The sequence below is a fragment of the Phodopus roborovskii genome, unplaced genomic scaffold, assembly GCF_943737965.1.
Source record: "Phodopus roborovskii unplaced genomic scaffold, PHOROB, whole genome shotgun sequence".
Classification (NCBI taxonomy): domain Eukaryota; kingdom Metazoa; phylum Chordata; class Mammalia; order Rodentia; family Cricetidae; genus Phodopus; species Phodopus roborovskii.
Genome location: NW_026125444.1, coordinates 11,547,117 through 11,619,205, shown reverse-complemented (window position 1 = coordinate 11,619,205; position 72,089 = coordinate 11,547,117). Strand labels below are relative to the sequence as shown.

At 38.3% G+C, this 72,089-nt stretch overlaps 3 protein-coding genes across 3 annotated transcripts in view; all 3 read right to left on the bottom strand.

Annotated features, from left to right (window-relative positions):
- LOC127215465 (hyaluronidase PH-20) overlaps positions 1-1,947 on the bottom strand; it is a 5,605-nt gene extending 3,658 nt beyond the window's left edge. Inside the window, exons 1-2 of the mRNA XM_051175912.1 lie at positions 978-1,947; positions 450-539 (exon numbers count right to left, since the gene is read on the bottom strand). Coding sequence (XP_051031869.1) covers positions 450-539; positions 978-1,934 — 1,047 coding nt within the window. The 5' untranslated portion in view covers positions 1,935-1,947. The remainder of the gene's footprint in view (positions 1-449; positions 540-977) is intronic.
- Positions 1,948-27,867: 25,920 nt separating this feature from the next.
- On the bottom strand, positions 27,868-32,863 carry LOC127215464 (hyaluronidase-4). Its single transcript, XM_051175911.1, has 3 exons — positions 31,910-32,863; positions 30,237-30,326; positions 27,868-28,274 (listed from the first exon to the last, which is right to left on the bottom strand). Exons 1-3 carry the CDS (start codon positions 32,861-32,863, stop codon positions 27,873-27,875), a joined length of 1,446 nt encoding a protein of 481 aa, XP_051031868.1. The 3' UTR covers positions 27,868-27,872.
- A 16,071-nt stretch (positions 32,864-48,934) lies between these two features.
- On the bottom strand, positions 48,935-56,297 carry LOC127215463 (hyaluronidase). Its single transcript, XM_051175910.1, has 3 exons — positions 55,405-56,297; positions 51,934-52,023; positions 48,935-49,413 (listed from the first exon to the last, which is right to left on the bottom strand). The coding sequence occupies exons 1-3, from the start codon at positions 56,287-56,289 to the stop codon at positions 48,988-48,990; spliced, it is 1,401 nt and encodes a 466-aa protein (XP_051031867.1). The 5' UTR covers positions 56,290-56,297; the 3' UTR covers positions 48,935-48,987.
- Between the last annotated feature and the right edge of the window lie 15,792 nt (positions 56,298-72,089).

The window sequence follows — 72,089 nt, the reverse complement described above, 5'->3', positions numbered from 1 at the left end:
CTCCTCTCTCTCTCTCTCTCTCTCTCTCTCTCTCTCTCTCTCTCTCTCTCTCTCTCTCTCTCACATACACACACACACACACACACACACACACACACACACTCAAGTGTACTGTGGAAATGGGGACAAATACATTATATGGAGAAATAGATAAATCATAGATACCTGTTGTCTGACACTAAACATCATGTCAGAAAACTGAAATGGTAGTCCTACTTACAGTCCATGGAGCCTAAAGAACTTTGGTTAATTCACTGACTGATTCCTCACTGGAAGATAGGTACTACATTTTCTACTTCAAAATAAAAGATGCAACACAGCTTGATTCAGCAAATACTGAGCCCTACTGTTTGCCATGCATCCTACTAACTTCCTTAACACCAAGTCTTCAAAAAAAAAAAAAACATTAATGATAGAACTACTTTCTATTTCCTACCAAGTCAACTTACCGCACGTTGTGCTAAAGTAATTGAATCCCATATTATAATCCCTGCCGGACCCAGAGCAACAATTTCACCAATTGTATTGACAAGGTCCACCTGCCAAAGATGATACAAAGAGTTAGCAAGGAGGGATAAATGGAAGCATTTACACAGGTCAACACCAATAAACTAAACAAGCTGACCCAACAATAATACTTAAAATTTTTCTACATTCTCCAAATCTTTTACTATGGCATTTCTTTATTATTGAAAAAGACATGTTGCCATTACTTATTCTGGAAATATCCACAAAATAAAAGTAAAAGTTAAAATATTGTCTATATGTTAAGATTCTCTGTGGTAGCTAACAGGTCATATGATTACAATAAGAACTAAAATTGTAGCAACTTTATCTCTTTTGGAAAACATAGAACTTGCCCTGTGTATATACTTAAGTTATATATGAAGTTGAATTACATGTCCTTTAAAAATAACATTAATTTCCAGTAACCACTATGGACACTAGGTCAGAGATGCTATATACCATTTATTTACCTCCTGAAGGTATTCAGAAGTGTTATCAGTAAAAACAACACGAATATAGACAAAAATCGGGACAGGATTTTTTTCACTCGGAACTTTGGACACTCTGATGGATTCCACTACTCGGTATCGGACATAGAGTGCAGCTTGTCGATTCGATCTCAAGTCTTTCTTCAAATAGACAGACGGGTAAAGCCCCGTGCTTTCTTTCCACATCCAGTTAAGAGCATCATTTCTTTGCTTTTCCACAGCAGGGCATTTGCCATCATACTTTGGGTCTTGAAATTTATTGTTATAACAATCAGGAAACAGATAATAGCCCCATAAGTGTTTTGGTCGAACTGATTTCCCCAGTTTTAAAGTCTCTTCCATGAACTTTCTTCCTGCAGCCTCAAATTCCTCTTTGGCTTTCTTGGTGGCGTCTGCCATACTAATTCCTGCATTATTTGCCTGGACCAAGTCAATAGACTTATTCCTGTAGTTATCCTTGGGTCTCCAGTTTCTCAACCAGGTGGGCCTCCATTCTTCCCAGTCAATGACAGCTAAGCCTAGTTTGTCTACTGGAATGTAATGCTCAATGTCAGTCCTAGCTTTGGCCAGATGATCTTGCAAATTCCCTAACTGAGGAATTCCTCCATGATGATCTACTTGTTTTGCATCTATGTGAGGATAGAGGCCTAGTCGATCAACATAAAATAGCGTAACAGGCTGCCCTGTGGAAGTTTTTCGGGGACTTCCAATTAAAGGGAAGAAACTCAGATCTATTGAGTGACTAAAGTTTCCAATACAAGGTTCAGTTGGAACATTCCAGACCCAAATTAAAGTCTCATTTGGTATAAGTGGCCCTGCCCTATAATCCACAGTCAAAGAACATGGAATCAGAAGGAGGATTATTAACCCTTTCTGGAATGCCCCCCTACACTCAACAAAGCTCCCATAAAAGAGGTGCTTAAATGGTAACCCTCCCATTGCTGAGAGTAATTACTGGGTAAATACTTATTTCTTCTTAAACACTTAGGTTTGTCCACTATTTGATGCAAAAGATGAGAAAGATAGTGACATGAAGTCACCCTGACAGTTGACAGTATGGTGACTGCTTTACGTTGAAGATTATTCTTCTTGTGTCACATTTCAGGACTATTTTGCAGCAAGTTCAATCATCCAGAACTGAAAAAAAAGCAAATATGGAATTTACTGTAGCCATGAGAGCTCTACCAAGTCCTCAATGTTTTGTGCAGAGAACTTAATGAATTCAAAAGATAGAATACCTACTATTGTGGTTAAAGCAATAAGATTTTTTTTCTTTTATGTTTGATAACAAATTCTGTATCAGCATTTAGTTAACCTTCAAAAATCATTCCAGATCCCAAAGAAAACTGGATGTAATTATTTGTCTTAGTTAATTCCAAAGTATATAGGATGCTATATCTGTTCTAATTTAAGAAAAGCATCATGGGAGAGAGAGATGCCATGCATGAGACAGGGTTCAAGAAGAGGGATTTTTTTACTAAGGAAAAGGATCATAAAAAGGGGAAAGGGAAGGGGTAAGACCAGCCTCTGGGGACAGAAGCAGCAGGAGAGAGGAAAGAGGGGAGAGAGAGAAGGGGGGAACAGACAGAGAGAGGGAGAGAAAGAAAAAGAGAAGGATGGGAGGTGGTCAGGGCCCTTTTAGAAGTGAACATAGTGAATGTGCACAGGTGGTGCTCTTAGTGGTTGCAGCTGAGGACATATCCCATCAGAACCCCAAGTACATATGCCTGAATACTAACAGTATCTATGAACACTTTAGAAAAATACAAGTTGTTAGTTGTCTTATAAATAAAAAAAGAAAAGAAAAATACAAGTTGGATGTATATAAATCTATATGTATTGGTTGTGAAAAAACCACTTTGTCATGATTTGCCAAATTTTGCAAGCTTGTCAAAGAACTTGAAAATATTTTTCAATTTTGTAATTCGTGTGTGTGTGTGTGTGTGTGTGTGTGTGTGTGTGTGTGTGTGTAAATGTGAGGGTGGTATTGGGAACTGACCCTAAGACCTTGTATATGCTAAGCAAACACTGAAATGAGTTATATATATCCAGTAATTCATTTGTTTGTTTGTTGGCTTATTTATTAGGTCGTGGTACTGTTAAGTATCCTTCTTCCTGAATACCCCAAATACCTGGGATTATTTGTGTATAACTATCCTTGCTTGAAATTTTGTCTTTCTTCCTACTTAATTGGTAGTTTTCCTGTACTAAATGTATTTTTCATATAGGGACTGTGTGAAAAATACAGGGACAGTATGAAAGAAAGAAAAAATCACTTTCTTCTACAGGTAACAATTCAATTAAGTGTAAGAACACCTTAGAACACTGCTGAATCAAATTTTACAGTAATGTCCTCTCACTATTAAAGTTAACAAACTACTGTATATAGATTGTCTCTAGTCTTGTTAAATAAATAATAAGATAGGAATTCTGATCTTTAAATACTATTTCAAAAGCAAGACTATGTTGTCATTCTTACTGATGACAAACTGAAGTGTAACAGCAATGCAACGGTCTGAGGTAGGAACAAAGGGAACTCTGCAGTAATTAAATTGTACCTTAATCCTGCCCACAAGAGCCTGATAATTTGCTGTTGTTTTACCCTCAATAATTGTCATATGTCTAATGTTGATACGCAATAGGACAGAGAAGTAACTTCTTCTATAGGAGTGTTCAATCAGCCCCTGAAGCTGAGAACAATTCTGGATAAATCTAATTAGAAGGTCATTAGATATTATGAAGGCACAATGAAGATTAATTATACACATGGTGATCTGAGAAAGTGATGGTTAGCCCTACACCTGGCACTTTTTTCAAACTTCAAAGTTACAACTATCAGTTATCTACCTGCCACAAATTCAGTTTTATAGCTATAATGGATATGTGTGAAAAACAGCAACTGAAGTTGACTGAAGTAAAGTAAGGATAAGCTAGGAGAATAGGATAAAGTGTGAAAAACCAGAATGGCAGGGCAAAAGATAAAGAGTGTAATTACATGGACACTCTTTTAGTTATCCCGTGTCAGGGGAGAAATCTGTTATTCTCTGCTCTCACACCACATCTAACAGATTTCTGTGATCTCAAAAAAAGTGTGAAAGGTTCTCTTCCTCTATAAACAATGAATTCTACAAAAGACCCCAAATCCAGTCTAACTCTGACCCTGTCTTCACAGAGACAGTGCTCACGAGCTCACAGATCAGAATAGAATTCCTCTTCCCCGCATCAGGAGGCAGTCATTAAGTACAGGTGATTTTGATCAGCTGTATATGCACTAACTCTCCCGTGGCCCCCTTTGTATCTCATTGATTTCCTTAAACGCAGAATTCTGGGAAACAGGTTTAGTGGATTGTCGTCGTAGATGCTGCAAAGGAGAAGAGTGGAGAGACACAGTGTGAGAGAAGGAGGACAGAGCTGCATGCCTTGCCCAGGAGAAACCCCATCCAGGAATCTTCCCATGATCTTTGACCTGAGAACTCCCAAATTCTGTGCTTATGGATGTTGACAGTGATGCTCTTGCACGGGAACAATATATACATATATACATGTATATATATACATACATATATGTGTATGTATATATATATGTATATATTGATCATTATGTGAAACGAGGTTATACAAAAAAGAAACAAGCTAATACTGGTGTCAAGGCCTTCCATTTCCTTTCATCTTTTGTGGGACACCTCCCATCACACTTGCTAGAACACCTTTGGAAAAGGACTCTTTATGTTTCTCTATCAAAGAAGTAGAATTCAGAGAGTATATGACCCACTAAAAAGCAAAGTCCAGAAAAATTGGTTTCTATTACCAACCTGGAGGAATAAAAATGTTCTTGTACTAGATGAAAAAAATAAAAAATAGGAAGCAGGAACTAGGGATGTAAATTGCAACTATGTGCAACATTATAATCACATATTGATTTTTTATATACTGAGTACAGTGATATAATCCACTTTGATAGACACACACCAAATTGTATGAACCAGTTTGATATGCAAGACTTTTGGAACCTGGACCATTTGAATTTCAATCCTTAAAAAAAGGCCACTCTCAGGCTGGAGAGATGGCTCAGAGCTTAAGAGCACTGGCTGTTTTTCTAGAGGCCCTGAGTTCAATCCCAGCAAACACATGGTGGCTCACAACCATCTGTAATAAGACCTTGTGCCCTCCTCTAGCCTGCAGGGATACATGGAATTAGAACACTGTATAACATAATAAATAAATCTTTTCTTTAAGGACACCCTCTAATTTTCCATAGAAAAATGATTTATTGCCTTCAACTTTATCTCTTCAACAATCAGTAAATAATTCTTACCTGTCTGAGTATTCCTTAACTAATGTATGTAATATCTGCACTGCACTAAGCAACTGAATTTTCTGGCTCAGTCTCAAAGTCCCCTTACCTAGATGTATAACTTTGCCTCATTTCAGACATTTTTGCCCTTTCATCTTTAATTTCAAAATATGGATTATAAATAACTATATGCATAAGTTCCTTATGATTTTATGAGAATGTATATAAATTCCTGGGGATAATGACTGTGTGAAGATATTCATAATATACCACCCTAAAACACAGTGGTGGTGTTTTAAGCTAATGAGGATTAATCAAATACATAGAAGAGAAGGGTTTTCTGATCCATTCCAGAGCAAACTTGCCACTGTATAGAGGGTGGCCTCTTTATACTAAGAATACATCTCATAACTAGGCACTGGGTGGCTGTTAAAATGACTCAGTGCTAGTAAACTTACTACATAACCCATATTGTCAACTGGTTTCTACATATGTCTCCTGGTCACGTCCCTACATATTACTTCCTCTAGAAGTTTTCACTGGTCTCACTTATTCTACATAAATAGTCTTTGCTTTAAAAGCTTATTAGCATCTTGGTTGTAGATATTTCTTTAAAGCTGCAATTACGAATCCCTTCAGCAAGCCTCGATCTCCAAAAACATTTACATTATGACTCATAACACTAGCAAACTTACAGTTATGAAATAGCAACAAAAACAATTTTATGGATGGAGGTCACCACAGCAAGAGGAACTGTATTAAAGGGTCACAGCATTAGGAAGGTTGAAAACTACTGCTCTATGTTTTGTGGTAGTTTGAAAGAAAATGGCCACCAAAAGGAGTGGCACTATTAGGAGGTGTGAACTTGTTGGAGGAAGTGTGTCACTATGGGGGCAGCTTCGAGGTCTCTTAAGCTTTCCTCAGTGTGACAGTAAGTCAACTTCCTGTTGCCTCTGATTCAAGATGTAAGGCTCTCTTCTCCAGCACCACATCTGCCTGTGTGATGCCATGTTCCCCATCCTCATGATAATGAACTGAACCTCTGAAACTGTAAGCGAGCCACCTCAATTAAACATTTTCTTTGTAAGAGTTGTTGTGGTCATGGTGTCTCTTCACAGCGATTGCAAACCCTAACTAAGGCAGGTTTCATGATTTCTCCTATGATGTTTTCTATGCATGTGAAGAAAACTATTGAATAATGTCATTGCTTTGCTCTTTTATTTGCCTATCAGTTCAATTCATCATGATCACCAAATGCAGAACTTCAGGGACAAGATAAGGTTTGTTTCTTTTGATTTGGTTCTAGCAGAATGGGTTACCATTGCCTGAGATACAAGACTTGCTCCTCAGACTATAGCTGACATTTTGGAGAAGTGAAAACCAGAAAAAGGTAAGATGCTTTTACAACAGCAGCCTCTGAGGGCTCTGTAGAGTGTGGACAATTAAAACAAAGCTGTTCCTGGAGCACGTGTACTTGCTGAAGAGAAAACTGTCTTTGTGGCTCTAAATCATCTGTGCTTTTAGAATCTGTCATGCTTATAACTGTTTCTGGAAGCCTATGGATTTTTCATCTCTTCTGATGTTCCAATCAGAAATGGACAGGTAATTGCTATGGTGTTTCAAACTATAGTAGGTTAAAGTCTGAAGAGCAATTAATTCTGCCCTAGCATTCTCATTCTGACCAAATTATTTCAACATCCACTATTTCAACATAACTAGATGTAACCACCACACCTAAGGAAATGGCCCAAGTCTCACACTGCCCTGAATGTACTCCACTTGGTTTTGTAAACCTACCTCCTGCCCTTGGCAATTTCTGTTCTTTGTTTATGGTTTGCATGTATGATGGACAGACTAAATAAAAATTCAAATAATCATGCTGACATTATGACAATGAAATGGTTTTAGTAACTGTGTTCATCCCTCACTGTGACATTCTTTCTGGTTTGAATCTGTCTAAAGGATTTGTTTTCAGCATGGATTAACCACTTGCTTCAAAAGTATCTGTGGTACTCATATGAGTTATTTCTCTTATAACAATAACAATTGGAAAAAGTAGAATATGACATCTAAACATAAAATAAGTTTAAATTAAAAACTCAGTCAGCTAGTTGGACTCAAATGTCCAAAAGTATTAAATTGGTCCTTATAAAACTGTACTTCAGTTCCGGGTTAGCTTTAAGAGACCTTATAATTAGCAGTGTCTCTAAATCTTGAATCCCTATGTTAAATGGACTTTAAAGGTGCTTGAATGGATAATTAGGCGCTAGAACTTGCAATTTGCACTTATAATAACTAATACACTAGGGGTATATCGTAGGTGAGAGAAATATACCTTCCATTGAATGACAATTCTTTTCATCATAGTCACCCATAAATCAAGTGAATATATTTAAAAATATATTTAAATATATTTGATATATTTAAAAAAATAACTGTTACCTTGCTGGAAGAAGCTTAGAAGCACCTGGCCACCATCTGCTTCTCCGTCATAATTTTAAAAACTCTTAATTCATGTAAACCGTGGGCATCCAAAACTACACCAGAACATTTAAGACAGAGCAAAGGAAATACTGCCCCTAGAGGTGACCTCATAGTCAGGACTTCAGAGCGAATTCCAAGGTCCTAGAAGCAGATGACATCACAAAGTAGACAGATTCTCCCAAGATCACAGATCAAGATACTATTTCTGCCCCTTCCCTCCTATTTCCAATCTCCCCACTGTTTAGAACAAACATCTCCTATTTTTCTCCTTTCCTTGGAAGCCTGATTTGTAACTATTTTTTCTCAATCTATTCATCTTTCACACATGTGCACAGAATTGCACAGTCCCAGACCATGTCATATTACTAACCGTTCTGATGGTGACTTTAGCATGGAGGTAGAATGAACAATTATGCAAATAGCTCTTATCCCTGTCAATGTAAGTATCTAGTAGAACTACAGCTGAGTGGGTTGATTGAAACTGAGTAGCATTTGTAACCAAAGAGTAACTTCCCCTCCCCTTCCTCCTGGTTAAATCTTCAAGCCTAGAAAATCTCTAGTAAAGGTCCAAGTCCATGAACATGACATGGAAGATCATGTTTCCTTTTTATTGAATATGAGCTTGACTTTTCTTAGCTCATAAAGCAAGACAATATTTCAATTAAAACCCCATGGTTTGCTTCACAGGCTGTACCATACATTCTTGATAAAATTCTTCTAACATACATTTATTGCATTTTTTTGCCTAATATGCAGGCTCATCAGGTGACTCATATAACATGAGATAACTTACCTATTCCCCTGACAAGGCTACCCAATTCTAAAATATTTACATTAGAAGATCAAAACACTGGAGTTGGTCAGAGAAATAGATCATCTTGACTGTTTTTTTTTTTTTTTTTTTTTTTTTTTCTGTTAATCTGTCTTCTGTCAATTCAGTTCCTAGACATGGAACCTACAAAGAGTAGAGAGAAATATTTGTCTTTCTCCTCATATACCTGACACATAGAAAGTGCTCAATAAATCTGTTGTTTCCATTGTTAGTAAGTGTTCCCTGTTACCACCCTCTTCTATGTATAAGACAGTACCATGAATGGAAAATAAACACCCTCTTCTGTATGACAAAGGACACCATCATTCTAGCAAAGTGGCAGGATATAGAATGGAAAAGATCTTTACCAATTACACAGCTGATAGAGGATTAGAGCATCTCTCAGCCATCATCAGAGAGGCTTCTTGAAGTAGGTGAGAAGACCCACAACTGGACTCATATGCAAAGAGTAAGAGATTTTGTAATACTCAGTCCTAAATGGGATGTGTCTATCAAAAATCTTTCCCCTCAATGGTCAAGGACCTGTGAGCAAAAGGAAATAGAACCAGAGGGGATGGATTGTCTCAAGAAAATAGTGTCTGCCAGATACAACACTCATGCACATATGAATTCACAAACACTGGAAGCATGCATAGGGCACACACATGCTAAAGACAGACAGGGGCAAACTACTAAGAAAGGGAAATTGCCTTCCACCCCTGAGAAGCTATCTCCAATCAATACTCAAAAAGGAAAACGTATCTGTTTTCTCCAGTGGTATATCAAATACACTTCAGGGTAGGCCCCATGCCTAGCAGTAGATGGCCAACACAAAATAAATTCAATAGTATTTTCATAGACTTTTTTTTTTTCTCAAGTTGATTTGTTTGGGAATTTTTTTATCTTATTGGTCTTTTCTTTGTATATTTTAGATTCTGTTTCAGTGGGATATTTGAGGTTTTTTTATTCTTTTCCTTTGTGTGGAAATGTGTGGTTCTTCATTGTTGTTAGTTTGAGGCTTTTTTTTAATTTTGAGGTTCTTTTTCTCTTCTGTGTTTTAGAGACAGAAAAAGAGATAGAAAGGGTATGGAGTTGTGTGTGAGAGAAAGATCTGAGAGGAACTGGGAAAGAGAGAAAAGTATGATCAGAATATATTATGCACCTTTTTCTATAAAAATAAGAAAATAAAACCAGGCATGGTGGCCCACACCTTTAATTCCAGCACTCAGGAGACAGAGGCAGGCAGATCTCTGTGAGTTCAAGGCCAGCCTGGTCTATGGAGCTAGTTCCAGGACAGGTTCCAATGCAACACAGAGAAGCCCAGTATCAAAAAAAAAAAAAAACTAAAAATAAAAATAAAATTAATTAATTAATTAATTAAAGTAAATAATAAAATATATAAGTAACGTTTCCTCCAAAGTGTTTTAAAAGTTAACTTTCTTCATACTTACACCATTAAGAATTTGTTTTGATGGAAGTGAACAAACCCGGGAAGTTCATGCCACATGAGAACAGATTTGATGAAGTTGAGGCCTAGTCATGGTTCTCAGAACCAAATTTGTGATCCTGAACAGCCCCCTGAGTGAGGAAGTCTTTCGGGATCAGAACTCTCAGCACATCAGGCTGGCTGAGCCTTGGTATGCATTGTATTCCTTTAGCTGCTCAGAGGCTTTGACAGGGAGCATGCTAAGAAAGCACTCCCTTCAAGGTTGGGCTTTAAGTTGCCTTCCCTCAACCCAATTGAAATGGCCTTCTGTTCTGTAAAATATAACTTAGAGAAAATTTTTCTATTCTTTTTTTAATGGATTCCTAGAATAAGTTGATCCAAGTAAATGGCATTTAAGACAAACAGCTGCAAAATAGTTTTGATGTAGACTCCAGATATTTTTATAATGTTCAGTGTTTTTATATTGGCATAGCCAAACAAGTGGCATGGCAATTAATAATACTGATTGTCCATGTTGCAGTATCTAGAGTCACCTGGGAGAGACAACTCTGGGGACATTTGTGATGGAGTTTCTAGAGTGGGATAATTGAAATGGAAAGTCCCACCCCAGATGTGAGCGGCATTGTTGTGGGAGCAGAGTGGGAGACTGGTAGAGAATTGCCTGAACTGCAGCTTCCTTCGGTCACTCGGTTTCCTTACATAGAAGCAAGGTCTCAGAACCCTCTCCTTGTTGCCATCATTCCCTGCCACACTGGATTATCCTCAAACTGTAAGCCAAAATGAACCCTACACTGTACATGTCAGGGTTTTGTTGTAGAAATAATATGTATATATGGTATTGTGGTGGTGGGTTGGGAGGGGAGGGTGTTTAGAGTGCATGTGAGAGGGCAGAGAGGGCAAAAGGGAGGGAAGGAGGGAGGGAGGGCTTGGGGGGAGGGAGGGAGGGAGGGAGAGGGAACTGGGATCGACATGTAAAATAATAAATTAAAAAAAAAAAAAAAAAAAAAAACGCTTTGACTCCAAAATTTAAGTTGAAGAACAAGTTACTGGGGAAAAGGATTTCTATTTTTGTTTCCACAGAAAATGAAAAGATGTGGATTCCTTCCAGACTAATGTGGTTTGATCACGCCAGACCGCCTGAAACAGAGTACAAGCTGATCCTACATTCCAAACAGCTGGACAAAACAGCCCTACAGACTACAGCTAGTATATCTGAATCTTCTTCGAATTCCCCAAGACAGCGCCCTTTACCAGCAGGAAGTAGTTTGGAAAGAACGACACCCAAATTCCCAAATATTGTGTATAAATGTTTGTTTTCATTTAATTGGACTTTGTTATATAAAATTAAATAAAAAAAAATAAAAAAAGATATTAGGAAAGAAAAAAACAAAAAAAGAAATAATATGTATAGCTAATACATAAAATTGGTGTCAAGAATCAGATATTGTTGCTTTGATTCATAGAACTTGTTTGTGACAGGAATGTGGAAAACTTTGAGAAAAAAATAAAGCTCTAGTATGTAAACAGAGATTAGTGGCCTTTTCCAGTCAGAGCCTGAGAGACAAGCATAGTGAGAAAAACATGCAGGACATGGGTTTTAGAAGACAAGTAGAATTAAATCAGGGACTTGGCCAGAAGCCATTCTTAGTATATCTGGTAAAGACTGACAGCATTCTACACATGTCCTAAGAACTTGAGTGACGCTGAATTTAAAAATATAGGATTTCTTTACCTTCCAAATCTCAAAACAGGGTAATATCCAGGATCTCAGGATCTATCATAATTATTGTTTATGTGCTTCTTTGGGTCTATAGTGAGTATAGAAAAAGGCAGACTGGGAACATATGAAAAATCTTAGTTGAATAGAACAAGAAAAGAGTTTAAATTTGCAAGCAAAATGAGTATTGAGAAAGGAGCTATAATTTTTTGAAGAGATTAATGCTATTAAAAGAATCACTATAGTGGGCAGTAGAGGGGCACACCTTCAATCCTAGCCCTCAGGATGCAGAGCAGGCAGATCTCTGTGAGTTAGAGCACACCATAGTCTACAGAGCCAGTTACAGGACAGCCTCCAAAGCTACAGGGAAACCCTGTCTCAAATACTCAAAGAAAGAAAGAAAGAAAGAAAGAAAGAAAGAAAGAAAGAAAGAAAGAAAGAAAGAGGAAAAGAAAGAAAGGAAGGAAGAGGAAAAGAAAAAGAGAAAAAGGAAGGAAGGAAGGAAGAAAAAGGAAAAAATGAATCATCTTGCTCTGTGTTTAAAAAAAAAAAAAATGGAAAAGATGACAGATGACCTGAAGACCCTTTAAAGGTTCTATCTTGAAACAATGCAAAGCATTTGAAGAGAAACCACCTAACTTGAAAATGATGCCTAAGGGATTCACTACTCTAAAATAACCAACTAGGGAAGTATGGTCCCAGGGTCAGTACCAAAGGCCTGTGCAATTGCTATCATGGATGCCAGGCCACTTAACAACTGGTCAGTAGAACTTGGTTTTACAAACATGAAATGGGCAGGAGGCTTTCATCTAAGGTTGCCAAAGGCCTATAAGACCAGGTAATGTATACCAGGAATAGAATCATTATAGTGTTGACCTGAAATGCCACTGTGTGTAGCTATGTAGAAGAAATCAATGTTAGAAAGAGCATGCTGGGATATCAGAGACACTAAGACCATGGGATGTTCACAGAGGAAATATGCAAGCATTGGATTAAGCCATGCAGAGAAAGGCTATATGTAAAGCAATAAGCAGAACAAGAGAAATGGGCTGACCCAAGCCCTTTAGAGTCTAGATGATTCTGCCATAAGCCTCAAGAAAGAGTTAAAAGAGTTGGTGTTTTCTTACTATATTTTGTTGTTTTAGTCTTGCTTTGGTCCAATATTCCTTTGCCATGACCACATTTCTCCATTGTAGAATGGCAATACTTATTCTGTGTTGTATGTTGTAAGTATTTAACTTTCTTTCTGAAAAAAAAAAAAAAACAGGAACAAGACACCTTATACTCTCAGATCACTAATACCCAGAGGCAAGGAGCAAAAACCTGGGGAACATTGTCTGCTTCCATCTAATGCTGAAAATAACAAAGCAGTATCCTGGCCAGGGGAAATTGATTGATACATCTTTAGTAAGAGTAGATAGTGTTTGATAGCCTCAGTGGAATGTTCTACTCAGGCCCCTGTGTCTGAACACTTGGTCCACATCAGGTGGCAATTTGGGGAAGTTGTGAAATGCTTATGACTGTGATTTCTGTCACAGTAGCTCACCTGGTGCAGGATTGAGTCTGAGTTGATACTCACTTTTGGTTATGGCTTAAACTCCCTGTTACCTGAAATATCAAGATGTGAAAACTTCCAACTCAAATTTTCATTGCTATGAATAAAGCTACCAAAAAGTCTTTCAATCCTTCAACACAATAATGGGTACTCTGCCCAAAAACTTTTTGCCGAAACAAACCTCCTCACCTTTAAATATATTTTGGAAATGATCTTGTCTCATCAATGAAAAAAATATATATGTACCCAGTTCATAACCTGAAAGTAAGAAGAAACAAGTTTAGTTGGAAGGTATGCACAGGGACCAAAAATGCAAAGACAAAGAGTTCCAGTCCTGAGAAGAGAACCAGTGATGGACATAACCAGTGCAAAACCATACGGGGAAACTGACCCAAGAACAGTTTTTGATCCTCTTACTTTGTGGAACATCCAGTGAAGTGATACCAGCTTTATTCTTTCTCATATTTTCTCCCAGCACCTAGATGTATTCATGAAGAAGCAGCAATTCTCCCTCAGCACTAGACAGGGACCCACTGTGTCAAGGAGTCAATACTTACCACTGATCTGTTGAGGCTACAGTAAACCTCCAGGTGTCTGCCATCAGTGAAGAGATTGTTTTTAGACATTCTTACTCTGTAGTCTAAGCTGCTCTGAAATCCACTGCTCAAGCTTGAGGTGCTCCTCCTGCTTCACCCCTCTGAGTGTTAGCATTATAGGTAAGCCTTCACACCTAGCACAAGGAAAGGTGTGTGATGTTGTGTTTGAGATCCCTGCAAACCATCCCCCAATTTCACGCACATACACACAAAAAGAAAAGGAAAAAAGCTCCAAAAACCTGTATTGAAGCTAAAGTCAAGATTACAAAATTCTCTTTTTTTGATTTGTAAGTGCCCAACTAAGGAAAGAATTCAGATCAGGAGAATAGCTCCCACTGTGCATTCCTCTTCCTGAGCAGTAAAGTTTAGACAGACCTTCCATCCTCCTGATGAATATCATCCAGTCCATTCTCCAGTGTAAGGTGTATGGTGACCCCTTCTCCTTACACTCCAGTGCAGATCTTCCCATTGCAGATCACTGTACCATCATAGAAGTGTGACTAGTGGGAAGACCATTAAACTTTATGAATAGTGAAGGGCCCATGCACACCAAAATTTAAAAGAGGGACCTAAAAAAATAATCATCAGTTCATAGAGGAATAAAATTTCTCAGAGATGAAGTCTGGATATGGGGAAATTTGCATCTGAGACATCAGAATTTGAACTGTGTTTGGGGAAATGGTTAAGAGAGAAGAAATAAAATGGTCAGTTAAGTTACATGGTACCCCATTCTGCAGGCCTATTTCAAGAAAGAGGTTATTTAGGGTGTAGGTTTTGCCACAGCAAAGCCTGGTTGTCCAGTTTTTATTACTGCCCTTCCATAAGCTTTGGTTCATTCTATTGGTGTCAAATGAGTCACAGTCATCATAAGGTTCCCATATTTGATTAGCTGAATTGGATAACAGAGTATTCCCATATAAACAAGATGGCAGTGGCCCCTTTTGTAGTGGAAAAAGAGAGAGACTGACCTTGGCAATAACCTACCTAGATGAAACAATATATTCAGTACTAGGTAGGGATTGTGAAGTTGGCCAGCCATGTGGCCTAAATCTTTCACAAACCCTTGGTCATTAAGTTTAAGTATTCAAAGTGCATGAGAAGCCTGAATATCATGCATTTATTTCTGCCATGATTTTAAGGAAGACCTGGAAGCCAAAAGACAAATATATTCTAGATTGTTTCATGGAGTGCATATTGAACACTTAAACTGGTCTGTTAAAATTTCAGTTTCATTTATTATTTTGGGTAAATCCAGTGATTAGTTTCCAGGGGGCCTGACACATCACAGGCAGAACAGTGGGCATTATGAGCAGTTAGTCTCATGCTGTCCACTTATGAAGCAGATAGGTCAGAAATGGGTTGAGAAGCACCAGAGTCACAGCAGACAGAGGCCATGAATGGAGGCCACTTAGGTTGTCATAGAAGGTGCCTGGGAATAGAGTCTCGTCTCTATGGCCTAAAGAGTAAAGAGGTCTTTTAAGTCCTCTGTAGGTTCATACTTCCTAGAAGATGGGATCCCCTGGAAGGTGAATCTCCTTTTTCTGGTTCCAAAGGCGAGGAGTAGGCTTGAGTGGCAAATGATGAATCCAGCTGGAGAGCTTGGACACATTAATGGCTGTGAGGGTAGAAAGCAACACAATGAAGGAACTTTCCTTATAGAGACTAAACACCTATCTCACTGGAATATAATTCTATCGAAGAATAGAACCAGAAAGTCCCTGTGATGTAGTCAATTATAACTTATATTAACTTTCCCAGGAAAAAGAAGTGGCAATTTGAAAAAAAATAATAATAATGACTTTTTAGTGGCAATCTCCTGTAAGGAGTAGGGTTTTTCCTCCCACCGGCGGTCTTGTCTCGTGGCCGCGCCAGCCCCAATTAACACACTGAGACTCTGTATTTGATATAATTCTGTTGGCCAGGTACTAGTTTCTTATCGGCTAGCTCTGTCTTAATTATTAACCCATTTCTATGTATTTCCACGTGGTCTTATCGAGAGCAGAGGAACAATGGTTCTGTTCTCTCCAGACTCTCCACCTTCACTCCTCCTTCCTTCTTCCTCTTTCCTCCTTGTCTCCTAGTCCCTCCTATCTCCTTTCCTATTGGCCAACAGTGCTTTCTTCATTAACCAGTATGAGAAACATATATACATAATGGCATCTCCCATCATCTCCTCTTTTCTGTCTAAATAAAAAGAAGCGTTTTAACCTTATCATAACAAAATATATTACACAACAGTTATCAAATAAGAATCACAGTTAACAATATTTAGTCAATTAACATTTAGTAAGACTTAAGAAAATATTCCATCATCTATCCTATCTTTGTGAGTCTAAAGTCCTATATGTAACGTATCTTTAAGTCTAACTAAGGAAAACTATAACCATAACTATTTATCTTCAACTCCATCAATGACCATAGAAGCATAATATCTAAACTCTAGAAATGACAGAGACATTTCTAGAGTTACCTGAAGTTTTTTGTAAGGTTCCATCTTTAGCCCAATGGCCATAGTGTGTCTGGCAGACACTTCAGCAAAGCAGAAAACTTTAAACTGTCTTCTTGTATTGGCAGTTTATCAGTCACTTTCCTTTGTGTCCTGCAGACTGTCTGGTAGACTCTTCCATGAAGCAGGAACTTTGTAGCAATATCCATCTTGAATCAGTAGTCACTTTTCTGTGGGTCCTGCATGTCCAGTTTATATAGCATAAAGTCAAACAGTCCAGACAAGAGCAGTATCTTATTTAATTAAATGGCTAGTCTTGCCATATTGGAAGTAAACTCCATAACATGTTTCTTTAATGTCCATCTTTCTTTCTGACGCAGATGGTGTTGCCAAGAGCAATTGTGTCTCATTGTCAAGAAAAACCTTAAACCATTTTAAATGACATATTCTGTAGGTTTTGAAATGTTTGAAGAATGGCTATCCATCTCAAATACATCTCTATATATCTAGAAAACCTAATTTACCTAACTCTAAGTTTTGACTATCATAGGTAATTATCTATAATCTGTACTACATTATACCTTTTATTTGTAAATGAGATATATAAACAATGTCTAAACAAGAAGACAGAGCTAGCAGATAAGAAACTAGTACCTGGCCAACAGAATTATATCAAATACAGAGTCTCAGTGTGTTAATTGGGGCTGGCACAGCGGCGAGACAAGACCGGCGGCGGGAGGAAAAACCCTACTCCTTATAATCTCCAGCAGAGTTATCACTGTGATGGCCAATTTAGGGTCATCCTCACTCAACTATCACGCATGCCTATGTGAACACACATATACAAACTTTCACATAACCAGAACACAGAACTGAACTATTTCTGTGTGGGGGAATGACCTTGTGCATAACATTGGGTTCTAAACTATCCAGACATAACCAGCCCACCATACAGATAAAACTGACATGAGAGCTTCCTTTTTTCTCTTTCATACTTTTCACTTCCAATGGAAGGAGAAATTTAGAACCTTTTCTACTGTCGTATGATTTAAAACAGTCCTGAGACATGTAGGCCACAAATCAGAAACAGTTTTAGCTTCCATTTTCTCTCCCAGAGAAAGCAAGTGCACAGGGACCAGAAAGCCTTTGCAAAAACTCCAATGTCTCCATTTAGTCTGTTTAGGCACTATTTTTCAGCAAGTTTATGAAGCCTAAAAAACTCGATCTGGGAAGAATTACTCTTGGTTGAAATTCCCCACTTTGACTAAATAATGTAAAATGTTTTGGTGAACTTTCTTTTTGGACATTAGCGGCCACTGTTCATGAGTGCTCCCACCCACTAAACCACAAACATGAAAAGAGTGGCTATAAAATTGGTGACTTCAAAAGAGATTTTTGTTTTAATGCTGTGGAATAGTCTTTTTGTTCACTGTGAATATGTACCTTTGCCAAGGCACCGTCTTATTGGCTTAATAAAGAGCTAAAGGGTCGTTAGCTATGCAGAAAGGCAGAAGGTACAGGTGGGAGAGCTAGACAGAGAGGACTCTGGAAAGAAGAAGGGTGGAGTCACCAGCAGACTGGAGGGAAACAACGTGTAAGAAAAGAGGTAAAAGCCACAAGTCATGTGGCAGCGGGTAGATGAATAGAAATGGACTGATTTGAGTTATAAGAGCTAGTTAAAAACAAGCCCAAGTTATTGGCCAAGCTTTCATCATTAATAAAAAGTCTCCATGTATTATATTGGAAGGAGGTTGGCAAAACAGAAATATCTGCCTACACATGGCACCCAATATCCAGCCACATATATCCACAGAAGAAATGAGGAAACTTTTTAAAAAAAGGTTCTCAACACACAAATGGAGCCAAATGTGACTTCCTAATCTTATGGCTCTCATGTTGGCTTTTGTACAGCTGGCTGCAGCCTGCATGTTTGAATGGCCAGTGCATCATGAGCTAAGCCATGTGGCATATTTAAGGTTTTCCTCATGCAAACAGAAAAGATTATAGATATGAAGTAAAACACGTTCAGATGAGAAAAAAACAAACAAACCTTTAAACCAGCTACAGTATGAAGGCTTAAGAAAAAAAAAAGAACAGAAAAGGGATATAGACAATCACAAACTTTAAAGTTTAAAAACAATAAAGTCTTTAAAGAAAGAGTAAAGTAATAAAAACAATAATAAGCCATGTAAACATGGGGAATATACAAGGAGTTTGGATCCTATATGTTTTTGTGTTGCCTTAGAAAGTCTTGATTACTGATAACTGCATTGTGCTGTGCTGATGTTGAAGTTTTTGAATGTTGATGAGTGAATGGTGTTGTATTGACTGAATATTTTGAATGCTGATGAGTGAACAACAGCTTCTTAGAGATATTGTATTATAGAAACAGCTAAACTAAACCAACCTATATATTTTAAAAATACTTTCAAAATGAAAATCAAAAGTATGTTCTGGGGAGAAGATATGCTTTTGTTTCTACTTGAAATGAAAAGATGTGGATTCGTTTCAGATTAAGAGACATCATATTTTGATAATGAACTGAACCTCTGAAACTGCAAGCAGGGCTCCTCAAGTAAATTTTTTCTTCATAAGAGTTGCTGTGAGAAGGATACAAGATAAACTCAAAAAAAAATCAGTAACCCTACTTTTTTCAGACGACAAAGAGACAGAGAAAGAAATCAGAGAAACATCACCCTTTACAATAGCCACAAGCAACATAAAGTATCTTGGTGTAACACTTACCAAACAAGTAAAAGACTTATGTAATAAGAACTTCGTGGCTCTAAAGAAAGAAATTAAAGAAGATACCAGAAACTGGAAAGATCTCCCATGCTCTTGGATAGGTAGGATAAACATAGTGAAAATGGCAATCTTGCCAAAAGCAATCTACAGATTCAATGCAATCCCCATTAAAATCCCACCACAATTCTTCACCGACCTTGAAAGGATAATAATCAACTTTATATGGAAAAACAAAAGACTCAGGATAGCCAAAACAACCATATACAATAAAAGAACTTCAGGAGGCATCACCATTCCTGACTTTAAGCTCTACTACAAAGCTATAGTTCTGAAACAGCCTGGTATTGTCACAAAAATAGACAGGTAGACCAATGAACTCAAATTGAAAATCCTGATATTAACCCACACACCTATGAACACCTGATTTTCAACAAAACAGCTAAAATTATACAATGGGGTGAGGACAGCATCTTCAACAAATGGTGCTATCAAAATTGGATGAGGGTGTGTAGAAGACTGCAGATAGACCCATGTCTGCTGCCATGCACAAAACTCAAGTCCAAATGGATCAAAGACCTCAACATCAATCCAGCCACATTGAACCTCTTAGAAGAGAAAGTAGGAGGTATGCTTGAACAAATTGGTATAGGAGACCGCTTCCTGAACATAACTCCAGAGGCACAGATACTGAGAGAAACAATTAATAAATGGGACCTCTTCAAACTTAGAAGCTTCTGTAAGGCAAAGGACACAGTGGACAAGACCAAACGGCAGACCTCAGACTGGGAAAAGGTTTTCACCAATCCGACAAAGGGCTGATCCCCAAAATATACAAAGAACTCAAGAAACTAGTCAACAAAACACCAAATAACCCTATTAAAAATGGGGTATAGAGCTAACAGGCCACCAGACTGATAGCTGGGAAGCCAGCATGGGACTGAGCAGTCTAAGGGACCTCAGACAGTGGAGCCAGGATGTATCCCTGGTGCACAAAAGGACCTTGTGAACACATCCCCCATGGAAGAATAACTGCCTTAATCTAGAGACAGGAGAGAAGCCCTAGTCCCTACTTCACATGACCTGTCAGATCTATATGACCCCAACTGGATGGCATTCCCCTACATATGGAATTGGGGTAGGGGGATGGGAGGGGAGGGTAGTTAGAGTGCATGTGAGAGGGCAGAGAGGGTAAAAGGGAGTGAAGGAGGGAAGGAGGGAGGAAGGGAGGGAGAGAGAATTGGGATCGACGTGTAAAATAATAAATTAAATTAAAAAAAAATGCTTTGACTCCAAAATTTAAGTTCAAGGACAAGTTACTGGGGAAAAGGATTTCTATTTTTGTTTCCACAGAAAATGAAAAGCTGTGGATTCCTTCCAGACTAATGTGGTTTGATCAAGCCAGACCACCTGAAACAGTACCAGGTGATCCTACATTCAAAACAGCTGGACAAAGCAGCCTTACGGACTACAGCCAGGATTTCTGCATCTTCTTAGAATCCCCCATGACAGCACCCCTTACCAGCAGGAAGTAGTTTGGGAAGAACAATGCCCAAATTCCCAAATATTGTCTATAAATGTTTGTTTTCATTTAAATGGACTTGGTTTTATATATATATATATATATATATATATATATATATATATATATATGAAATGGGGATGGAATAGTGAGAAAGTCATGAAAGGCTATTCTGGTGAGATGGAGGTTAAAATCCAGTGGTTTGACAATAAATGTACAAAACTAAAAAAAAAAAAAAACAAAAAACAAAAAAAAACGGGGTACAGAACTGAAGAAAGAATTCTCAATAGAGGAAATCAAAAAGGCTGAAAGACACTTAAGAAAGTGCTCCACATCTTTAGCTATCAGGGAAATGCAAATCAAAACCAATGATGACTAATGTTGGAGAGGATGTGGAGAAAGGGAACACTCCTCCATTGCTGGTGGGAGTGCAAACTCATACAGCCATTTTGGAGATCAGTGTGGCGGTTCCTCAGGAAAATGGGAATTAGTTTTCCACAGGACCCGGCAATCCCCCTCTTAGGCATATATCCAAATGATCCACATCTAGGCAACAAAGATATCTGTTCAACTATGTTCATAACAGCACTATTTGTAATAGCAAGAACCTGGAAGCAACCTAGATGCCCCTCAATTGAAGAATGGATAATGAAAATGTGGCACATCTACACAATGGAATACTACTCTGAAGAAAAAAAATAATGGAATCTTGAAATTCACAGGCAAGTGGATGGCACTTGAAGAAACCATCCTGAATGAGATAACCCAGTCACAAATAGAGGAACACAGTATATACTCACTCATATATGGATTTTAGACCTAGAGCAAAGGATCACCAGCCTATAATTCACACCACCAGAGGAACTAGGATACAAGGTGTATTCTAAGAGATTCATATAAAGTCCCTCATAGAATGGGGAAAGGAGAAGTCCCCCCAGAGTACAGGGGAAGTGGGGGGGACAGTAAATGGAGAGAGAAGTAAGAGAAAGCGAGGGGGAGGAGCGGAAAACACGTGCGACTAGGAAACTGAGTCCGGGTAGGAATAGGAGAGAGAGAGAGAGAGAGAGAGAGAGAGAGAGAGAGAGAGAGAGAGAGAGAGAGAGAGAGAGGACATAAAAGAGGGAGCCAATATTGGTTTGAAGAGAAAATTGAACCCAAAGAAAGGTCTAGAGAACTACAAGACTGCAGCCAATTAACAATTTGAGATTCCGTGGAAAGGTTACCATAAATGCTCATCCCAGATAGCGAAATCAACAACTAACTTATCCATGGAGCCCTCAACTAATACCTGTTGGAAACAGAAGCAAACACCCATACATAAATACTGAGTCGAACTAGAACCCAGATGCAGACGGAGAAGACAAGACCAAGCTGCAGAAACACATAGAGACAGCTGACCTGAACAAGGAGGAGCTAATGGGCCCCCAGACTAATAGCTGGGAAGCCAGCATGGGACTGACTCAGATCCCCCTGAATATGGGTCTCAGCCAGAAGGACTGAGCAGTCTAAGAGACCTCAGACAGTGGAGCCAGGATGTATCCCTGGTGCACAAAAGGACCTTGTGAACACATCCCCCATGGAGGGATAACTGCCTTAACCTAGAGACAGGATGGAAGCCCTAGTCCCTACTTCAAATGACCTGTCAGACCTACATGACCCCAACTGGATGGCATTCCTCTATATATGGAATTGGAGTGGGGAGCTGGGAGGGGAGGGTGGTTAGGGTACATGTAAGAGGGCAGAGAGGGTAAAAGGGAGGGAGGGAGGGAGAGGAAATTGGGATTAACATGTGATATAATAAATTAAATAAAAAAAGGAGTTGCTGTGAGAGATCATTTCCTATGGTGGGATACCTTGCTCAGCCTTGATACAGAGGGGAGGTGCTTGGTCCTGCCTCAACTTGGTATACCCACTTTGTTGATTCCCCCAAGGAGGCCTTACTCCCTCTAAGGAGTAGATGGGGATGCAGTGGGAGGAGGTAGTGGGCTGGAAAAGAGGGAAGGGATGGAGAGGGAACTGGGGCTAGTATGTAAAATAAAATAAAATAAATTTTAAGTTAAAAAAGGAGAGAAAAAAGAGAGAGATCATATTGACTGGGGGAGACTCCCTGAGTACCTTGGCTGCAGACATGGGGGACAAACCAACAAAGACTACAGGAAAGGTGACATGTAAGCTTGGCATGGGAACACCTTTGAGAGCTATACCAGCTTGCTTCTTAGGTCCATTTGATTGGAAAGTCTTTTCCTATCCCTATACTCTCAAATGGTCAAAAGGCATTTAAGGAAGTGTTCAACAACCTTAATTATCAGGGAACCACAAATCAAAACAACTCCCAGATAACATCTTACACCTGTCGGAATGGTTAAGATCAAAAATACTGAGGAAAGCTTATATTGGAGAGAATATGGAGTCAAGGGAACACTCCTCCACTTCTGGTGGGAATTCAAACTTGTATAGCCATTTTGGAAATCAGTATGGTGGTTTTCTAAGAAAACTGGGAGTCATTCTACCTCAAGACCCAGCAATGTCACTATTGGCCGTTTACCCAAAGGATGTTCAATCATACCACAAGGACATTTGAACAACGATGTTCATAGCAGCATTATTCATAATAGCTAGAAGTTGGAAACAACCTAGATGTCCCTCAACTGAAGAATGAATAAGGAAAATGTGTTACATTTATACAATAGAGTATTTATTACTCCACAATAAAAATAAAATGGTACCCTCATGAAATTTTCAGGCAAATGGACAGAACTAGAAAAAAAAAAAAAAAAAAAAACATCCTGAGTGAGGTAACCCAGACTCAGAAAGACAAACATGGTATGTATTCCCTCATAAGTGGATGTTAGATGTAAAGCAAAGGATAACCAAACTAAAACCCACAGCTCCAGAGAAGCTAGGTAACAAGTAATCCCCTAAGAGGGACACATGGATCTCCCTGGGAAGAGAAATGAAATAGTATCTATGGGGCAAACTGGAGGCAGAGGGAGTGATAAGGGGGAGGAGAGAGGGATGAGGACAGAAGGGAACGAGATGGCCTAGGTGGGGAAGGATACAGTGGAAGACCAGTGAAAGAGATATCTTAACACAGAGAGCCTCTATGAGCTTAGGGAGAAACCTGGTGCTGGGGTAACTTCCAAGAATACATAAGAAGGACCCCAGCTAAGAGTCCTAGCAATAGTAGAGATATACTTAAACTGGCCTACCCTATAATCAGATTGATGAATACCCCAACTATCATTATAGAGCCCTTGTCCTAATGGAACCAGACTCAGAGATCCACCATCAAGAACCAGGCTGAGCTGGAATCCCGGTGAAGAGAAGGAGGAGGGAATATATGAGTAAGGGAGGTCAAGATCATAATGGAGAAATCTACAGAGACAGCTGAACAAAGCTCATGGAAACACATGAACTCTAGACCTATGACTGTGGAGACTCCAGTGGACCAAACTAGGCCCTCTATATGTGGAGACAGTTGTGAAGCATGGGCTATCTGAGAGACCCCTGGCAGTAGGACCAATATACAAACCTAGTACATGAGCTAGCTCGTTGGAGCCCACTCCCCATTGTAGGATGCCAAGCTCAGTCTTAATGAATAGGAGAGGAGCCTGGCCCTGTACCAACCTATTGTGCCAGACTATGTTGGTTCCTCATGGGAGCCCTTAGCCATGAGAAGGGGTAGACTGGGGGGGGGGGGGAGTTTGAGCTAGGAGGGAGGTGAGAGGGGTGGGGGGAGAACTGTGGTTGGAATGTAAGATGAAATAAAAAAAAATTAAAAGGGGAAAAAATCCTGTTTCTCAAAAAGGTCTGTCAGATAATGTAGGCCAAAGTTAGGTGCCCCAACATCACAGAAGAACCTTGGGAGAGTGTCTAGGCAGCCGTTTCTATCATTTCTTTTAGTTTTTGAAAGTTACTTACTCTGCACTTCCTGTTTATTAAGGTAATATTATATTCTTCAGGGTTTTTGATGGAGTTAAAGACTAGATAGCCATAGTTATATTTTTCCTTGGTTATGAATAGATGATAAATTAGATACAGAACTTTGAACTCACCAAGATAGAATAAATGACGGAGTATTTCCTCCAAAATTGCCAAATACAAATGGATTGAACATTGTAAATGTAATTATTACCTGGTAATTGTTCTTATTGTTATAGTTTTCTGTGCTAAAGTTAAATTCTTTCCTTTTTATTTAGACAAAAAGGGAGAAATGTTGTGAAATAATCCTTTTGTACAGAGCCAAGGCACCTTCTGACTGGTTTAATAAAAAGCTAAAGAGCCATTAACTAATTCATACAGACTGAACTCTGTGAAGAAGGGTGGGGTTACCAGCAGAAGAGAGGGAATAGACATGCAAGAAAAGAGGTGACAGCCATGAGTCACGTGACAACGTGTAGATGATTAGGAACGGGTTTTTTAAGTTACAAGAGCTAGTTAGAAACAAGGCTAAGCTATGGGCTGAGCTTTCATGACTAATAAGAAGCCTCTGCGCATTTATTTGGGATCAGGCTGTTGGGATAGAAATCTCTGCCTACATAATGGCATTATTTTTACTACATGGATGTAAACATATTCCATTTATTTCAATACCTGTTTCTTTACTAACATTTTTCCATCTTTGACAGCAAGAGACTCCTGTTTCATTCTTTGTGTGTGTTGTTACTTATTTTGATTAGTAATGAATTTTAATGGAAGGATTTTTAAGTTGGTTCCTGACTATTTCTAGTACTGTTCTAGTGATCATGGATTATATCCTTGCTTTGTATCATCAGAAGTTGCAGATTCACATTGTACAGGACCTGTCTTAGAGTTGGGAATTGTTGTTTCTCTAAGATGCCCCAGATGTAAACATTACTAGTAGATCAATCAGTTGACCTAAGAGTTCTTTTTCAAAAAAGTTAAAAAAATAACAATTTCAGGTGCATGATGAAAGAATAGTATTGTAAGTTACATTACCATAAAAGTTGGTAAAATGATAAAAAAATAAATGAATAAATACCAATATGTCTTAGTATTTTCTGTTGAGATAGGATGAAAAAGTAGGTCATTTGGGCTTTAAAAGAAAGGCTTCAAGGCCTCAGCACTTATCTGTCTTAAGTAGGGCTTGTCACCATACTGAATCATACATACATTACAAAAATTACTTAGAGTCACAAGGACTTAAGTAGTCAATGAATGGCTACTAAGGGTGCTAAAACTCACCCAAACTATTTCAGTTCTCAGCCTTCCACATTCCAGCTCCCCACAATCTCATAAGTTCTAATTAGTCAGTGGGCCTTGTATAAGTCTTTGACATAGGTGTTGCTTCTGGACACTTAAGTTCACAGCTACATAACAAGTTCCAGACCAGCCTACCTAACTTAGACTCTAACTCAAAATAAAGTGTTAAGTCATTTGCTTACCTCCAATTCCTCTCCTGGAAGAGAAAAAGATTTTTAAATAATGCACCTGAAAATTATAAAATAATTACAAAAACCACTCACATCATTAATTGAAACACACAGTTTATAAAATAGTATCATATATATTATGATTACAAAATAAAAGTCATTTTACAGGAAATATTAGGGAAGACTACACCAAAAGTTACTAGTGTGCAGTATAGGGTTTATTGGTAATTTCTTTGGTTAGTCTTTTAATTTTGTAAATGTTCTAAAATGCTAATCACATCATCTTAAAAAGATTAATTTTTAAATAGTTAATTATGTAATCATACCTCTCATTCACAGCTGATGTGAATTTTGTTTATTTGTTTGTAACAGACATTTCAGAATTAAACTTTCACAATGCAATAACTCTGACAAGCAGGGATCCTGAGTTGAACTGTTCATTTTAGTTTTTTGTGCCTGGGTTTCCCTGTGTACCACTGGCTATTCTGGAACTAGCTCTGTAAGATCACGCTGGCCTCAAACTCATAGAGATCCACCTGCCTCTGCCTCCCCGGTAATGGAATTAGAGACATGTACCACCACTACTCAGCTATGAACTGAAATGAGTTAAGAAAGAGAGAAGTCATCAACTTTCATTCTTTCTTTATCAGCATTATGTCTTTCTTGAGTTATTCTTCCTATTAAATTATCATTATGGTAAGAAAATCCTATCCCCTAAGAGTGTCTCTCAAGACCACACCACAATGCATTAAGTGATTATAAGTGGTCCCTGCCTACAGAAGGAAACACCTTGACTATTTTATCTTTACCTTTTCTATTGTTGTGGTGATCACAAGATTATCCTGGATAGCTACATGTGCTAAGAACCCAAGAATGCAAAGTAGGTTGCTGTATTTAATCCCAGAATAATTTGCTGAGGCAAAAATTTTACTACCAAACTTCAGGTGATAGAGGGGAATATAAAGAAGTTGCTAAGATTTATAGCACCACGTATGTAGCAAAAACAATTCAAATCAAGTTTAAAGTGATTCAAAATCCAAAATTCATATGGAGAGCAAGGGGAGACAAAAACAGCTATTTTTTCTCACAGACTTTCTTGTCAACAGCAACTCTTAAGGATCATTTATTAAATCTTTCATTAAAAACTATTTCATTTGCAAAAGTCACAAGCTGCATTTTATCAACATGGCCCCAGCCATTGACTCTCCCACACCCTGAGCCTGGACAATCTTTTAATGGTATGAAGACTGGTAGGGTGTGTGAAGAAAGAGGTTGATGGTTGAAAGAGACCTTTTTAATGAGTTGGGAGCAACTCCCTGGGACTCTTCTAAGTTGACACACTGCTCTTCCATGAGTTCAGCAGATACAGGTGAAGCTGGCTGCCACTGCCTTTGATGAGTTCAGCAGGGAAGCAGATACAAGTGTAGCTGAAGTTGGCACAGAAACCCTGAATCTCATCTTCTCTGATGACCTACTTGACCAGGTCATGACTGAGGTGACCCCATCTGTTGAACCATGTGGCTACTTAGCAGTCTATCCTTAAATAAATTGTTACCTCGAAAATGTCCTTGAAATCAATAAGCATAATATTCGTTTGTCTCATTACATGTATATAATTAGAAAGAGAATAAAATTTGATTTAAACACAGTTTAAATATTCAAGTAAGAAAACAACGTACATTACTTTGCTCTCTCGGATCCGGTTTCTAACCAAAGTGTAGCAAATAAATTAATAGGTTCCTATTTATATTGTAACACATATGTTGACTTACAATACCTCTCAGAGGAGCTCATAAGAGAAAGAGTTGTGAAATCCATCTGTTCCCTAACATTCTACTTAAAAGGACACAGTTCCCTTTACTCAATTATGTCACAACTGAACGCTTTGATAACCTACTAGAACTAGCAGACACAGTGTTATTACTGAGCTAGAGAAAAGTGAGGCCCCAGAGCAGCTGTCGGCTTCCTTCATTTCTCCACAATCAGCCCCTTCATATCCCTGATAACAGTGGCATAGGAAATTCTCTCCCATCATAGCCAGATCTGCCTCTGATGCTTTTCCCTTCACTATGAATTCTCCATCCTCAGACTCCTCTATGTGGTAACTTGCAGGGTTCAAATGGAGGTAATGAGGTGCTTTCCATGTCTTCCGTATGCATCTCCCATTATTCTTGCAAAGGTGATGGCTGCACACCTCAGCTGCTGTGCTCACATTGATTATGTAGTTACCAAAATCGGAATTCACAAAGCGGTTCACCTTTGTACAGTTCTCCTGCAAAGGTATAAAAATGACTGGATCAGAGATTTTAGAAGGCAGTTCTTTAGACTGGGCTAAAACTGGATGGCTTTGTCTTAATGGGTAAACTCTTGAACTCTGCTATAACCCAAAGGTCTCAGATCAGAAATAAGAAAGGCCCTAGAGGCAGTCAGAGTTGTAATAAGGCAAAGTAACTGAACCAACAAGTTGGCCTGAGTCAACATGGAGGTCCTTGCCTTTCTTCAATTCACGTATCATTTTCTTTTCCTTCTAGCTCTCCAGGAGATGGGTAGTGTGAGAAAGAAAAGAACCACCACAAAGTAGAATCCATACCAGAGCCACTGCTACAGCCTATCTGTCGGGGATGGGTTGTTCTTTCTAGTTGTGACAGAAAATCTGAGTTGTCAACTTCAGATTTATTGGAGAGCCTCCCGCCTATAGCATTCAGGACTTATTGGTTAATTAAACACAACCTGTTTTATGTTCTACATTCCTAATCACAACTAGATTTAGGAAATCTGGGAACAATAGTTCCTGTGTGTCTTTTCTCATATGTGTTCTACATAGATGTTACCTCAGTTGTATGTACTATTTCCTGATGAAACTTTCTCATGAATCAGCAGCTGAACCTATGACTCTCTGGACATGCTCATAGATGTAGGTAGTGGCTCTTCTTCATTACCAACTTGAGTACATCTGGAATCAACTAAACCTCAACTGATTGGGCATACACCTGCGAGGGATTTTTTTTTTCTTAAGTTGTTTGAATTGGGAGAACCACTTCTAATCTGGATCTTTTTGGTGGGAAGATCCACCTTTAATCTGGACCACACCTTCTGCTGGCAGGCTCTGTGAAGGACACAGAAGAGAGAAGCAAGCTCTTTCTTTGCCTCCTTGCTCTAATCTCACTAGCAGGCCCATCACTGATATTATTAGAGCCTGCTTCTTCAGGATTCTGACATATTTCTGAAGACCAGCTGAGACATCCAGCCTCATGGACTGAGCAACTACTGAATTCTTGAAGCTTCTGTTGGCAGACAGCCATTGATGGACTACCTGGAAAACAGACTATAAGACATTCTAATAATCTCGTGTGTGTGTGTGTGTGTGTGTGTGTGTGTGTGTGTGTTCATTCTATAAGCTCTGTTCCTCTAGAGTCTAGAGAATCCTGACTAATACAGTGAACAAAGTTACAAATATTTTCATTAACAATGTCTCAATAGTAACAAATTGAACCCCTTTAAAAGTTCTAAAACTAAAATTAACATAGACTTCTCTTTGCAAATTAACCCAAAAATTCGAAGCTACAATCTTCACAACACTGGCTTAAATGTGTTATTGTAATACTTTGAATAAGTAAAACAAAGGACAACTGGAGATAAGAGATTGTGGTTAAGGTGGTTATGGAAGCCAGAAGATTTCTTGAAGTAAATGCTATTTCAGCTGGCAGAAATTGGAAAAGATATTTTAATCTTGCTTTAAAAAGTATTGATTTCCCCACTGGCTTCTCTATAAGAAAAAAAATAATTTCAATAGGAAGATTTAAAAGTTAGCATCTTTTTCTACTTCTCCAGATAGGATATGGTAGTCCAATGCAAGGGACACAACCTCAAAAATCTGTGGTGGTTAATAATAGTTTTACTACTAACTAGCCTGACTAGCTATTGACCTGCTTGCTTTTCCCTCTTGTCTCCTTGTCTATGAATGAAGAGACTAGTTATTAGATGACATGACCAATAAGTGAGCATACCTAAAACAAACACACAGAATACCTTATTCTCTGAGCACATGATGAATGTCAAACAAATATTGGTGTTATGATTACCATCTTTTGAAAGTTAATATTTTTAGGCCTAAGTACTAAGCATTGATTTTGACTTTTACCCTAAATCTGGCTTCCTATGGGAACACTGAGAGTTTTGATTAGAGTGACATCTATAGGAAAGCAGAACAATATACCCTGGAACAATAACTTACCTCAGATGAAGTTAAATTCATGTCTCCCCAAATAACAATGCCTGCAGCTCCCAATGCAGCACTTTCTCCTATGGTACTAATTAGATCTTGCTAGATGGAAGAGAATGAAGTTAATTAGTCATTGGAAGATAAATCAACTCACCAGGAATTAAGATTTCAGACTCCCTAGATTATCACGCTCTCCTTTCTTAAAGTGACATAAATGTGAAATGGAGTGAAGATCAGAATCCCATTTCTCTGATCATATCCAGCAGTGTGTGTGTGTGTGTGTGTGTGTGTGTGTGAGCGCGCGCGCACGCGCACGCACATGTACATGGATGTGCTTGTGTATGTGAGTTTGTGTGATTGTGTGTGTGTCACAATTATTTTGTTAATATTTAGATAGCTTCCCCAAATCTCCCAGAAATGATCTCTTGCCATTCTTAACTCAGTATTCACAGCTCATTTTTGTGGGTAGTGTAAATCTCAGCCCAGAGTGAAGACTTTCACCTTCTGGATAGTCATAAAGGTGCATTTTCCATACCTCCCCCAGGTACGCTACTTCTCCATCAAATGAGCGAGCATGGTACAGCCCAGGCCTGAGTGTTTCCTAAGTATCCACCTGAGGATGCCAAGCACTCAGAACATCCTTTATCTTTCAGCACAGTCTGCTCAACAGGAACTTACAATCAAGGAATGAAAGGAAATAAATGCCTCTGTTAAGCTATCTCAAACGCTTGGTGGTCATTAAAATGCTAAAATGCTGTTACATCATAAACGGAATGGCCGAAGCAGGTTTCAAGTCTTCTTGGTGCAGAAAAATGTAAACATTAGTACCCAAATCCACTCTTTTTCCGGGAAGTCTCTGTTTAAGTGACTGGAGCCACAAAGGAAGAGAATATCAGGCTGAAATTTGGCTGAGTTTAAAGGTTACTCTCCTCAAACAGGTGAGGTCCCTGGCAATGTACATAATTTGAGTGAAAACAATCAGGGACAAAGACAGTTCTCTTGGAGCTTTTACTTCATTTGCAAAACTACTCATGGTTAACTCTGAATTTGTAACCTTGAGTTGTAAATTTCTAACTCTGAATTAATAACCTACACCATTCTACCAGCTAATGAATTAGCAATAATCAGAGACACAGCTATATCTAAGATGACTACAGGTTTAGATACTTTTAGCCAGTTTACGATTGTTTCATACTTTTAAAACTGCTTTTCAGTTTACTATAGTTTTAAACCATCACAGGCATGGATGCAGCTTCCTTAGTAAAAGCAGGTATTATGTATTTAAAAGAAAACAAATTCTCCTCTCTTTATATTTGGAATGGTGAAGCCAGAAGCAGAAATATCTTTCATTCTACTTTCAAAATTTGCCCTATAACTTCTTAACCTGCTCACCACAAACTGTTTCAATCATCTCCCACCACAGCCAGTCATAGGGAATTCAGTAACTACTAGCCTCACACATTAGCTCTTTCCCACCTTGATGTGTCCTTTAAAAACAATGCTAACAAACAAGATAACAAAATTTAGTTTCCGTAAAGGAAGAGCCTAAGCAGACCAATACTCTAGGAAGAATACGATGCCATCTTCCCACTATCCAGATATTTTTCAAAGGGCATAATTATCAAGGAAATATTTCTCTTAGCAATGCAGCACAAACCTCCACCATGAGGCAAGGCAAGTCTTACCCTAGAAAGGAAGGACAAAGGTTCCTCTCTGTAGCCCAGCCGTGTGTAGATGAATACAGGCAGAGCATATTCACGTGATGTCATGGTAGAAGTCCTCATTGATTCATACACCCTAAATTGTGCGAAGTGCAAAGTATGTTCGCTGTCTTTAAAGGGTTTCCTGATACTAATAGCAGGATACAAGGCAGTACTGCTGTTCCAGAGCCAAGAGAGCTCATCGTTCCTCAGAACTTCCTCTTTGGGGCATGACCCAGTGTAGTTTGAGGAGTAAAAATTATAATTGTGGCAATCAGGATATAAATAATAACCCCAAAGGCCCTTGGGTCGGCTCTTGATTCCCAATTTAATAGTTTCCTCCATGAAAGCTTTTGCACTTTTCTCAAAATCTGCTTTGGCTAGATCTTCAGTATCCACAGACGATATGTTCTTTTTCATAGCAGAAATGAGTGTTCTTGACTTTTGTCTGTAGATATCCTTTGCATCCCAGTTCCGGGCCCACTGTGGGCGCCAATATTCCCAGTCTATAACAGCAAGTCCGCTGAAATTTTTGCCAGGGATGTAATAATTAATATCGTGGGCAGCCTTTTCCAGATGTGTCTGTAAGCTTGCGTTTTGGGGAAGACCCCCATTGATGGGGACTCCTTCTGATGTGTACCATGGGTAATATCCCAATTTGTTGACATAAAATATAGTAACATTTTGCTCCCTGTCTTTGAGTCGAGGGCTTCCAATCATCTGAAATATTTTCAAATTCAGTGTTAAATTGTATTTTATCAAACACAGGTCTGTTGGAGCATTCCAAGCAGCTATAAAAGGTTTCCTTTGGTAAATTGGAAGTCGGGCAGGTTTTAGAGATGAGATGGACTTCAGGATAAAAAATATAAGCAGCCCTGATGTAAGACGCATTGGCTGAACAACACATTGTTTTGATTGTCCTTCGGATAACAGTTTCATGATAAGATAGAAGCTCACACTACCTCTTCTTTAACGTAATCCAAAAGGCCTGTGGAGAGATTTAATTTTCCATTAGTGATTACTTCTAGGAGAAGGTGTGCTGTTACTGTTTATTTATATTTCCAAAGCACATTTATTTTAAAGTCATAATTACTTCCATAAGTGAACTGATATGTAAAATCAAGTGTCATGATCAGATTTCTACTTAGGGATAAGCAAAAAGATTCAAGAAGTGCCCAAGGACTACAAATCCTATATGTCCACAATAACATGTGAGTAACATGTGTGATATACGAATGGTCTCCCAAAGGCCATTCCCCATGGAGGGATACTCTCTCCGCCTAGACACACAGGGGAAGGCCTACATCCTGCCCCAAATATGTGACAGACTTTGATGATTCTCCACAGGAGGCCTCACCTTCTCTAAGGAGTGGATGGGTGGGGTGGGATGGGGAAATGGTGGGGAGATTGGGAGGATGGACAGAAGGGAGAGAGAACTGGGATTAGTATGTAAAATAAGGTTGGTTTTCATTTAAATAAGAATGAATTTAAAAAGACGTGCAATACATGGTGAAAAACAGATTGAAATAATGTTCATAATCACTTTGGAGAGCATGGCAATCTCAGACATTACCCTCAGGTACTTTAACTGTTTGCTTGTAACAATCATGGAACAGTCCGTAATTACATTCCCATTTTACAAAAGAGGAAACAGAGACAGGAATGAAGTGCCCTGATTGATGTTGCATTACATGAAGGATAAGGTGATGCAAACAAATACTAGACCAGATGGATGGTAAATTGGTGCGGGGATTAACCTGGCTGTGAGGGATGGAAGAAGGGAACAGAGATCAGAGGCAAAGAATGCTGCAGGGAGCTGCACTTGGGCTGACTTGGAATGACAAGTGACAGAGAATCGCCACACTTCCCTGTTAGTTTTCTGGGGAAACTACAACAGAATTACTTTTAGATAACCACAGCAAAGCCCTTAATGGTGTAAAATGTTCCTTCTGCACCAATGACATGGAGATGCCTTGTGCTTAAATATAAGGCTGTGATGTTAAGACATGTAGTAGATATTTTCTGGGTGTGGGTCCAGGAAACAGATCCCTTTCCATTTCCTCTGTGGTAAATTCTACACCACGTGTCTTGGTAAACGTGGAGTTCCCAGCTTCACTACTAAATAAGCTCCGAAGTCCAAATGTTTCCCCACATTTGATGCTGATTTGGACCTTGATTTAAAAAAACACTTAGATGCATCCTACTCTAGCATTCAAACTGTCTTGGGATTCAAAGAGTCTAAGAGGTAATGTTGATAGTGCTGATAAAATTCCAATATCCAGGAGGTAGGGAGTATGTAAAAGTGCTTGACGTAAAACTGTGAGAGTCTGAGTTTGGATCCCCAGGACTCCCACAAAAACATGTGCAGTTGAACTAATATGTAACCCCAAAACCAGGGGAATGTAGACAGGTGGATCCCTAAGAGGTCACTAGCCAGCAGCCTAGCTGAAGTAATGAGTTTAAGGTTCTCAAAGAGATCTGCCTTAAAAACTAACATGAAGAGTGATAAATAAAGACACTGGACATTAACCTCTGGTCTTCACACTTCCACGGGCAGGCAAGTGCACCTGTATATACATATGCAGTCACACATGTGCACATGCATGCATGTGCATGCACACACACATTTCAGGCTTGAGGGTCACCTAATGTCCATGTTTCTGCTGTTTGGTGCCAACATTATTCTTGTGGTACAGAATTTTTCTGTTAACATATGGCAGGTTTTATTTCCTGAAATACAAGTCATTGTATGTAATTACCATTGTAACCACCAGATGTCACCAATGAAACCTCATCAAATTTCTCGTGCCTAGCATACTACAGAGAACTAAAATTCAAAGTAAGTTATCAGACCATTAAAAGACATTTAAGAAGTCCTAAGAAGTCCTAAGTAAACTGATACATTCAAATGTCACTTTTTAAAATTAAATATTTTTGCCAATTGAATAAATATTTACTCTTCCACAGCCCAAAGATGAATAAACTACCTACTAACATACAACTGACCTTTGCTACAGATTTCCTCAGGTCCTCTTTCCCTGGCACCCCCTGTGCAATTGCACCCCCTGCTTCTGAATCCTACTGTATATGAACCAGTCAAGCCTGAATACCACAACTAATCCTAAGCATCCCATAGCAACCTGCTACTGTATGTGAACCAGTCAAAGCCTGAGTACCATAACTAATCCTAAGCATCCCATAGCAACCTGCCTTTGCTTTCTGGTCTCCTCTTCCTCTCATCCTCTTCTCCTGGAGGTCTAATCCTTTAAACACATCTCTAATTGGTGGAATTGAGGAAGAAACAACAACATATTGACAGTATGAATGAGTGAGGAGTTTAACTGCAGCCCTTCCCCTAAGTTTGGTATCTGTTTCTCTCTGCTTAGGAGCCAGGTTTATTTGGGAACAAATAGGAGAGCCATTTGTGAAGACATTTTGGAAGACTCTAACCAAATGAAAAAGCAAGGAGGTTTCTTCTCTGCTAGCTTTGCCTCCTAGAGGAAAGACACACCCAAGAAGAGTTCTTTACTGCTATATGGACTTGGGCTTCACAGTTCTGATCTTGCCCACTGAAAGATGAACACAACAAAGGAGACAGAAAGATGTGATGTGTTTCTAGGAACCCCCAGGATCTTATTTCTGGTTCACTTTGCCAGATAATGAAGAAGATGGGTAGATGTCCTGTCTACAGATATGCCACACACAGACTGGGGTGTGACAAAGCCACTCTCCTCTATTCCTTTCACCCGAATAGTTGTGACAGATTATATTTAGCACTGAGGCCATGCAGCTTAACATTAGATGTGGGCAATTTCACAGGATAGCAAAGTTAGGCAGGTTCATTGTCAAGCCACAATAAAAATGACAGTGTAAGGCCCCCTTTAAATCTTGTTCAAGCATAGGGGATGGGGAGCGCAATGCACAAATACCAACCATGCCTGCCATTGAGGAAGGAGTAACTACAAGAATGGCTCCATTCACGTGGGTTTCTGTTTGTTTGCTTGTTTGCAGTCCCAGGGATGAAACTCAGGGTCCTGTGTGTAATCGCTCTTCTTTACCTACTTACCTACGGCCTCTGCCCCCACTCCTTCTTTACCTACTCCCTCTGCCTTCCGAGAACCTTGAGCCGGGGGTGAGCCGCCTTCTTAGACTCACTTTCAAGTTGCCCAAACAAAGCAGAAGTCCTAAAGGCAGTTCACTCTGACATCCTTTTGCTCGGGGCTCCTGCAGGTATGAACACTCCATCCCTTGTATAAGCAATAATCCCCATCGATTAAGTACAAATGTATCCTGGTGGTCCTCGGAGCTCTGGCACCTATGTACATGCACAGGCACTTAGCATTCATTCCAGAAATATTTTATTAAGAAAAACTGGGCATGTCTGTAAGCACCAGGGGGACTGTAAAAAAGTTTTTGTGATGACCTGCCAGGGGGGTTTGCTTCAAAAAATAATGAGTAACAACCTCATAGTGTTTTTTAAAATGGAATATTTTGTTCTTTTCTTCTTATGAGAAACAAGCCCAGAGCCTCGTGCATGGAAGACAGCACTCTCTCCCTTAGCTACATCCCTAACTCTTGTTTATTTTTCCTTGGTTGGATTTAAAGTTTGTTTTGTTTTTTTCTTTGGAAGACTAGATCTTTCTCTATACCCAGGCCGGCCTTGGCCCTGTGATCCTCCTGCATCACCTCCCAAGTACTGGCATAATATTATATCTTAATCATGACTTGCAGCTCCTAGTGTTTCTTTTCTTCATTCACAAAGCAAGGATGATGCTCAGTAAGATTAGAGCAATTGCCCTGCCAACATGTAAAAGCATACACTTTTCATTCCGTGTCAATGCATTACAGAAAAAATCTAATGCTCTAAATTATAATCCATCTCTTTCTTTTTCATGATCCTGGGGTTCTGTTTTTAAATATCTTTTTAAAACGTCAGTTGAAATCCATCAAGGAATCCAACAAATGTGATTTTACTTCCAAACTATCAAAGAAAGCTTAGCTTACTGTGATGTTTTATTGAACATTATAAAATACATAAATATGAATCAAATGAAAGGCAGAGTAGATCTGGTGATCTCAAAACTGCAGCCACAATTCTGCAGTAGTAACTACTGAAAGACAAAAAAAGTAAAGTTAAAGAAACCCCTCACTTGAAATGAAGGACTAACCTGGAAACCAATATCTGTTCCTTGGAATGCTCAGTTCCTTTGTTAACTTCCCCTCACAAGGCCCTGAGATAACAAGATACCAAGAATTCACACTGCCCCTCCTTTCTTGTGAGTCAGCAGGTGGTGAATAGGATCCTTAAGAAACAAAGACATAACTGCACCTCTGGTTTGCCCAGAGAAGATTAATTAGCACACCCTGAGGCCCTAAGGTCTGTTGACCCTAATCCCTAATATCGAGACCATCCAGCCTCAAAGGGTCATGGACTCAATGGACAGAGGGTCCCACCCTGGGGGGGGGGGAGGCTGCTTCTCTGTAGCCTGCGTGCTGGAGGAGCCCGTTTGCACAAACGTTTCCTGTTCATTAAAGCCTCTTGCCTGTTGCATCAACTGAACTGGACATTGAGTTCTTGGGGATACTGACCGAAACTGGAAGACTCCTCATTCTGAGGGTCTTACACTACAGTTTATTGGAGCAACAGCCCATCAGAACCATCCTTTTTCCTGATGAATTTTTTCTCTTTCTAATGTCATTGTTCAGTGAGCTGGGTCTATGCTTTCCAGAAAACAAAAAAATTATAAGGATAGATAGATAGATGATAGATAGATAGATAGATAGATAGATAGATAGATAGATAGATGTTTCTCAATGGGCTTTTCCCTGTAGTTTTTAAATTAACAATTTAGCTCTGATTGTGTTGTGATTCATTTTATTGCTGTGTCCCTTGAAGGCCCATAGTTTATAAGTATGTCCTAAACTTATTCGATGGGGGAATGTCCTTCTGTATATGTTTCTTTTATTGATTGATGAATAAAATACTGTGTGACCAATGAGGCAGGAAGCTAGGAGCCGGACTAGGAGATGAGGAAAATTCTGGGAAAGGTAAGCAGAGAAAGCCCACCAGAGACAGACACCATGTAGACCACCAAAGGAGTAACAGGTCCAGACCTTCTCCAGTAAGATAAGACTATGTGGAAATACTTAGATTGATAGAAATTGGTTAATAATTAAGACAGAGCTAGCCAATAAGAAGCTCTATCCCTCAGCCAACAGTTTTATAACTAATATAGTGTCTGTGTGTTTATTTGGGGTCCAAGGGTAGTGGGACCAGTCGGGACAGAGAAAATTTTCAGCAACACTTATTATCAATCTATTTAACAAAGTAATCACAGAACACAGGTATACCTCCTTTGGAGCAAACTTTAGAAGTACTGTGCTATCTGGGTTCTATAAGACTGCTTCATTTCTATTCTTCTCAAAAATAAGCTTAACTTTGTAAACACATAAAACATGCTATTTTCCTCTGAGTGGAACCCTTCCCTAGCAGAGGCAGTGTAGACACTCAACAAGGCTCAGAAAATTCACAAGAAACTCATAAGATGCATAAGGCCCCTCCCCCAGACTCTGTAAAATTGGCAAACAACTGCTGGGGAGGAGACTTTTCCTCCATGGTCTCTGTAGTTGTAATACATGCAAGATGCAGGAGGAACTGGTCATACAGCTTTTGTGCCTAATCGCCCATCAGGTAGAGACTTAAACACCATGGTGAAGCTTTCCTGTGTCATCCATCCATGACTGGGGAGGGAAGTGAAGCTTTTCAGTGACAGGAATCTGCCCATGAGTCACTCACATTCCAGAAAGTAACCCCTCACCTGTGTTCTCATAAGCAACACCAATAAACTCATTGGTTAGTCAAAGCTAGATTTGGGTAGGAGCCTATCTTTGCTCTATCGGTGTTCTCTGTTTGGAATCAAAGGCATTTCTATGAATCTCCTCAGGAAAGGCTCATTAACACTAATAAAGGGAAATGTCACTATTTTTTTCTGTGTTAGAAGTCACATTTCTTTCTGAAACAGAACCATTTTATGTCTTTTTCAGAATTGCAGTCTAAGAGAAAATATAATTGTGTTTTGTATGAAAGTATATGCTTAGTCTTTGACAAAAAAAAAAATTTTAATTAAAAAAAAAAAAAAAAAACACTTTTCAGTTAGGGCTTGAAATTTCTTGCAGTGAAGACCAACATCTTTCTTGGGAAGTCACATAAAGTTTTAGGACCACATTTTTAATAAAATATTCCCTCTGTCAACCTGTTTTTTAACTAAATTCCTTAAAATAACATTAAGTTGATTTAAATCTTCAGCTTTCCAGTTAAAGTGTTTAAACACAAAGATAATCTAATGATCTGTGCAATATTATTCAAGTCTTTGAGAGACCATAATTATATTTTAAAATACTTACCTTCCACATAGGATGGCCCAAGTTATCACTAGGAAAACTGAAATATTTGAAAGGGTAACCAGAGAGAAGCTAAGGTAGGGAGCAGAGAGTTAATCTCAGCATCCATCTTTGGAAAAAAATATTTGTGCATATAGTTTTATCTACATTGTCCAGTTTCTATGTCTGAAGTCAATATACAAGGTTGAACTGGGTGACTAAGCCACATTGTCCTGTAAGTAAGTATGGCTTGACCACAAATTCTGCCTCAATCCTGACGGACATGGCTTAGGAGCTAGGATTTTCCTGTCTAATGACATTTATCTCTGATTGAGCACACTTTAGCAAGGCAAAAATAAAAAAAAAAAAAAAAGAGAGAGAGCAAAGTGAAATATAAAAGGGATGGGCCCCAGCCTGATTTCCATGGAGGAAAAGCACAGTCTGTGGGAAACAGGCACAAATTACAAATGTGCAGATCTTCTACTTACAAACGCTTTATTCGTTGGACCGCCGCTTGTAAACACCAAGGTTGAAAATAGTATCCATCATCAAGAGGAGGTCTATTAAAGCCAGGTCTTTTCCTTCTACACAAGGGATTCCTAACCCCTTGTAATTTGCCTCTACAGATTACTAGGAACATTACACAGCTGCTAAAATATTCCTTTGAATATACTTTTGTACTTACTGGCACATATTTTTCAAGTTTAAAAGAAACAAGAAATTAAGATCATTTCCATTTGTCTAAGAATAGATATATATTACAAACACACACACACACACACACACACACACACACACACACACACTTACTTACATATGTGTAATTTGTGTACCGAGGAGTAACTCCAGAGAAGTCCCCTGAAAAGGACCACTTGTCTCCAGGGAGCGCAGTATAGCCCTGTGAGATTAGTGAGCAAGGTGAGATGAGGGTTTTGTGGGACTGGGTTGGGATCTTATTTATATTGTTTCAGTTGCTTTTAAGAACCCTTTATTTAGGGAAAACAGCCCATAAACTGTGTTTTGAAAATACCGTATATGAATTAATTCTGATCACAAGGCTATAATAGGCAGAGCTCCCCAACAAGGTCATACTTCAGGTTATTAATTAGTTAATCATTAATGATCTTTCACAAAGTGCCAGCTTTTTTCCAACCTGCCCTAACCTCTCCCTACCCCCCCCCCTAAAAAAAAAGGAAAAGGAAGCCATTTTCAGGAAATAAGACAGACTTTCGTTGGAGGGAAATGCTTTGTGATTAAAGATTCTGCTTTGGCCACACACGTATTAGTAGCTAAATATAGATAGGTTGACTACACATGGCAAAGACAAGCCAGCAGTAGGTTAATGGTTAGTAAGTATTCAGCAAAGAACACTGATGACAGTGTTGAATAAATTAAGTAGGACTTGTACGTACCATGTAATAAAGTACATATTGGTGTATTGCTTATTACAACTAGTAAAACAGCCTCCTCTCGTAGCAAATTTGTCAAAATGCTTGTTACCAGACAGAATTATTTAGAGGAGTCTGATTGAAACGATGTTTTGGAAGTTCTTTCCCATTTTGTGGCTTCATATTAGTTTTGGTAACTTATCCTATAATCTCTAATAAAGCAGAAAGTTAGTTTATCACCTTGGCAACCTCAGATAATTTTTCTTAATTTTTATCCTCATTTCAGTTCATAGACATATTTGAGACAGGGTCTCACTATGTGGCCCTAGCTGGCCAGGAACTCACCATGTAGACCAAGCTGGTCTCAAACACAGCAGAGATCCACTTGCCTATGCTTCCCAAGTGCTGAGAATAAAGGCGAGCACCATCACTACCCAGCTTGCTATATTTCATCCAATTACCCCTTTAAATGAAGTTTCTCTTCTGACCTTCTTTGTTATTCCTCAAAGAATGTTAGTAACACTCTTTTCTTGCCTATTCTCACACTTCCCTTTCATTAATCCTGTCTTAGGTGTATAAGTGCTCTCCATTATTCCTGGTGAGTCGATAACACAAAATGAAAACACTATCAACCCTATTTGCAGAAGCCAGCAAAGAGATTGAAAGTTTGTATTCTGAAGGACATTACTATCATTAACACAGTAGACAAAAACAAAGTTATTATCTCACAATTTAACCCCTTTTTCTTTTACTGTTTTAATCTTCTTTGGAATGTCACAATTCTGTTTCTTTGGAACAGTTGTAATTAAAAACATTGATACCATTTATATGTCAAGACATGGTACTGATAACCTGTTTTCTGCCTTTGAACTGAAATCTGAAGTCTTAAAGATTGCATTTGTGGACTGGAATTTTACTCTGGTTCTATGGGATGGATATATGGTAGTCTTGCCTGTTTTGTGTCTCCTGAAATCTTGTTCCTCCCTCTCTGGTTGACATTTCCCCAGGGACAGCTTTCTTACCCTACACAGTCATCTCACTGAATTAGACAGATTGTGGGCATTTTACAGCTATGTTCTGACCTCCCATATTTAATTGATTCACACCTGACTTTGCAATGCCCTTTGACCTTATAACCACCTTTGACCTGAAATATCTCTGTCAGCCTTCAGTACAGTTGACTGTAAATTTTAAGTCCCTTAAAACTATATAATCTGAGAAATTTTAGCAGCTAAATGAAGAGCTAGTGAAATAATGCTTGCATGTGTTTTTCTTCATGTTTAAGGTTATATCTTCAGTGATTATTTACATAGGTATTTCATCTCTGTATAAGGCCATGGACTTACACGTACAACAAACATCCTTTCTGGATTAATAAGAAACCCTGATTTGCATTCAAACGTACCAAGTTGTAGGAGCAAATATTTCACGCTATCTTATAACCAGGCAAATTAAAGTCTAATAAAATAACAAATCATTAACTAAGTATCAGTTTGTGGATACCTTACAAGATCATTAGATAACCTCATCTCCAGGTTGGGTGGTATTGACACACAGAAACTGTTCAGCGCTTGTACATTAGTAAAGAAAGTGGGTTTCTGTATTAGTTACAGAAACAAGCTATTCACAAATGTAAATGTTTCCATTATTTTATAATAATTTTGTTTCCCCAAGATTGATAACTGCATTCAGGTTAGTGACAAACCTTACAATCTGGAAACACGTAAATTTAAATTATTATTTCCCCTTGTAATATGAGAGGATCATCTAGAATAGGAGAGAAATTGAGAAACATACAACTCATAAATTCTGGGTTGCACTAAGATTACAATAAGTGTTTTTGAAATACCTATGCAAAGGTAGAAGGAATTCCAGCCTGGAGCAGCAGCCAGCTCTTGACACATCCAATATATTCTACCCAAGAAACATGGCTTCTTTTGCTGCTGCTGTTGCTCTCAAACATACATAAGCGGTAACGTGGGATCATTCTTTTGACTCTATTGTGGCATTACACCTTAAGTATCTAGTACACAAGGTGCTTTTTTTCTGTGAAAAAAAAAACAACCAGAGATTGTTCTCATTAGAAATGTATAGTATCTAAAATTCCACTACATGTAAAAAAATCAGCATATGCTAAAACTGAGGAGACAAGACTTCAACAAACAAGTAATTGTAGGTGAAAGTAGAAATATAACTAGAATTTCAAAATTGAATTTGCTGAAGTCCTTCTTCCCAAGAAAGAGTCAGATCCACAAGATTATTGCTAAGAAAATATTACATATTATAAGCTCAAAACCAAAAAGAAGTCATGAAGGATCAGTCTTGAGTCTCTGCACATTATTATTTTATGATTTGCTTTTTGTTTGTTTGTTATGGTTGTTGTTGTTTTCTTAACTTTATGTGTGAAATAGATATTTAAGTCCTTACCTATGACTACTTAACAGCTACTTTAGAATTAGGACTTCAAAGAAAGCACTTGCATTCCTTGAGGTGAATTCTAGTTGACCAACAGACTGCAATAAATACTATGCCTAAGGTGTCTTGGCTAGTGCTACAAGAACACCATGTTTCTCAGAAACTATGACAAGTGATAGTTGCTCTCTGTCACATGCAGCCCAGCTACAAACAAGAAAATCCAGCTTCACTCCAATTCTACCTGGTTGGCCTAACAGAGCCCCATGCTCCAGAGAAAAGCACATATAAAAGTAATATTTTATTAAATATGTAAAATAAAAAATAAATGTATTATCCAAGTGAACATGTACACATATTGGATGAAACTTTGTCTTACAAGTTTTCTGTTTTGTTTTATTCTTGCCTTAAGCAATTTGTTTTGGAATAAAGAAAACCTGTAGATTACTTACTCATCTGGGAATGAAGGAGTAAGGAACAGTACGTTTTATTGCCTAGGATATTCTGTTTGGCTAATAATGTCCCAAATTTTCACTTTGTGTTTTGACATATATAACCATTATCCAGATGCATGTGGCTCCATTCTAACAAAATTTCTTAACTTTAGTCTTTTATAATGAGTTATGATTGATCTTTCTTGTACCATGTTGTACTCACATTTCTAGAAAAGTGTATGTTCGTGTGTACCTGCTTCCTAATTAGCAAGAGAGTTTTCTGTCGCAAAATTGCTATTGATGATCATTCCTAACAATCCAGTCATTTTCTGAGTATTTCAGTAGAACTTAATCTTAAATTTATTTTTTTGTTACAAACACCTACTTTCTGAATCCTTTCCATGTTACATGTCTCCTAAGAACTGTAACATTTGTTGTAAATAGCAATCCTTCAGTATTAATCATCATGGCAGACATGATAATTACTGAGAGAATTACAAAACGCAATTAAAGATTATGAAAGGTGTTTTATTAAATAAATACACTGTTGATGTAATGGAAATTATTAGCATGAGGAATTCTTCCCTACTATTAATTTATAAAAGAAATAAAGTGTGTAGCTCTCTCATAAAGTTGGATTGCAGCTGCTTACTAGGCCTGCTTTGAGGGATACCACTTAAGACACTGAAAGTTAAGTGTTAGGTCATGATGTATACTACAAAAACTTCCTTTTCAGAGAAACTATTAACTTAAAAGAGAAATAAACAAACCTTGACTAAACATAAAAGTGAGAATGTTTTCGAATATATAATGGATAAAATTACTAAAGGTATTGACAAGTATCAGTGATAAACACATTTTTTAAGATACTACATTCACTAAAGCAGCTCATATTTTAGAAAGCACTTCATTTGAACAATAAAGTTAGGCTACAAAAGAAATTGGAATGTTCAAGTAAATGAAGATTAGCTTTCTTCTAGCTGTTGTAAGAAGACATTTCAAAAGAACGATCTTTAAATTTTTTTCAGACAGAACATAAAGTATAGTTTACCTTCGCTTTTGTTTGCCTGCTGGTCCTTTATTCACCTGGTGCAAAGCAGAGGCTGAGTGGCAAGGATGCCCCACTGGCCTGGAAGCCTGTCATTACAGGGCTGACTCAGTCCTCCAAGCTAAACAGGAGGCTTCTGTTAAATCTCTTTATAATCAAAGGCAGTCTCCCTTAAAACTGTCTTAGTATAAATGACCATTGCTTCCTTAAAATATCTAATCTGAATTTTTTGACTGAAGGAGGAGGAAAGAAGACAGATTGGGATTTCAGTAGGGAACAGTGAAGACGCCTGGATAGGTGAGATTGCCAGATCGAAGAATAAAAGAGAGCTGAAGGCTTTGTGTACTGTGTGTTATTTTAACAAACAGACCCTGATGTTCTGGCCTTAATAACAGAATAACTGAGTCTTAGTGGGACATGAAGTATCTATCATCCTGAGAAAATTCATGAATCAACTAGAACTCGTGACTCAGGATGGTGAGCCACTCAAATAAAGACGTGAGTTGAGCACACCTTTATTTAATGCATCATTCCCTGTACGTGTCATTAGACAAAATAAATATAAAGATGAAAACAGATGAACTCCAAAAAGGAAACATGAAAAATAAAACAACAAAAAACAAGGTCCATGGTAAAGCAGTACTATAAAGGCCTCAGCTGTTCCCTTTCTTAAAAAAAGAATTCCATAGTTGAAAATGGAAAGCCAAGGAAGTGGATGGACGGTAATTATCAGATTCATCAGTTGGAATATTGTTTAGCAATCTCAGAAGCAGTCAGACTAGACTCTCATTCCCAAAAGATGTGGAATGGCAGGTAGGTCAGACAGCTGACCTCAGAATATTTAAACGGCTATTCCTATATAGGACTGCAATTGTGTATTGGACCAAATACAAAAGCATAATTTAAATGCAGAAAGGTGGTCTCCATAGCAAGCACAGAAAGCAGGAGAGATTGCTCAGCTCTTGGGGAATTACACTCTTCTCCCATAATGATTTCTTCCTCCCTTTGATATTTATGGGAGTTCCTGCCAACTTGCATGTTTTCAACTCACGTGCACCAGAAGGAATGCTACCCGTCTACATGGCCCAGCTTCTATCAAAGAGCCCTTCTCCTGTGCAACGCAAGGATCCTGTTGAGTAAATAACTCAAGCACAGGAGTAAAATTCCTATGAAAGATTTTTCAACCATTCAAGTTAGATACGATGATCAAGGACTACCAGACACACAGTACTGACCAACAGTGTAAAAGAGAAGAAATTAAGGAAGGGAACAACTCATACTAGAGAATGGGAACAGGGAGATGAAATATGTGGCAGCATTCAAATATCAGAAAAAAGTGGCAAGTGTATACTCAGGAGGCAGAGGATCCAGAGTTCAAGACCAACCTGTACAGCATTAGAAGACCCTGTATCAGAAAGCAGTCAAGAAATAACAAAAAAAAATCTCATATTTTTAGAGAGATTTAACATGCTGTCAAGTTGGGTACCAAAACAAGACTACTGTGAGAAAGGATGAATGGCACACATCCTCCCAACGAGCTCTTTGAAATCATTGAGCAACTAAATTGGTATTATAGAGAAAAGGCTAAAAAGTATCTGCAGTACAAAGCAAAAGTTTCATAAAAGCTTAGAACACCAGAGAAAAATGCAGCACGGGACAGTTACAGAAGAATCAGGACACAATCCAATAGAAATGTCATAAGTGAGCAGAGAAAATAATAGAGCAGCAATCACTTGAAAAATAAAATTCTCCTGGCCTAAGGCAGGAAGCCGTGTTTGATAAGAACTTCAAAAGACACAGTAAAGAATGCCTTTTGTAAAATAAACAAAATAAAATAACACACCACAAATTTGCTAAGAGTCCAAGGGTATAATTATAGTGAGATGCTTGTGATATGAAAATACACATTCTTTTTGGTTGGAAAGAATGAGTAGTGTGGACTAGTGATGGAGAAAAACAAATGGCCAAATGGCTAATCAAAAGGTTTGTGCCTAAAAAAAAAAAAAAAAAAAAAAAAAAAAAAAAAAGGTCTAAAATAAAAGTGTTTTGTTTAGGGTTTTATTTTTTTAACAATGAATGGAAAGTAAAACATGGTACCCTTGGTAATAGACTGCCACTACTCGGGAGACTCAGGTCAAGATGACCCTCCTGCAGGTTTGTAACTTAGTCTTAATCCTCTTATGTTGCCTTTACTGGAGTCATTTGTGGTAGTTTCTCAGCACATTTGTTCATTTCTCTTAGAATTGTATCTTAAATAGATATGAAAAACATGTGTGTGTCTTTGTCTTTGAGTCAAACACACAATAACGTCTCGTTTTCAGTAGGTGGCTCATTAAGTACATAGACTAGGAGTACAAGTGGAAAGCAAGTACAGGAAGGAACAAGGCCTGAAAGTCCCTCATAACCTGCATTTGACTGCCATCTGAAGAAGCTACCACCAAAAATATGACCGTTGGGGTTGGTGAGATAGATGGTTCGGTGCTGAAGAGCTTTTGCTGCTCTTGAAGATGAAGGACCTGGGTAGGGTTCTCAGCATCCTCATGACACCTCACAAATGCCTGGAACTCCAGTTTCCGGGAATCTGAAACCTTCTCTGGCCTCTACAGGCACTGCATACACATGGTACATATACATACATACACACATACAAGCAGAAAATCATAAAAACATTTTTAAAAAAATAAAATGTGGTGTTGTTTTTCTTATATATTACTGGTAAAATAAAATTCAATAACGTTCTTATTTTAAAAAATGTTAAATGACTGTGGTTACTAGCATTTCTTCTTCTAATTTCGCATGCTTTCCCTTTTCTTCTACATATGTCAATCCTTTCATATGCCCTACTTATTCCAGAGGCATTTTAAACAGTAGATTCTACCTCTGGTGTTTTCATCAGTGGCTGAACAATATTTGGCATGCCTCTATCATTCTTCATTATTTTACTTCCTTCATCTGGTGGTAATATTTAATATTTGCCTTTCCTCTTTTATTGGAATAAGTTCAGTGTCTGAACCCTGATAGAACCGTTGTTAAATAGTTATTCTTCATTAGAAGACTAGGGAAAAATCATTTCTTCTTGTGTGATATAGTGGCCAGTTGAATACTTACCAAAAATATTGATTGCATGCTTGAGCCAAGGGCTTTAATTCCTGTAAATATAGATTTTGTGCTGCAGGAAACCAACAGGACAGGACAGATCTCCTACATAACCTTCAATCTTGCTTTCTATACTTCATTGCTTCTTTACCTTTTACTTTCCTCCCAGAATACATGATGAAATAACTAAGTAATGAACCAATTTAATGTTAGCATGAGAATCTGAATGGGAGCTTTTATAAAATTCTACATGTGTGCAAGGATATATAGTCTACCTAATAGTGCACTATTTTCCTGTTAGAAAAATACCTCTCCTAGCTTTAGAAAGGAGAAAATATTTAGGGCATCATATTCTCTGTTGAGCCTTTGTGAAATAAAATTATTTGGATTACAACTTAGTCAACACCATGAGATTTGCAAATGAATTACCATCCAAGTGAAATGTGACAAACTGTAGCAAATAAACCAAAAAGTAGCAAATGAAGAAATTTCCCATATAACTTTTATTGTGAAGGGTTCATCTTTTGATATTGATGAGGTAAATAAAGACCCAAGGTACTGTAGGTGAAGTAAGTCCCCATCACATACATTTAAAGAGTTTGTTCATCTCCATAGGTTAGTATCATGGTGGTGGTGGTTGTTTGTTTTGTATTGTTCATTATTTAAAAGTTCACAATCCCTGAAATACAAAGAGTTGTTTCCTATGGGTTTGCTTCTTTTCCTTATTCCAAGAACTTTTCCCCAGATACATTCTTTTGGATTTTTCCTCTTGCAGTTTTATTTTTTTTCTTTTTTTTTTTTTTTTTTTTTTTTTTTTTTTTTTTCCTCCAAACTTTCACTATGTTTTCTTGACTGGCTGTGAACTCACTATGCAAACCAAGCTGTCCTTGAAGTTAAAATCCACCTCTGCCTTCCAGGTGCTCAGGTTACAGAAGTAAACTGTTATGTCTGCATTCCCGATGGTGTTGACTTGTTTCTTCTGTTGTCTTCTCATTATAAAGACTTTATGTGACTATCTTATATACAATTTGTAGTGCTCTCTAATCCTTTCTAATTCCTTAAATTTGTTTTCTCTTTATTCTATGAAGTACTATCACTATCTATACATGTGTCTATTTACTACTTATTTATCCTTAATTAATTTCTAATCTCCATGAGGAAAGGTATATTGCTATTGTCCAGCACAAAATGAACATCCAACAAACAATTTGCATGAAATTTAAAACTAAAAAGTGTGTATAAAAGGGTTGAAATAAAAGAAAACTAACATTTTCTTCACCTTAGTATTTTAAGAAAAAATTGACATCATAGTAGGAAATAAGAAAAACATTTCATCAGAATCACACATAAAGTCATGTCAAGGAAAACTACTGAATTAAATGCAGTTAAAGGAGCCTTATTCTTCCGACTCGAGAGATTTGGAAAGCGAGATCTGCAGGACTCTCCGTACCAGCCATAGTAACAGTGACACACAAATCCATTCTTCATATTCATTATTGTCTTCAGCTTACTCCTTGCAGAAGTGACAAATCTGAAACCCTTGTTTATGACATAATTCTTGTGACTGTCTTCAGGCATATGCAGATAAAAGGAGGACTCTGCTGTCTTTCGAACACATCGACCATGACTGTTACATAGACTTTGACTGCAGAGCTTTGCTGCAGATGTTACATTGAAAACATAGGGGCCCAATAGCCCTTGAATAGTTTCTTGCACAGATAAGCAAGCCTCCTGTAGGGAAAAAAAATATATAAGAGATGCTTAAAAAATAGATTGGAGTCCAGAAATAGACTCACACATACACAATCAACTGACCTTTGACAAGGATGTCAAGAACACATAACACAGAAAAGACCAACTTGTTAAAAAAAAAAAAAAAATAGTGTTGGGAAGAATTGTCCAAGCAAACTTGAAGCACTAGCTAACAGCATAGGAAACTTCACAGGAAGTGGTTTAAACTTGAACATAAAAAGCCGGTAACTGATAAAACCTGATTTTTCTTCCTGCTTCCTGTCAATTGTGACAATTCTCGTGCATGAAACCAAAAGCATGGGTGACAGAAGCAGAATAAACAAGTGACAGTGTCAGACTAAACACAGGGAAAAAGAAAAAAGAGTTAACAGAATGAGAAGGCATCCTCCAGAGTAATGGAAAATACGTGCAAAACTCCAATTTCCTACAGTAACTAGCAACACATCCAAAATCTAAGTTACCCAAAATAGCACTCACAATAACTGAATGAAAGAAAAAGAAAGAAAATAAACAAAGTAGCCAGGTTTGGTGATATAGGCCTATAACCTCAGCTACTTGAGAGGCTGAATGAAGCAAGGGAATCACAAGTCTGTGGCTTGAGTGATCTACAAGGTTGAGTTCAAGGCCATCCTGGGCAACTTAATAAGCTCATATGTAAAACTGTGAAATAAAATGTGAGATAGGAATACAGCTCACTTGTACAGCCCTTGCCAAGCATATGTGAGTCTTTAGGTTCAATCCCTAACATAGAAAATATGGAAAAATAAAAACACCCAGCCATGGTAGCATGCATCTTTAATCCCAATACTCAATTGGAAAGCTGAAGCTGTTAGATCTCTTGTAAGTTCAATGCCAGACTAGTTCATATGGAAAGTTCTAGGCCAGTTATATTGTGAGATTTTTATTTCAAGAAAAGAACAGTTAACTAACTCATCTTGTCATATGTACAAATAAAATAGAAATAACTTGAATAAACACTTTTGATTCCCAGAAAAAGTGTTAAATCTAAGATGCAATGAAACATTACCACATACTTGTAAGGTTGCCTAATATTAAAACATATGTAGAGATTACATGTGTTGATGCCATTGTATGGAACCCTTTCAGCCTATCAGTCCAAATGTAAAAATAAAATACAAGACCTATGGGATCCAGTATGGAAGTTCTTCAAAAAATTAAAAATAGTTGTCATATGATACATACATACATATATGCACATTCACAAGTATGTGTTCATACACATGGTTATATAAGGACATAGATAAAAAAGAGTTTGACACTATCTGGAAGTGACATTCACACTTCTGTATTTAATACAGGGCTATTCTTTGTAATCAACAACTTAACTATGGGGTTGGAGAGATGGCTCAGGGGTTAAGAGTAGTGACTAGTCTTCCAGAGGACCATATCTCTGTAATGAGATCTGGTGCCCTCTTCTGGACTACAGGCCTACATGCAGACACCATGCCTTTAATCCCAGCACTAGGGAGACAGAGGCAGGCAGATATCCGTGAGTTCAAGGCCAGCCTGGTCTGCGATCGAATTCCAGGGCAGGCTCCAAAACAATATAGAGAAACCCTGTCTTGAAAAACCACACAACAATAACAACAAAAAACAAACAAACAAAAACAACAACAACAAAAATCCAAGTGTCCATCAAGACACAAATGAGTAATTAATATATTATATATACAATGGAGCTCAACCCTAAAAACTAGAATGAAATTTATTTTGGACAATGCTAGTGAATATTGAAGACATTTTGCTAAGTAAAATAAGACATCAAAGAAGAAAAAAATACTATATGGATCCATTTATACATGAATTATCTAAATAGTCAACTCAATACATTTAAAGGTGTATGTATGCATGTTACACAAATACTAAAAACCTGCTGTATAACTTCATATCCTTAATTAACAATGCTGCATTGTGCACTTCCAAATTTGTTGTAAAATAAATGCCATGTTAAATATTCTAACTACAAAATTTTGAAAATATCTGTCAACTATAGTATACACACTATTTGCCTTCCATGTACATTTTGTATTATAAGCTGCCATGAAAATAAAAAAGTAAGTGTGGGGAATCAATTCTTCCTAACAAAATTACTTTAAAATTCTCATAATCACTTGTGTCGGGTATATACAATAGCAATTTTTTCACTAAAAAATCCCTGCATTGTGGGTTTAATTATAGTACAATTTTTGAATGGAGAAGGTAAAACTGAGAGCAGTTACTTAACATGCCACAAATTACCCCCTTAGAGTATAATAATCAGCTTCTTACTTTAGGCTGCCCAGTTGAAGATTGTGTTTGTCCACCCTGCTGTTCACCACAGTCTGGTATAGAATTGGGTGATCAGAGTTGATTCCCTACAGTTTTTGAACTTTGTTAAAGCCAAGGAAACAATCAATCAGCATCTAACTGGTGTGAGAAAGCATTTTTGTTATAGGTCACTCTCTAGAACGTAATACTAACGGGAAAATCACTACTGACCTTTGAATCAGAGTACTCATGTCCTCCCCATAGTATTATTCCTGCTGCCCCCAATGCAGCGCTTTCACCAATTGTGTGCACTAAGTCCTCCTACAAAAGAGAAGGACCAGCACAAGTTTCTGTCAAGTCATGTTAGCCATTGGTTAAGATACATTTTTGTTTGTAAAGAAAACAGTTATAGAAGAACTGGAAAGGGCAATGTGAGCATTTTAGGTTGTCCCAGGAAATACTCCAAATAGTGAGGCTATAAAAGCAGGTAAGTTCCAGTTCCTGGTCTGGAGTTCTGAAAAATGTTGTTTAAGGTAGACATATCCACAAGTAATGACAACACAGTGAACTAATATCCATATTTGTAGCTCCCACACAGTATCTGTAGATTAAAGGAAACATGGTATAGTCTGAGAAGGCTTGCTTGAAGAGATAACATTTTAGATAGGTCTCTGAGAATGAGAATGTTTTCATAAGACGCAGTAGAGAGAAGAGAGACGGTTTCCCGTGCAAAGGGAAACACAAAAGGCAGAGGCTCATTCAATTAGGAGTGCTGCAAACTAGAGAGCTGCTTCCTATGATAAAGCACACTGGATTTGGAAGAAAGGAAAAGCTTATGAGTCCTTGTGTATAAACAGAACCATGTGCAAAGGAAAACCATCTACTTCCGGGTATTAAGAGAATGCCCTTCCTGAAAGCCCTTGTGTGTTGAACAAAAACCATAGTGCCAGATGTGGGATACTTCATTCATTACGTGTTGTCAGGAAGACCCCAGAGACCTTGCAACATGGGCTTTTGCCTTTCCTCTTAGTTCGCCTACAACTTGATAACACCTTAATGATGAACACACCTCATACTTTGGTGGTAATATATAGAGAAATACAGTCCTTTCAGAGGACCTGAGTTTGAGTTCACAACTGCCTTTAACTCCAGCCCCACACACACCAACACCCTCTTCTGAAATCTTTGAGTACCTTCATTCATGTGCAGATACTTCCCACACATATATACAAAAAGTTAAAAGTTAAAAATTTAAAAAAGAAGAGTTGAAAAAAGTTGCAAATGTACAAGCTGGACTCTGATAAAGATGTTCTCAATTCACCATTTACTAGTAAGATGAACCCTGTAGTTTCTTAGATTATTAGTTTTACTGTATTAATAACAGTATTTCTGTCCCTTTGTAAGCATTAAGTAAATAATTTAGAATAACTATAACCTAGTCTTTTTTAAATTAGTTTTATGAAATTTCCATACCATTTTAAGCAATATATTTTAATCAAATTCATTCCCCTCTTCCAACTACTACCAGACCTACCCACTTCCCCTCCCTATTCAACTCTGCATTATTTTTTTTAAAACTCTCAAAGTCCAATTTGTGCTGCCTATATACTCTTGGATGTGTGACCACCAACTGGATAACCTGCCAGGTGTTATAGTTCTAAAGAAAACTGACTTTCCCTCTCCAAGCAGCTACCAATCGCCAACAGCTCCTCGTCTGATGGTGAGACTTTGTGCCCACCATCTCTCTTCAAGATAGAGTTTTGTTTGGCTTGAGCTTATGCAGATCTTGTGCATGCTGTCACAGTCACTCTGGGTCCTTAAGTTCAACACCTCTGGCTCTTACTGTATTCCTGAAATCTCTTCTGCCATGATCCCTGAGCTTTATTTAGAACAAGAGGGTATGATATAAACTGAATCCCACAGTTCTTTATTATTCTCTTTGGTGTTGATCACCATCTACTGTAAAAAGAAGCTTGCCTGATAACGGTTGAGAGGCACACTAATCTACGGGTATAGCGATCAGTTGTTAGGAATCAGCTTAATTCTATGTCCATTTAGCAGAATAGTGGTAGTAGTTCTTTGCTAAGCCCTGTTACCCATCTGGCCAAAGGTTCTTGAGCCCAATATTAGTGCCAGGCATAGGTTTTATCTTGTGAAATAGGCCTTAAATTCAACCTGAAAGTGGTTGGTTACCCATGACTGGTGCTATTCTTGCACAAATGGACTTGCTTGCCAGGCTGGTAGTTACTGTAGCTCAAGTAGTCTTTTTGTCAAAAGAATTTTGAAAAATGAAAAGCATATTTAAAAGATCTGCTAGTTGAGGAATAATTCAGTGAAAAGACACCTTGTAAGTGCAAGGCCTTAAAGTATTCAGAGAAGTGGCTTTTAAAATAGAATTTATCGTGTGTGTGTGTGTGTGTGTGTGTGTGTGTGTGTGTGTGTACACATATGCCACAGTGCATTTTGCAATTTGCACTGCTTATCTCCTTCCATTGTAGGTTTTAGACATCAAACTCAAGTTGTCATTTCTTCAAAACAAGAAATTTTGACTGCTAAACCTCCCATCACAGACCCAGAACCAGCTTTTGAAATAAAGACTTAGTCTATGTATTTAAATGCCCCTACTCTAATATAAGTGGTCTAAGGAAGTGAATTCTAATAGTCTTTACTTCTGTATTAGTCACTGTAACAATGGAGTCATTGGCACTCAGAGAGGGGTGGTAATTTTCTCATGCATCCATCTGCCTAATGGTTGTGTCCATGCAGTAATATCCTGAGACAATTTAGCTAATGTCTGAGCACTTCCAGAATCTGCAAATTCATTATTACCCAAGCAAATTCTGCCACTTATTTCTATGTTTCATATTCGGTGGTAGAGCTGAAGATATCTCTGCCCTGCCTTCATTTCCCATTGGTGGGATAAAGCACCTCAACAAAAACAATTTAGGAAAGAAAGTGTTCAGGATTTGAGGTCACAGACCACTTGCAGGAAGTCAAGGCAGCAGGAACTTCAAGCAGCCAGTTACACCCAGTCAGGAGCAGAATGGGTGTCTGCATGCTTCCTATTTCTCAGCCCACTTTCTCCTTTTTTATATGGTCCAGGGGTGGAGTCCCTGGGAGAGAACACGACATGTCACATCAACTAACAGATTCAAGAACTTTCCCCCCAACAGGCGTGCCTACAGAGCAACTCAGTCTGGACAATTCATCATTAAGAGTCTCTTCCCATTTGATTCTAAATTGTCAAGTTGACAATTACAACTAATGATCAAAATACCTATTTATATAAACTAGTCAATCTATCAGCACTGACTACTAGGCCATACTGTGAACTCTTATGAAATATTTATAACAGAAACCATGCCATCTTTTCAGTAAACCTAATACACTGAACAGGAAAGTGTTGCATAATGAAAAGTTCAACTGGTTAACACCTTGATCCCACATCTCTATTTGATGTATTTCCAATCTGGAAAATCACCAGAACCCTGTGAGAAATTCTTCTGAGTTCTAAATGAACTTTTTTATCTTCTAAAATACTAGATGCATATCTACCAGTCATTTGGAATTCCAGAGTTGGGTTGTCTCCTTAATACTAGAATAACATTTTAATGAGAAATAAATAAACCCCCCCAAAGATTTCTTTCTAGACTGTATATATATTGTTCTAACCTGTTTTTATTTGAATATTTTTTTTCTTACCTCTGACAGAGCTTCAGTACTGTGTAAATAAAATGGTCTGGAAAAAACAAAAACTGGCAAAGCATAGTCCTTCCTAGCCATTTCAGCAACTCTCAGGGATTCTCTCACTCGAAAATGAACAAATTTCAGAGCATTTAAGTTCGATTTCAATATTTTACTCAAATATATCGAAGAATAAAGTGCTGTGCTTTTTTCCCACAGCCACAGGAGTTGATCGTTGTGGAAAATTTCATCATCTGGGCAACGACCTGTGTAGAATTCTGGATTTATCCGGTAATCATAATTGTAGCAGTCTGGGTAGAGATAGAAGCCCCATAAACGTTTCGGGCTCATTTCTAAAGCTAAGGTGAGAGTAATGTTCATAAAACGCCTCCCAGCCGTTTCAAACTCCTGTTGGGCAACTGTTCTCACTTTCGCTTCTGACCAGTCAGGGTGATGGTGTCGAGTGAAAGCTAACGAGTGGTTTTTATATATTATCCTGCTGCCCCAATTCCTCTCCCACTGCGGTCTCCAGCCTTCCCAGTCAATCACAGCAAGTCCTTCTGATCTCCACCAAGTGACGCCGTCTGCAATGTCACTGGCACTTTTCTTGAGGTGCTCAGAGAGGTTCCCTTTCTGAGGTATCCCACCATTAAAGGATTTTCCATCTTCGGAGAAATAGGGGTAATATCCGAGATCATCTGGGTAAAATATGGCAATCGTAGATCCACGCTGGGTTTCTAAAGGGTTTGAAATGATGTCAAATAATTGAAGATTCATACTTACATCAAAATGATCCTTACAAAACAAGGTAGGAGCAGCCCAGAAAATGTTGAAAGGCTGGTCCTTGATCACTGGAGGCATTGCTGGTTTGAGAGCTGCCTGGGTGACCAGAACAAAGAGCATCACCCCGCCAAGCTGGGCCCCCAACGAACCAAGCTGTGCACCCGGCGAACTACACATGGATTGCTATTTTCAGCATGATGAACGTGTACTAAAAGAAAGAACAGATATATACAGGGATGACTCAAATGCCTGTTTTATAGTGCATATTAAATAAATTAAATATTTCCAAAGATTTACAAGGTTTTCTAACACACTTATTCATGGTGTCATCTACAAAGAAGGAAAATGAGACTTTTGCTCCCTCCTTGAAATATTGAAAGAGGGACGTTTAAAGAATGAGTACTATAAATTTCATACAACTCCTCATCTACATAAACTCTGTGCTTACCTATGTAAGCCTGCTATTTGTCCTGAATTTAATTTCCTATAATGCTGAGTACATGACCCAAACCATCATACACAAGCAAGCCTATGGTGTGAGCTCAACTACAAAAGAGTATCTCCAGGGAACATTTTCCTATTAATTATAACATGTCCACTTGGAAATTAGCAAATATTGGCACTTCAGCAAATATTATTTGGACAAAAAAAATAAGTAATGAACTGTATTAACAAGTAGTACTCAATATGGAATTTGAAGTGCACTGACCTTCAAGGGTTGCTTTGATTGTTTCCAAAACACAGAAGAGTTCCCACCAGAATAACATAATATGGCACAGAAACTAGAGATGCCAATTATCTACTGTTTGTTGTAGAGTTGGCAAGTACCTTTATCTTTTAAATAAACCTTTAAAAAACTATTTCCTTAAGACTGTCATTCTGCTTTGAAAAATGAGACCATACTTAGTAGCTGAACTGCAAGTAAAGTGTGGCCTTTTAGTCACACATAGTCAGTTAAGACAAAAACTGCCAAAGAATCTTGCCAGAACATAAGGACTACTAGGTCATGTATTCCAGCCAATCAAATCTTATCCTGAAAGCAATATGGCTGAAGTTGTATAGCAAAGTTAGTTTGTGTGCTGGTAAGTTTGAGCTGTCAATTTGACACAATCTAGGATCTCGTGGTAAGAGATTCTCTATTGAGGAATTAGGCAAATTACAGTTAGCCAGTGGGCATGTCTATGAAGTTTTTTTTTTCTTGGTGTGTGTGTGAGAGAGAGAGAGAGACACACACACACACACAGAGAGAGAGAGAGAGAGAGAGAGAGAGAGAGAGAGAGAGAGAGAGGCTGGACCACTTCGTAGGCTGGGCCCTGACCTATCCAAGAGTAAAGAAAACTAGTTAAGCATAAAAAAAAACCAACATGTGTTTCTCTCTGATCTCAAATGTGGATATGTGGATATAAAGTGACTAGTTCTTGAATTATTGATATACCTTTCCTGAAATTATGGACTGTAACCTGAAATTGTCAGGTAAATAAAGTCTTTCCCATGTTGAATTTGGTCAAAATATTCCATCAATGGCAACATGAATTAAACCAGAGCATAAATATATCATAATTTTCTTTGAAGTAGTTAAATTTTGTCTGTTGTTAAGAATTTTACAAAACTGAGTATATGACTCTTATTGTCTTTATTAAATCTATTGAATGTAGGAAAAGACATGAGTCAAAATCATATGTAAATTCTGACAACATAGCATCCACAGTTTGTAAAGATACCTGAAAAAAATCAGAGACTTTCTATACAGTCACTTCCCAAATCAGCAAGTGATCAGTGGTTTATTCTCTAATATTCTGGATTTTACTGAGATGATCATGTGTACTTTGTATTGTGGTACCAGACAAAACTCTAAGTCACCAAAGATGGCTCCTTACCCATCACTCTTTTCCACCTATGGGAACTTAATGAGAACCACTCCACCCTATAAAAGAAGGGGTATCTTTGGATCCATCTTTGTTGTTCAGGGAAATGTAAGCATATTCATTCTGCATAAGTAGAGTGTTTCACTTCACTAATGCACTATCTGCATATAATGGGCATACTTGTCTAATAAGCTGTGACAACCTTGGAAATAAAAATGTTGATTGTCACAGTGCATAAAACACGTTAGAGATAAAGCAGCAAAAAAATATATATTTAAAAGAAAATGTCCTTTGTGGGGGCTGGAGAGATGGCTGTTATGAGCACTGATTGTTCTTCCAGAGGTCCTGAGTTCAGTTCCCAACATCCACATGGTGGCTCACAACCATCTGTAATGAGATCTGGCACCCTCTTTTGGGCTGCAGGGATACATGCAAAGAGAACACTATACATAAAAAAATAAATATTTTAAAAAATATGCCTTCATAAAATCCAACTTCAAGCATTTTTTCTAGGAGATGTTAATTTTGTCTATAAATTAGTATAGACTCTATGTTTGCCACTGACCTTCAGATAATTGATTATTTTAGCATTCTTATGTCCCCCAGCACACATTTTCTAAGAAGCTTCAAGTATAGTAACAAGTATATACATATTTATACATATATGTGTTTATATAATGAATTTCATGAGGTTTTTTAATGTAATGAAATCTTTCCAATTATTTTATTTCAAGCAATTTTTGTTATTCAAAGTTGGTTATTCCCATTTATAATACATGCATGCACTTGAATTCAGCAGTATCTGATATGTTTTAAACAGTGTACTGTGTCAAGGAATATTATGACAAAACCAATATAACCCTACAAATTACAAAAAAGTTACAGATTCTTAGGAGTAAAACACAAAATGATACAACAGAGAGAAAAATACTTCTCACCATAGGCATGGAAACACCTCTCTATGTACAATACCAAAAACACAATCCATGAAAAAAGTCATTGATAAGCAACATCATTCAAATAATTTTAAGCTGATCATAAAGAGTGTAAGAAGACAGTGAGGGGCTGACAGCTCAGTGAGTAAAGTACATTCATTTTATGTTTTGTGCACAGGCTTTGACTGCCTGTGTTTCTGTGCACTGTGTGCATTCCTGGTGCCCGTGGAGGTCAGCAGAGGGTTTCAGATCCCCTGGGGCGGGTGTTACAGGTCTACAGATCACTGAGCTGGAAATCAAATATAGAACCTTTGGGAGGGCAGCCCATACTCTTAACCACTGAGCAATCTCTCTCCACCACCCGCCACCCCACCTCAAACAAGTTGTCTATCTTACAAGTGTGATAGCCTGAGTTTAATTCCCCAAGCCTGAGTTCAACCACCCACCACCACCACCACCACCACCACCACCCCAAAAAAAAGGCTCGGTTAAGTGCCCTTGTAATTCCAACCTGAAAGAGGCAAAGACAAACAGATCGCTCAGCCTCTGTAGACAGCCTTGCCTGCTTGTTCTAGACCAGTAAGAGATCCTGATTCAGTAAAGAGAGGAAGGCACGAGAGGAATGATAAGAGGCTGAGGCCGTCCCACTTATCCACAGACATACAGGCACATGTACAACGCACACAGTCTGGTAGAGATGAGCCAATAGCAACCTGGAAGGTCAGAGTGTTTATTCTTTACAACACAGATGAGCAGGAGGTGGGTTAGCTAATCGGTAGTCTCAGGCTGTAGTCACCCCCTGAGCGGGAAGCTACAGTTAATGGTTTCTAAATACACTGATTTCAACTGAAGGCTAACTACTGGCAAGCTTCTGTACCCAGACCAGGAGAAAGCTTTGCCATTCCTCTGAGCCTAACCCAGGGAAGGCTTCGCCATCCCCACTTGACATGGCTGTGCTCATGTCAACAATACAAATTCACTCCTTCCCACACAGAGTAACTATTTTCCCCTCTTTCGCTGTAAGTCTTGTGAATGTCTGTCAGGAAGATATTTTTTATATGCCATGAAACTATAATAAATGACAAAATTACAAAGTTGCTTTAAAATTCGCAGCTTTAAACTAATAATGTTTGTGCCTATATGAATGAATCCCTTTTAGTGCATTCTGGGCAAAGACAAACTTTTGTCTTGAGGAGGGTTTTGTTTGCACAGAACATGTATCTCAGCTGAAGACATCAAAAAGTGAGATAATTTTTTCTAGGTTTTGATCTTTATAAAAACAGGGATGGAAATGGAGATGGGAAGTTCATAGAAAGGAAAAAAAGAATCGAGAAATTGATAAGAAGCAGGATGGACCCATAAAGTGCTGTGGTTAAGGTTACCCATATCTACAGTTTTTGATAAGATAAAAAGTCGAATCAATCAAAGTTTCATTAAATTTGCATACTAAAAGAAAAGAAGAAACAGATTCTGAGGAAGGAATACTGAGATGGTACATTTTTCTGACATTGTTTTTGTTAGCTTGAGCTCCTACTTCATGACCACAATCTCATTTGACAGATGTATTAACATTATAGTAGCATGGTTCTACTGATCCCTTTTCCTTTGAAGATGTAAAAATTCGAAAGGGAAAAATAAAACTGTTGTTCTTATACATTATATCTTATACAAAAAAAAAAAACCTAAAAGTAATCTGAATTATAAGCAACAATAAGCTAATTCAACAGGAAGCTGTATGTGAAATTAATATAGAAAAGTCAGATTATTGATAGTCACTAACATGATTAGAAAGGAAACACAGTTGAACAAAATATTCAAAACTTGTTCAAGATCCCTATACATGGCATTCATTAATTTTTATTAAAATAGAGTTCTGATTTCTCTGCCCATACCTTTCATTCTTTTTACTACACAGCTTTGTCTTTATTTATTTACAATGTTTCTATTTTCCATAATAGCCAGGGTGGGAAGACTGGAGATTAAGAAAGGGATTTTATTGTATCCTACTCACCTGGCTCCATCCCCACTGATTGAACTGAGGGTATGTCTCCTGAATAGACTGTGAAATTATTGTGCATAAGAAAAAAAATTTAAAGTCCCTCAATTTACAAAGAAAGAGAACATAAAGTTCACTTATAGCCCAGATTTATAGACAGTAACACTTGGATTCAGCACAGTTCAAGAAGCATTTGTTGGCAGAGTTTGCCTCATTCCTGACACAGTGTTTTAACATTAAAACTATACAGACAACATTAACCTGTTGAGCTTCAAGGTCTGCCTTGTGAGAGTGTATGCAAACACACATTGGATGTATATGTCTGTATATATAACAGCAACAGTAAGGCAGATAAATATGTGCCCTATGTAAGATGCCTGAAAGGACTGAATAAATTCTGGTTCTTTTCTTTAAAAAAAAAAAAAAAACCATCTGATACATTTCAAAGTTAAGTAAATAAAGAAATAATTGACTCATGCCTTTAATCCCAGCACTCAAGAGGCAGAGGCAGGCAGATCTCTCTGAGTTCCAAACCAGCCTGGTCTACAGAGCAAGTTCCAACCACACAGAGAAAGCCTGTCTCAAAACAAACAAACAAGCAAAAGAAAAATGTAAAAACAAAGTTAATATTAATAGCATTCTTCTCCTTACACAAATGTATTTTATGTGCATTTTTATAGGCTTGTCTCTACACTTCTCTCTAACCTATGGACATCTGGATGGGTCATAGTTAAGGCTCTCTTTGTGTCCAGATGGTCTATAGTTCTTTCTAAAGCACAAGCCCTGGCTCAGATGTGTCCTGGTGATTGTGGAAAATTGTAGGCATAAGATAAACCCGGGGAGGAATGTCCTCCCAGGCAAAACAAGGCCACATAGGCTGGAACGTTGGAAGGAAGAACTCAGGGAAAGGTTCAAAAGATACTGTGTTTCCAAATCCTGCTCACAATGCTAGTAGCTGGCAAAACAATATGTAAGCAGCTATGGGGAAAATAAAAATTGTTTATTCTTGAAGTAAGCCAGTGTCTTGTATCTCAGTATGCTGTGGTCCTCCTTGCCAGTTCTCTGTTATGCTCATAGCTGTGCTGGTGGCATCTTTTACATGACGATGTAGTCACCAGCAGTATAGTCATCTGGAACATTTCACAACTACCTGGAGAAGATTAAAGGGTAAGTGTTTAGTATTTAGAGCCGGTTAGGAGTCACACTAAGAAAAGCCAGTACAAAAGTCTTGATCAAACTCTAACTGTAGGTCGTAAAGTAAGAATGGAAGGGAGCATTTGAAAGTAAGATTGAAAAGTCAGGACCAATTGAAAAACTTCTCTCACTCTTCCTTAGGATCCTAAATGTAAAACTTGAAGAGGCAACTGAGATAACAAGTTTGACTTCCATGTTTTCGGCCTCTGAACACTGGAGTTTGAAATCCAGCTACCAATGTTTTTTTTTCTGGGTAAGTTAGCAAATATAAATGTATAACCATACTTATCATGCACATCTTTACAAAGACAATGTTATTCTATATGTACAACTTGCTACTGTTTTTATTCACACTTGAGTAGGTAGTAACATATATTTTGCATGGTTGAAGAAGAATTTGAACTGAGGATAACTCTAAAAATAATATACATGTCATCTGGAGTAAAGTCAGTTCCACAGAATGTCATGTAAGTTCAAAGTGTTACACCATCAAGTGTGTTTTTTAAGGATCTAGATTAGCTTCAAGCTAGAAGTAGTGCCTAGGGCTTAAAATAGAGCAGAATTTCTAACAGGCAAAAGATTGCAGAGGTACCTGAGATGGAGAAAATGATAAGGAAAGCTACAGAAAATGCAAAAGAAGAAAGACAAAGAATGTGCAGATGAAAACAGACATTGATTAGGGGATTTATGTAGAAAGAGAGATGTATACCAGGAAGCCAGGAATTCTGAAATAGAATTAGAAGTCCTCTGAGTTGAGTTGATAGTTGACACAAATGAAGGAAACCTCTACGGAGAAGAGATGAGGCCAGAAGATGAGACTGTGAGGTTCACCTAGTTTGTTTTGAAGAAGGAAAGGAAAAAAAAAAAAGAAAGAAAAGAAAAGAAAAAGAAACTAAATGTTTTGAAAATAATTGTAAAGAGAGTATTATGTGCCTAATGATAAAAGCCATTTATCTAAGGAAGTTGTTTTAGTCTAAATATAAAAGGACTGCTGATATCCTAGTGATGGCATTATGTGAAGTTCTGGAAACTTCAAGAGGTAGGGTCTAGTTGCAGGTAGTAGAACACAGAGGGATAGGTTACTGGGGGTGATGTGTTATGGCTCCTTCTTTTCTCCATTTCTGCTTCCTCTCTGCTATGAAATGAGCACGGCTCCTCATCTGCACAGTCCAGACATGATGTTCCGCTCAAGTGCATGGAGCCAAGAAACCGTGAGCTGAAAACTCTGTGAGCCTCCTTCCTGTAAGTTGTTCTATCACATTTGCTCACAGTGATACAAACTCCTTCAAGAGTTGGAGCCTAGCTGGAATAAGCAGGCCTTGGCTTAGCTCTGACTCTTCTTCCAGCTGGAGCACTCTACTTCCAGGTGTGAGCCAAGTAACAAGCAGCTGCCTGTTGCTGTTTCTGCCTGCCATTGACAGACAGAGCTCCACCCAAAATGCCTCGCTCACCATGATGGGCTTGTGCCCTCTCAAACCATAAGTCCAACCAAGTCTTTCCTCCTATAAGTAGTTTCTGCCAGGTGTTCTTCCAAAAGGATGAGAAGTGTAACTATGACAATGTTCAAAACTAATATACCTCTTCCAGCTACACCATTTGTTAGGAGGTCTTTAAAAGAAAAAAAAGGCACAAATTTGTGTTTGTAATTTTACTTATATTTTTTAATAAATTTAGCTCAAAATTTACAAAATAAAGTAGGTAGAAACTTCATTGCATCTAATAAGATCATAGTTAATGCATGGAAAAAGTGAAGCATTCAATTTAAATTACCTTTATTAAACTGAAGAGTCTCCAGAATTCTTTGATATGTAAGAGAGAAGATAATGTGCTCCTTTTAAAAGATCATTCTAGAGATTATTGTTAAAAGATTGGTAATAGTAGAGGAAGAAATAGTGGTGAACTAACAGTTAAATACAGCTTCCTGAAAGCCAATATGAACACATAAAGTTGATGTTAGAAAGCAAATCTATCTTTTTATATAGTATCAACTTTTACAACAAGTATCTGGGGAAGCCTTATTACTATACTTGAAGCCTTCAGAAATGTCAAGAATTACACAGGTTGCTTTGGCAATGGTTATATTTAAGGATTTTATGCTCAGTTTCTTTTGCCAAACTCATTGATCAGTCAAGTCCTTTCTCCTCCCATGGAAAGCCAAAAATAGAACAAAAAACAAAAAACATAAAAGGCTTTCTGTCATAATTTTGTAAGTATTTCTTTCTCCCTAAAATACAAAAAGCATGTGGAGGGATGCTGAAACATAATTATATGTATTTCCCTTTTCTCCCTCTAACCATTTTCATGCCTGCTCTTACTCCCCCTCAAACTGATGGCTTCTTTTTCATCAATTATTATTGTCACATATAAATAGACACACAAATATATGAATGACAAGACATGAATTAATGATTTTGTTCTGTCTTGCTTTTTGTTTTATTTTTGTTTGGGTTGTTGTTATTTTGAGGCTGGGTCTCTCTATGTAACATGGGCTGTCCTAGAACTCACTATGTAGATCAGTCTGGCCTTGAACTCCGAGAGATACACTTGCCTCCCATGTTCTGGAATTAAAGACATGAGAACCATGCCTAGTAGTATTAATGATTATTAATGCCACCATTACTAGAACTTAACTCCACTTAGCTTTAGAAAATAGTGGTCTTAAAGTGTTTTAATACATTTAATTAAATTTCTTCAGGTACTTTGTTAAAAAAAAATATGAATGGGAAATATGGAAAAGAATTTCTATTTTTGTTTCCACAGAAAGTAAAAAGCTGTGGATTCCTTCCAGACTAATATGGTTTGATTAAGCAAAACCCTATAAAGCAGCGTCCAAGGGGATCCAACATTTAAAACAGCTGGAACAAGGCAGCCTTGCAGACTACAGCCAGGATTTCTTAGAATTCCCCAAGACAGCACCCCCTACCATCAGGAAGCAGTTTGAAAAGAACCACACTCACATTCCCAAATACTGTCTGTAAATGTTTTCATTTAAGTGGGGTTGATTATAAATGGTTAATGACCACAACCAATCTCTTTAAAGTTAAAAAGGGGATATGGTATAGATATGAATATTTTGTTTTGGAATAGATTTTCATTTATTGATACAAATTTAAGGTCAATTTTGTGGTATGTATATTTCTCCTCTTGTTTGGGTATTGTGTTTATGTAGCTCGTTTAAAATGTATAATTTAGTACAGATTTTAGATAGTTACCTATAATAGTCAAAACTTTAGTTAGGTTTTATCTATAATAATCAAAACGTACAGTTAATTAGGATATGTAGATATACAGAGATATATTTGAGATGAATAGGCATTTTTCAAACTTTTCAAAGAACTACAGAATATGGAATTTAAAACAGAGTAGGTTTTTTCTTAACAGTGAAACACAACTGCTCCTGGCAACACCACCTGTGTCAGAAAGGAAGATGGACATCAAAGAAATTAATTTTGGGGTTGCCTCCAATATGGCAAGAATAGCCATTTGGGCAATATACTGCTCTTGTCTGGACTGTTTGACTTCATGATATATAAACTGGACTTGCAGGACCACAGAAAAGTGACTGCTGATACAAGATGGGCATTGCTACAGGGTTCCTGCTTCATGGAAGAGTCTGCCAGATAGTCTACATGACTACAGACAAAAGTGACTGACAAACTGCCAATACAGGTGGACAGTTTAAGGTTTTCTGCTTTGCTGAGGAGCCTGCCAGACACACTATGGCCTATAGGCTAAAGATGGAACATTACAAAAAAACTTAAGGTGATTGATCAGGTAGCAAGATGTCTCTGTCATTTCTAGAGTTTATATATTATCCTTCTGTGGTCTTTGATGGAGTTGAAGACCATTATGGTTATAGTTTGCTTAGTTAGTATTAAAGATAAGTTACATATAGGACTTTAGACTTACTAAGGTAGGATAGATGATAAAATACTTTCTCTAAATCTTGCTAAATGTTAATGGACTAAATATTGTTAACTGTGGTTCCTATTTTGATAACTGTTTTGTTATATATTTTACATGTTAAAGTTAAAACCCTTCTTTTTATTTTAGACAGAAAAGAGGAGATAATGGGAGAAGTCATTCTATAAATACGTTGCTCTTACTGGTTAATGAACAAAACACTGTTGGCCAATAGGAAAGCAAGATAGGTGGGACTAGGACACAAGGAGGATTCAGGGAGAGGTAGGAGGAGATCCACAATGTAGAGACTTGAGAGAACAGAGGTCCCGACCCTCTCTCCGGTAAGATAAGACCACATGGAAATACTTAGATTAATAGAAAAGGGTTAATATTTAAGACAGAGCTAGCCAACAAGAAACACTAGTAACAGGCCAAAGCTTTCTATCTATTACAGCATCTTTGTGTGTTATTTGGGGCTGATGCGGCTCAGGGACCAGGCTGGAGGGAAGACTGCTCGTATCAACAATCCACACTGTCAGAAAAGCTAGAAAACAAGGAGGACACTAAGAAAGATATACATGATCCCCTGGAGAAGGGGAAAGGGACAAGATCTCCCAAGCAAATTGGGAGCATAGAGAGAGGGGAGAGGGAGTTAGGAGAAAGAGAAGGGGGGGAGAGGAGGGAAGAGGTGGACAGGGAGATTGAGACAGGGAAAGAATAGAGGTGAACAAAAAAAAGAGATACCATAATAGAGGAAGCCATAAAGTTTAAGGAGAAATCTGGCACTAGGGAAATGCCCAAGGATGAACCCAACTAACAATCTAAGAAATAGTGGAGAGGCTACCTTTAATGCCCTTCCACAATAATGAGATTGCTGACTACCTTATATCCCATCCTAGAGCCTTCAATTAGGAGCTGATAGAAGCAGAAGCAGATACCTTCAGCTAAACACTAGCCGAACTCCTGGAATCCAGTTACAAAGATGAGCAAAGGGGTCAGGACCAGGCTAAAGAAACCCACAGAATCAGCTGACCTGAACAAGGGGGGCTCATGCACCCCAGTCTGATGACTGGGAAACCAGCACAGGACCTACCAAGACCCCCTGAATATGGGTGTTAATTAGGAGGACTGGTCAGTCTATGGGGCCTCCAGTAATGGATCAGTATGTATCCCTAATATACAAACAGACTTTGGGAGCCCTCCCACATAGAGAGATAAGAAGAATACTTTCCTCACCCTTCCTGGGGAGCAGAAAGGGGATGGGCTGGGGTTTTGGTGGGAGTGATAGGGGAAGATAGAAGGGTGAGGGAACTGGGATTGACATGTAAAACAACCTTGTTAAATTAAAAAGAAAAAAAAATGTCCTACCTGTATAATGAGATTGAAGACTACCTTATATGCCATCATAGAGCCTTCATCTAGTAGCTGATGAAAACAGAAGCAAAGACCCAAAACGAATTCCTGGAATCCACTTGTAGAGACAGAGAAGTGATGAACAAATGGGTTAAGACCATGCTGGGGAAATCCACAGAAACAGCTGACTGGAACAAGGGGCAGCTAGCTCATGGACCCCAGATGGACAGCTTGGAAACGAGCATAAGATGAAACCAGGACTCCTCCACTTGGGTGACAGTTAGGACTGGCAATCTAAGTGGCCCCTGGTAACGGAACAACATTTATCCCTAGTATATGAGTGGACATTGGAAGCCCACTCCACATAGATGGATACTCTGTCAGCTTAGACACATGGGGGAGGACCTAGGCCCTGCCCCAAGTGATGTGTCAGACTTTGATGATTCCCTGTGGAAGGCCTGCTCCTGTGGAGCAGAAGAGGCATAGGATGGGGGTTGGTGGGGGAGAATGGGAGAATGGGAGGGAGAGGGAACTGGGGTTGATATGTAAAATAAGATTGTTTCTTATGCTTATGCTGAGTCAGGAAGCTTCCTTTAAAGTAGCCGCGCAAATATCTGCTTGCCTCTCGCAAATCAGAGTCCAACCGAGAAAAATGCTGCTACCAAGAAACCTTGCTTGTCTCTGTTCTTTTGTTTCTAAAACCCCTTTTTTAAGCTTTTGTTAAATTTTAAGTGGAAATTCTTATTAGCCATATTGGGTGCCTTTCATATAGAGTAGGTTTTTCCTCCCGCCACTGGTCTGGTCCTACAGCCGCTTCTGCCCCAATTAACACTCTGAGACTCTGTATTTGACATAATGCTATTGGCCAGTTACTTGTTTCTTATCGGCCTGCTCTGCCTTAAGTATTAACTCATTTCTGTTGATCTATGTATTTCCACGTGCTTTCATCTTACAGGAGAGCTGGCTAGCATCCTGTTCTCTCCAGACTCTCCATCTTGACTCCTCCTTCCTATTTCCTCTTTCCTCCTTGTTTCCTAGTCCCTCCTCTCTTGCTTTCCTATTGGCCAACAGTCCTTTATTCATTAACCAGTATGAGAAACATATTTACAGAATGACATCTCCCATCAAGAGGGAACTGGGATTGATATGTAAAATAAGATTGTTTCTAACTTAAATTAAAAAGTTTAAAAAAAGACATTCTTTGCAGAAAATTATTTCTGAAAACAAAATATATAATGCTAAGTTGAATAAATGAAAAACTATTAGCGAAAATATTTAAGGTTATAAATGGTTTTCAAAGTATTGCATCTTTTAATTTACTTTTCTATTTTTAAAACAATCTTATTTTACACATCAATCCCAGTTCCTTCTTCCACATGTTTATCCTCCCTCTTCCCCCACTTTCTCCCCATCCCAACCCCCCATCCACTCCTCAGAGAGGATGAAGCCTCCCATGGGGGAATCATCAAAGTCTGTCACATCCCTTGAGGCAGGACCAAGATCCTGTATCTAGGCTGAGAGAGTATCCCTCCATAGGGAATGGGCTCCAAAAAGTCAATTCATGCACTATAGATAAATACTTGTTCCACTGCCAGCAGCCCCACACACTGCCCAAGCCCCCCAACTGTCATCCACATTCAGAGGGCCTAGTTGGGGTTTTTTTGCAGGTTCCCCAGAAGTCAGTCTGAAGTCAGTGAGCTCCCAGCAGCTCGGGTCAGCTGTTTCTGTGGGTTTCCCCATCGTGGTCTTGACCCCTTTGCTCATATTATCGCTCCTCCCTCTCTACGACTGGAATTCAGCTCAGTGGATCTCTGCATCTGCTTCTATCAGTTACTGGATAAGGGACCAGAGTGACAGCTCAGCAGTTAAGAGCACTGGCTGCTCTACCAAAGGTCCTGAGTTCAATTCCCAGTAACACATGGTGGCTCACAACCATCTGTAACAAGATCTGGTGCCTTCTTGTGCCTTTCAGGCATACAAGCAGACAGATCACTGTATATATAAAAAGTAAATAAATCTTTAAAAAAGGACTATTGCATTTTTAAAAGATCTATAAAGAGAGTCCTGCTAATAAGAACGGAGTTGAAAATATTGGCCATAAGGAATTTATGAGAATAATTTTTTCATTTATTTTCAAGAAAATTAAAGGTAAATGCAAGGGAAATAATGTCTTTAATAAAGCTGTAAGAAAAAAATAGATTTTTTTGATTAGTTACTGTGGAAAAAAAATGTTATACTGGAGATAGAGATAAGTGGAATAGTCAAGAATGCTTTCCTATGGTGATATCTGGATTGAGATCTGAAGATTGAAAAGGAAGCAGCATTGCAATGACTAGACTCAGGGAAAAAAATCCAGACAGGCAGAATAAGAGCAAATGTCCTAAAATGTCTGAGAAGTATTAAGACCTGTGTGGTTTCAAATGTGGGAGAGCAGAGGGCGGTATTAGGCAAACAGTGATTTGATAATAAAACTAATGGATTTAGAATCTTCTCTATCCTGTTTTAGGCACTGAGCCCAGAATCCAGAGCCAATGTTGATGGGCAAGTCCTGTACCACCAGTCTTTATCCCCAGCCTTACAATTATATTCTAAGAGCATCAAAAGTCACCAACAAGTTCTAAGCAGATGACAGATAAGATTTCTTCCATGTTTTCTAAAGTTCACATTGGCTTCTTGGTTATAAAATAAAATAGGATGCCTGAGAGACAGGAGAGTAAATGAGGAAATCAAGATTTTGTTTTGTTTTGTTTTGTTTTGTTGTTTTGTTTTGTTTTTGCTCTTATTCCACTTCCCTCTCTCCCCCTCCGTCCCTCCCTCCCTCCCACTCACTCCCTCCTATAACCACTGACCACCTTCCCACCCCATTCCCCCACAAACACTCCACAGGAGCAAATGGGCCCCCAGACTGATAGCTGGGAATCCAGCATTGGACTGACTCAGACCCCCCCCCACCCCCCGGAACGTGGGTCTCAGTTAGAAGGCCTAGGCAGTCTAAGGGACCTCTGACAGTGAAACCAGGATGTATCCCTGCTTCACAAAAGGACTTTGGGAGCACATCCCCCATGGAGGGATACTCCCTTAACCTAGAGGCAGGAGGGAGGGCTTAGTCCCTACTCCAAATGACTTGACAGATTTTGTTGACCCCTCCTGGAAGGCATAACACTCCCTGTCAAGATGGTTTTTAATGAATGGGTTGAATGGTAGGTATAGAAACATATACATTAAATGCATATTTGGTAAGAGACCCAGCAGAACTTTCTGATGCATTCAACACAAAGTTAAAAGAAAGAAAAGATTCAAAGACAGTGGGAAATGGCAAAGCTGTGAGGCCATTTATTACAACGGGAGAGAGTGAGGGAAGAAGTTAAAGCTGTGGATAATCGGGTGTTTTTTACTCACTACATTAATTTCTCATACTTTCCAAATATCTAAGATGCAGGGTCAGGTATTCTGGCAATTATAAGTTAATTTTTATCTCAACTCTTACTAAGCTCTTGGAGACGTGTAACAGGATTACAAATATTAGAATTCATATATACGCTTATATATACAGAAAATGTAATATCTTTGTTTTATACAAAACCACTCTAGCTTTCAGCTTGACTCTCCTAAATATTAATAGCAGAAAAACAAAAACTAAAGTGGTGACACAAGCCAGTAAACCAAACCCTCAGGAGGCAGAGGCAGGAAGACCAGAATTGAAGGTCATCTTGGCCTATATGAGAAATCAGGAAAAAGTAAATAAATTCCAGTTCTGATTAAATGTATTCTAATGTAGCATTTGACAAATATAATGCTCCTTTTTATATAATTAAAGGGTTCGGGCTCTCATAGGTCTCCGTTTTCTTTTATGTCCTGCCTTTAATAAAACACGTCGGTTTGTTCATTGTCATTGCTGCTATTGTTCTGGGGTTTGATTTGGATTTTATTGGCTCTTCAGAAAGGATCTCATTGACCTCCTGATCTTGACTCCACCTTCTAAGTGCTCACTAAATAAACCTTTTATCTTTATCACCTTAGATGTCTCAAGCTCTTTCGTCATACAGGAAATTGAACTCGGGGCCTCCCATGTTCCCCAAACACCACCAAAGAGCTACACCTCCAGCTCTATGGAAGATGTCCTTTAACCTAGAGTAAATGGAAGGACCTTGTGCAACCTCCCAATAGAAGGAAAGATTCAAGGGTCTTGAAAGTAATCTTTTTAGCCTCTTCGTGTTTCTCCTACGATATTCTTTGCCCATCTCAGATTATTAATTTTACTTCACACTAAAATGTAAGTCTAGCATAACCTAGATTGTGTTTTCTGGCCTCAGTCATGTACTTAGCTTGATCTTTTGTATCTGGATCCAATGCTATCACCTGCTGATGATAGCCCCCTAACTACCCAAGGTTTGGCTGTGTCTCCCGTCTGGTACATAGCTCCTCTAAAATCTCACTAGGAATCTCACCCTGCTGTGAATAATTCCTCCAGCAAGCTCTCCTGCTTGAATTTCTTCAACAACTTGTAGGTCCCTCTAAATCACTTAGGAGAAACCCTACTCTGGAAAGCTACATTGCCTGTGCTTCTTTCCCCTGTGCATGTTTGACTAAGTGACTCTGCCCCAGCTGGTCTATTATACCAGCAGGTTTGATTCCTTTCCCCCCTTTCAAACATTGAGTGTGAGAGTGTGAGAT

What these genes read in the sequence shown, in the direction of transcription:
- LOC127215463 (XM_051175910.1), bottom strand. Translation starts at nt 56,289, where the DNA reads ATGCTCTTTGTTCTGGTCACCCAGGCAGCTCTCAAACCAGCAATGCCT. An exon ending in GTACTGAAGCTCTGTCAGAG is followed by an intron (nt 52,024 to 55,404) that starts GTAAGAAAAAAA and finishes TCTCTTTTGTAG; the next exon opens with GAGGACTTAGTGCACACAAT. An exon ending in ATGAGTACTCTGATTCAAAG is followed by an intron (nt 49,414 to 51,933) that starts GTCAGTAGTGAT and finishes TTTTCCCTACAG; the next exon opens with GAGGCTTGCTTATCTGTGCA.
- LOC127215464 (XM_051175911.1), bottom strand. Translation starts at nt 32,863, where the DNA reads ATGAAACTGTTATCCGAAGGACAATCAAAACAATGTGTTGTTCAGCCA. An exon ending in CTTTGTCCTTCCTTTCTAGG is followed by an intron (nt 30,327 to 31,909) that starts GTAAGACTTGCC and finishes TCTTCCATCTAG; the next exon opens with CAAGATCTAATTAGTACCAT. An exon ending in TGAATTTAACTTCATCTGAG is followed by an intron (nt 28,275 to 30,236) that starts GTAAGTTATTGT and finishes ATACCTTTGCAG; the next exon opens with GAGAACTGTACAAAGGTGAA.